Here is a 68,175-nt window from a genome sequence, read left to right as displayed (position 1 = left end):
TCTGAATGGACTCATTTCATGCTCATGTCTTACCAACTTCTTTGCAGAGTTCCCTGACTGGACTCACCAAGCCACTGCTGTTTATCTGGTTTCTTCACACTCATTATCCATGATCTTAACATAAGCACATCCATGCAATAAAATTAAAATAAAGGAGAAAGAGAAGAAGGAAGAGGAAGAAGAAGAGGAAGCAACAGACTTCATGGAAGAATTATTCAGACTTACCCAAATGGGAGTAGTAGCTATCATTGCACATACAAACTCCGGTGCTGTCTAGATACTCATCCAAAGCACAGGCACCACCTCCCGGACCACTACTCTGGGTAGAGTTTGGGGATGCCGGACTGGTCCCAATTATGGTGGAGGATTTGGTTATGTCTGAGGAGCTATAGATAAAGACTGTGGAAGGCTTGGGTGATTGGGCTGTAACAGTGCCTAAGCTTGAGTCTGTCTGTGCTGGCTGGGAATGTGTCTGTGTGACTGTGCTATGGTGGGTGTCTGGTGGCTTGCTCGTTGTGGAGATTGTTCCTAGAGTTGGGGGTTCAGCTGTAGTGTCCTTTTCCTGTGTCTCAGCTATGACAATGCTAAGAACAGTGGTCCTTGGGATGGCTGTGGTGGGTGAAGAGGTGTTTGTAACTGCCATAGTTGTCACGGGGAGAGGTTTGTTTGTGTCACCGACTTTGTCCAGTGTTGATGAGGGTAGAGTTGAAGTTGACTTCTCAGGGACAGTGGGTGTCCCAGTTTGAGATGATGGGCTGGCATGCTCTGGTGTGCTTAACACCAATGTCATTGAAGGTGAAATCACGGTCCTATCAGTGTCCCTGAGGTTTGGGGACACTGATGATACCAATCCAGTGTTGGTGAACTTTGTTGCTGATGGGGTTGTTCCTAGAGTCATGCTAACATCAGAAGTCACCTGTGCTGGCTGGGAATGTGTCTGTGTGACTGTGCTCTGGTGGGTGTCTGGTGGCTTGCTCGTTGTGGAGATTGTTCCTAGAGTTGGGAGTTCAGCTGTAGTGTCCTTTTCCTGTGTCTCAGCTATGGCTGTGTTAAGAACAGTGGTCCTTGGGATGGCTGTGGTGGGTGAAGATGTGTTTGTAACTGCCATAGTTGTCACGGGGAGAGGTTTGTTTGTGTCACCGACTTTGTCCAGTGTTGATGAGGGTAGAGTTGAAGTTGACTTCTCAGGGACAGTGGGTGTCCCAGTTTGAGATGATGGGCTGGCATGCTCTGGTGTGCTTAACACCAATGTCATTGAAGGTGTCATCATGGTCCTATCAGTGTCCCTGAGGTTTGGGGACACTGATGATACCAATCCAGTGTTGGTGAACTTTGTTGCTGATGGGGTTGTTCCTAGAGTCATGCTAACATCAGAAGTCACCTGTGCTGGCTGGGAATGTGTCTGTGTGACTGTGCTCTGGTGGGTGTCTGGTGGCTTGCTCGTTGTGGAGATTGTTCCTAGAGTTGGGGGTTCAGCTGTAGTGTCCTTTTCCTGAGTCTCAGCTGTGGCTGTGCTAAGAACAGTGGTCCTTGGGATGGCTGTGGTGGGTGAAGAGGTGTTTGTAACTGCCATAGTTGTCACGGGGAGAGGTTTGTTTGTGTCATCGACTTTGTCCAGTGTTGATGAGGGTAGAGTTGAAGTTGACTTCTCAGGGACAGTGGGTGTCCCAGTTTGAGATGATGGGCTGGCATGCTCTAGTGAGCTTAACACCAATGTCATTGAAGGTGTCATCACGGTCCTAGCAGTGTCCCCGAGGCTTGGGGACACTGATGATACCAATCCAGTGTTGGTGAACTTTGTTGCTGATGGGGTTGTTCCTAGAGTCATGCTAACATCAGAAGTCACCTGTGCTGGCTGGGAATGTGTCTGTGTGACTGTGCTCTGGTGGGTGTCTGGTGGCTTGCTCGTTGTGGAGATTGTTCCTAGAGTTGGGAGTTCAGCTGTAGTGTCCTTTTCCTGTGTCTCAGCTATGGCTGTGCTAAGAACAGTGGTCCTTGGGATGGCTGTGGTGGGTGAAGATGTGTTTGTAACTGCCATAGTTGTCACGGGGAGAGGTTTGTTTGTGTCACCGACTTTGTCCAGTGTTGATGAGGGTAGAGTTGAAGTTGACTTCTCAGGGACAGTGGGTGTCCCAGTTTGAGATGATGGGCTGGCATGCTCTGGTGTGCTTAACACCAATGTCATTGAAGGTGTCATCACGGTCCTATCAGTGTCCCTGAGGTTTGGGGACACTGATGATACCAATCCAGTGTTGGTGAACTTTGTTGCTGATGGGGTTGTTCCTAGAGTCATGCTAACATCAGAAGTCACCTGTGCTGGCTGGGAATGTGTCTGTGTGACTGTGCTCTGGTGGGTGTCTGGTGGCTTGCTCGTTGTGGAGATTGTTCCTAGAGTTGGGGGTTCAGCTGTAGTGTCCTTTTCCTGTGTCTCAGCTATGACAATGCTAAGAACAGTGGTCCTTGGGATGGCTGTGGTGGGTGAAGATGTGTTTGTAACTGCCATAGTTGTCACGGGGAGAGGTTTGTTTGTGTCACCGACTTTGTCCAGTGTTGATGAGGGTAGAGTTGAAGTTGACTTCTCAGGGACAGTGGGTGTCCCAGTTTGAGATGATGGGCTGGCATGCTCTGGTGTGCTTAACACCAATGTCGTTGAAGGTGTCATCACGGTCCTAGCAGTGTCCCCGAGGCTTGGGGACACTGATGATACCAATCCAGTGTTGGTGAACTTTGTTGCTGATGGGGTTGTTCCTAGAGTCATGCTAACATCAGAAGTCACCTGTGCTGGCTGGGAATGTGTCTGTGTGACTGTGCTCTGGTGGGTGTCTGGTGGCTTGCTCGTTGTGGAGATTGTTCCTAGAGTTGGGAGTTCAGCTGTAGTGTCCTTTTCCTGTGTCTCAGCTATGGCTGTGTTAAGAACAGTGGTCCTTGGGATGGCTGTGGTGGGTGAAGATGTGTTTGTAACTGCCATAGTTGTCACGGGGAGAGGTTTGTTTGTGTCACCGACTTTGTCCAGTGTTGATGAGGGTAGAGTTGAAGTTGACTTCTCAGGGACAGTGGGTGTCCCAGTTTGAGATGATGGGCTGGCATGCTCTGGTGTGCTTAACACCAATGTCATTGAAGGTGTCATCATGGTCCTATCAGTGTCCCTGAGGTTTGGGGACACTGATGATACCAATCCAGTGTTGGTGAACTTTGTTGCTGATGGGGTTGTTCCTAGAGTCATGCTAACATCAGAAGTCACCTGTGCTGGCTGGGAATGTGTCTGTGTGACTGTGCTCTGGTGGGTGTCTGGTGGCTTGCTCGTTGTGGAGATTGTTCCTAGAGTTGGGGGTTCAGCTGTAGTGTCCTTTTCCTGAGTCTCAGCTGTGGCTGTGCTAAGAACAGTGGTCCTTGGGATGGCTGTGGTGGGTGAAGAGGTGTTTGTAACTGCCATAGTTGTCACGGGGAGAGGTTTGTTTGTGTCATCGACTTTGTCCAGTGTTGATGAGGGTAGAGTTGAAGTTGACTTCTCAGGGACAGTGGGTGTCCCAGTTTGAGATGATGGGCTGGCATGCTCTAGTGAGCTTAACACCAATGTCATTGAAGGTGTCATCATGGTCCTATCAGTGTCCCTGAGGCTTGGGGACACTGATGATACCAATCCAGTGTTGGTGAACTTTGTTGCTGATGGGGTTGTCCCTAGAGTCATGCTAACATCAGAAGTCACCTGTGCTGGCTGGGAATGTGTCTGTGTGACTGTGCTCTGGTGGGTGTCTGGTGGCTTGCTCGTTGTGGAGATTGTTCCTAGAGTTGGGGGTTCAGCTGTAGTGTCCTTTTCCTGTGTCTCAGCTGTGGCTGTGCTAAGAACAGTGGCCCTTGGGATGGCTGTGGTGGGTGAAGATGTGCTTGTAACTGCCATAGTTGTCACGGGGAGAGGTTTGTTTGTGTCACCGACTTTGTCTAATGATTCTGAGGTTGGAGTTTGATTCAGTCGTGTGGTCTCAGTTGAAGTGGCCGAGCTGAATAAAACTGTAGTTTTGGATGTCCCTATCGATTCCTTTACTGTAGAAGTCACCAGAGAATCTGACAGTGACATGCTGGTAGTGATTGTCACGACAGGTGTGTGTACTTTTGAGGTCATTTTCTCAGTGGGTCCTGCTGTGCTTCTGCTCTGGGGTAATGTTGGAAGAGTGGATGATGTCATCTGATCTTGGGTCTTAGATGTGGATGTCTCGGTCACTGATGAACTGTTGGGTTTTTCTGTGGAGTCATGGCCTTTCATATTTTGAGGCATACTTGAACTTGTAGATGGGCAGGAAGGATTTTTGTTAAGCACAGGGTCATTTGTGGAGGATGAGTGTGAGGCAAGTACCCAGACTGAAGCACTGCCTGTAGAAAGACAACAGCAACAGAAATAAAGACACCAACCTGTCATTCCTTTCTCTTCCGGGAGGCTCTGGCTCCCAGTCTCCTACTGAGGAGATCTAAGAAAAATAGTAGCAACAGCTAGTCCACATAACAAGCTCACACGCTGTATGTGCCAGCTCTACCCTGATGGGTTTCAGATGCTGGCTGGAGAGCCTAGGGCTGCCGCTTTCCGTACCATATTCTAAGCACCCACCCTCCACCCTCACCCAAGTGTAGCTCTCACTGGTCAAAACAACTTTTTATGCCCCAGATGGACACCATCACAGACAGCCACAACCAGTCAAATCACAGAGAATTGACCTGGATGCATCTGCACCACCCCTCTTTAGCAGGCTCATAAATGAGGGGATGGGAAGAGGGTAAGAGCCAGAGGACTAAGATGTCTGCTTCCAGACGGTGTCTTCCAAACAACAACAAAAAGAACACAAAGGAAAGTAAGGAGGAAGAGCCTGGGAAGAGTTGGGGGAGGGAGAGGGGATACACTGTATAAAAGCCTCAAAGAATTAATAAAATTATTAATTTTTTTTAAATACAGCATGCCAGAGAAGAGTCTTCTCTCTTCTTCACTCTGTGGGCGACTGTCTCATTTGGTTAACGCCTACTCTAGGGTGTGTGAGAATCCAGTTGGCAAAAAAGTGAAAACCAGTTCTGCTTTATTTTTGCAGTGCTGGGGATCAAATTCAAGGCCTTGTGTACATTAGGCAAGTGTTCTTTTTTATTGGTTGAGACAGGGTCTCACTAGGAAGCCCTATGCTGTAACCTAAACTGGCCTGGGATCTGTGGCCACTCTCCTGCCTCTGCCTCCTAAATTCTGGGATTGTAAGTGCTTGGCACGATGCCCAGCTTTCTGGATTGTTGTTCTTATAGCTTGAACTCACCTCCGACTTTTCCTACACAACCAAGGGTGACCCTGAACATTCTGTTCCCACAGCCTCCAGCTTCCATGTGCTGAGATTACCGGTGTGTGCCAATCACACATCTTGCTTTATTTTCCTATTTATTTTTGTGAAAATTTATTTAGTGTGTGTATGTGTGCCCCTGCACAGGTGTGCCATAGTGAGCATGTGGAAGTCAGAGAACACCTTGCAGGAGTTGGTCCTCTCCCTCTACCATCTGTACTTGGGCTCTTGGGTTTGAACTCAGGTTATCAGGCTAGGCAGCCCGTGATTCTCATTCACTAAATTACCTCACCAACTGACTCCTCCTTTGATTTTAGTTATTTATGTGTTATTTGAGACAAGGTCTCTCTATGTATCTCTAGCTGTCCTTGAACTCACTCTGTAGACCAGGCTGGCCTCTGCCTACTGAGTGCTGGGAGTAAGGGTGTGAACCACAACCACCCAGCTTGTTTGGTTTTTATGGTATGGGTGTTTTCCTGTATGTATGTTCACCATGCATGTGCAGTGCCCTCAGAGACAAGAAAGGGGCATTGGAACCCCTGGAACTGAAGCCACAGACAGTTGTGATCACCATGTGGTTGCTGGGAAACAAATCCAGGCCTTCTCCAAGGCCAGCCGTGCTCTTTGGCCCTCTATGCTGTTTTGTTCTGGATTTGTTTCCTTATTTTATGAGTATTGTATGCTTGTATCTCTGAGACTAGAGATACAAGCATCTGTGGATGTTGGAAAATGAACCTAGGTCCTCTGGAAAAGCATCACCCGTGCTCATAATCACTGAGCCTTCTCTCCAGCCCCATTCTCAGCCCTGTTTATATACATATTTTTTTTTCCTTGGGTTTTTGTTCCTTTTTTTCATGTGTATAGATGTTTTGCTTGCATGTATGTCTGTGTACCATGTCCATGTTTGGTGCCCATGGAGACAAGAAGAGTGTAGGATCACCTGAATTGAATTTACAGATGGTTGTGAGCCACTGAGTGTGTGCTGGGAGTCAAGCCTAGGTGCTTGACAAAAGCAGTCAGTGCTCTAAACTGCTGAGCCATCTCTTTAGCCTACTAATTTTTTTATTAATTTTTTCATTTATTTTACATACCAGCCATTTTCCTTTCCTTCTCTGCTCCTATTTTGCTTTTTAAGACAAGGACTTAAAAAAAAAAAACCTACCTTGTATCCAGGGCTAGCCTTGAACTCACTGTCAGCCCAGGGCAGCCTTAAAATCCCAATTGTCTCAATCAACTCCTTTTGCTTTGCTGAGATAGGCTCTTATGTATTTTATTTTAGGCTGGCCAGACTACATAGCTGAGAGGACTTTGAACTCTTGACCCTCCTGCATCTACCTCCTGAGTGCCCACCAAGACTGGCTTTCATTGTTTGGTTTCTTGATGCCTTGTTTGAACTTAGTCGAACAAGAGGCTCAGTGGTTAAGAGCACTGGTTACTCTTCCAAATCACCCACATTTGGTTCTGAGCACCCACTTGGTGGTTCACAACCATCTGTAACTCTAGTCCCAGGAGAGCTGACACCCTCTTCTGAATTCCAAGGGCACCAGGCACACATGTGTTGTACATACATACATGCAGGCAAAACACTCATACACATTAAATAAATAAATAAATCTAAAGCAAAACGGAGGCTGGAGAGACAGTTTAGCCATTAAGAGCACTTTCTGCTCTTGCAGAAGACTTGGATTTGGTTCCCAGCACTTATGTCATAGCTCACACAGTCTGGAGCTCCCATTCCAAAAGCTCTGGTGTTCTCTCCTGGCACAGACATACATTCATGCAAAATACACAATTCAAACCAAAAAATGAGATACAAACAAAATAAAGAGACTAAAGTGTTGTGCACCATAAAAATGTGAGCAGGCTGGGGACACAGCTCAATGGTAGAAAGCTTTTTTAGCAACCTTGAGGCCTTGGTTTCAATCCTTAGTACCATACACACCAGTGGTTCTCAGCCTTCCTAATGCTTTAGCTCTTTGATACAGTTCCTCATGTTGTGGTGACGCCCACCCATTAAAATCATTTCATTGCTACTTCATAACTGTAATTCTGCTACTGTTGTGAATCATAATGTAAACAACTGTGTTTTCTGATGATCTTAGGTGACCCTTGTGAAGGGTTCTTCAACCCTCAAAGGGCTCGGGACTCATGGGTTAGAATTGCTGACATACACAAAAGCCAGATGTGGTGGCAGACACCTGTGATCTAGCTCCTGGGAAGGGGAGGAGGGGTACCTTGCAGCCAGTTTGAGGCCAGCCCGGGCTACACAGCAAGACCCTGTGTCAAAAAACAAAGAACAAACAAAAGCCCCAGCAACCTAGGCTGGGCATATGCAATCCCAGCATGGGGAGGCAGAGGCAGGCAATCTCTGTGAGTTCGAGACCAGCCTGATCTACATAGTGTCCCTGTCTCAAACAAACAAAGCAAAAGCAAAGCAGAACCCCCAACAATTTTACTTCTTAAATTTTTATTTTTCAAAGCAGTATTGGTAAGACGGCTTATCAGGCTGGGCGTTGGTGGCGCACGCCTTTAGTCCCAGCACTTGGGAGGCAGAGGCAGGCGGCTCTCTGTGAGTTTGAGACCAGCCTGGTCTATAAGAGCTAGTTCCAGGACAGCCTCCAAAGCCACAGGGAAACCCTACCTCAGAAAAAACAAAAAACAAAAAACAAACAAACAAAAAGATGGTTTATCAGGTGAAGGTGCTTGTCACATAGAGCGGGCTAACTGAGTTTAATCCCTGGATTCCAGTCAAAGAGAACTCACTTCTGAGGTGTGTTGTCTGACTTACAGCACCATGGTGCACTCTCGCCCTGTCACGCACACACACATGCACATGCACGGTGGGGAATGACAATGATAGTAATAGCAATAATTTTATTTTAAAGCATATCAACTGACTTCCATAACTGAGCCATGATGCACTGGAACCCCATCTCTCTCTCTCTCTCTCTCTCTCTCTCTCTCTCTCTCTCTCTCACACACACACACACACACACACACACACACACACACACACGGTGGGGAATGATAATGATAGGAATAACAATAATTTTGTTTTAAAGCATATCACCCGACTTCCATAACTGAGCCATGACGCACTCTAACCCTGCCCCCCACAATAAAAATCGAACTTGTTTTAAAGCACTAGTGGTTGCGGATGCTCTTGACATCTTTCCCTCTTGTTTGTCTACAGCAGAACGGGTACGCTGTTTTCTCACAAGGACTATTATTTCTACATACCAGATCATGGAAAGTAAGGCTGAAACAGGTAAAGACACCTGTCGGAGGCCACACCCCAAGGAAGTGGTGATGCTGCATTTGAAACCAGACCCTCAGTCTGTTTTCTCAGCTGCATCGTGAAGCCTTACAAAAACATCACTTAATTTCCAAGGCTGAGCTAGCCACTCTCCCCTGAGAGGAAAGCCCTCACACATGCACTGAACTAGGTCCCCAGGAAACCTTGCTCTTTCCCCTGAGCAATGGGCAGAAACAGGCCGTCACCTGATGCTCTGCTCTAGATTCCTTGCAATTACCAGAGGGCTGATTCAGAGGACAGAAGGTGACCTAGCATGGGCGAAGCAATCCTTCCTGTCCATACATTGAAGAGACACTGGCCTTGGCCTTACCCGTCTCCTGCTTGCACCTGCATCACCTATCTCTAATATCTGTACAGAGCTGAGGGGTCGTAATAGGGTAACAGCCTCCTGGAATGCTTGCAGAGAGCAGGGAGGCTTGGGATGGGAACTGTTCTATTACCTATTTCTGTGTGACCTTATGGAAGCCCACCCCTTGCTCTGGTCTCCATGTCCCACTCAGCAGAGTGAGATACTTGGGCTCAGGATTGGAGAAGCCACAAAAGCCCAGGCTAATGGCTTATTAGAGGGACTTACTTTTTTATTTGCAAGGAGGTCTATGTCCATCAGCTTGGACTGCATGCATATTTATTTATTTATTTTTTGAGACAGGGTAGTCCAGTTGGACTTTGAAATCCTTGAAATCCAGATCCTCCACTTCCCCAGGGCTGGGATCATAAGCATGTACTACCACACCTGATCTGACTTTATACTTAGCAAAAGTATAAAGTGGTCAACTTGCCCCCCTGGTTTCTCATGCCGAGCTATCACTCTGCAACCAGCAGAGCTCCGTGCTGTCTTTCAGTCAGCTGCTTTAATTCTGTAACCCCGCAGCAACACCACACATCCTCTGACTGTCAACTTTTAAAAAGTGTCAGTCTCTGGTAGGTTACATTTCCCCCACCTCTAGTCTCCCATTTTGTTCTTCAAAAAATTTTGCAGGAGGGGTGGTGGGAAGGCTGGAGAGAGAGCTCACAGTTAAAAGCACTTGCTACTCTTCCACAGGACCCAAGTTCTGTCCCCACTGCCCATGTTGCATGGCTGACAATGGCCTAGAACTCTGGCTTCAGGGGCTCTGACACCTTGGTAATAGCTTAGGCTTTCAGCCGGCTGAGGGCCCAGGGTTTTAGACCCTGCTGCCTCCCTCCACACTTCTCTATTCCCTGTAAGGTCTGATGCCTGGCCCTCCCACTCCCCAGGGCTGTGATTACAAGCATGTACCACACTTGATCTGACTTTCTGCTTTTTCCAAGGGGTCAACCAGTTGCTCTTCAGGCTCCTACATACACACACACACACACACACACACACACACACACACACACACACACACTCATGTGGATATTGTTGGCCTTTTTTCTTTTATGTCATTTATTACTTTTTCCTTTTCAGGTTCTTTGAGACGATAGCCTAGGCTGACCTTGAGTTTCTGATCCTCCTGCCCCCACTTCCCAAGTGCTGGGGTTACAGGTGTGTGCTGCCACAGTCAGCTTCCTTCTTTCTTTCTTACACACGAGAGTCAGCTCATTTTAGATTACAAAGCCCAATGGGGATTTTAGTTGGAACTAGGTTGAAATTTAGATTTGGTAAAAAATATTCCTGGTAATTGAGATTCGCCTGTAGCAATGCAGTGTGACCTAGACTCTGGAGTCAGACCTGGGGACAATCCCTACTGTGTGCTTCGGAGGACACGGAAGTCAACACATGAGTCCCAGTTGCTACCACGACGAAGCAGGGACGCTGATACAGTACCTACTTCACTGTGACCCTGAGAGTCTTGAGATAAGGCAAGGGAAGGCAGGTTTCACACAGTGCTTGGCACAGGACCTGCTCCTGGGGTCATCGATTCCCCAGCCTGCTGCTGCTTTCACTGTTCTGTGTGCTTTCAGTGTTTTGTCAAAGAGGCTCCTGTCCCTGGTCAAAGCCGTGGACCTAGGAAGCTACTGTCCCCGCACCCGGAGCTACTATCGCACAGTGTCTTGACTGTATCTTCCCTCATACTGACCTAGGAACTCAGAACCCAGAATGCCTTCCTTTCTCAAACTATGAGGCATCAGAACGCTTGATAGAGAAGCACAAAGCAACAAAGTCAGAACACCTGAGCCCTCAGCCTGCTGAAAGCCCAAGCTATTCACCTGTCACAGTTGGGAAGGATAGGCAGAAAGACAAATGAGAAGACAGATGAGACGGAGCAGGCAGACAAAGAGCGCTCTGGAAGAAATGCATGGGAGAGGCCAGAGGCATGGAGGTCACTCTGCCTTTAAAACTCCCTGGCACCTCCACCTCACACTCTTTGGACAGTTAAAGAGTTTAGTTAGGGAATGGCTGAGCTTCCCTTGGCGACCGAAGAGTTATTACCTGGATTTTAGCACTTTCTTCCCCTCTCCTGCCAGTCAGAAGCTACAAGTGGAGGATGCAGAGGGGATCGGGTACTTACTGGGCAGGTTGAAGACTCTGTCCCTACTTAGGAGCAGCAGGAGCAGCAGAAGCCAGCGGCTGCCCATGTCTATGCTGGTGGATGGTCTTGGGGTCATTAGGAAGGAGCTCTGGCCCAAACAAAGGGACAGACTGCAAGACAGCATGGTACTGTTGTCACCAGTGCCACCTCTCTGCCTGCTGAGCACTCTGCCCACACTGTGGGCCTCAGGGGGCTTTTTAGAGTTAGATCCAGTGCTGATGTGGAGTCAGGGGCGGGGGTGAGGCAGAGTTTCCCATCAGCAGCAATCAGTGGACCTCTGGGAACTGCAGTTCCAACTAGTGAATGTCCCCAAGGCCCCTGAACAGCACAGCACACAGCTCTGGCCACACAGCTTCCCTGTCACCGCCAGCAGAGTTTCAGGGTGTCGAGGATATTGGTTTCCAGTTGACACTTGAGAATCCAGATCTTTTGCTCACGCTGACCCAGCTCTATCTGTGGTGGTTTGAATGAGAATTGTTCCCATAGTTCATATATTAGACTGCCTGGTCCCCAGTTGGTGGAACTGTTAGGGAGGGATTAGGAGGTGTGGCCTTGTTGGAGGTTTGTTACTGGGGATGGCTTTGAGATTTTGAAAGCCTAGCTGGGCAGTAGTGCTTATGCTTTTAATCCCAGCACTTGGGAGGCAGAGGCAGGTGGATCTCTGAGTTCAAGGCCAGCCTCGTCTACAGAGTGAGTTCCAGGACACCCAGGCTACACAGAGAAGCCCTGTCTCAGAAAAACAAAAGAAAAGAGAAAAAGATTTCAAAAGCTCCCCCATGCCCGGTGTCTATCTCTCTGCTTCATGCTTGTAGATCGTGATGTAAGCTCTCAGCTACTACTCCAGCCACAGGCCCTAAGTTCTCCCACCAGACTTTATTTGATCCACAAAATCCTCCCACGTCCTCCCAGCATGCCTCAGTGCTCTTCTCCAGGAGACCTTTAGGGACTCATGCTTTAGCCAGTCACCCTTTGACATCTGAGAGTAAGGCCACCTGAACAACTTAGTGGTGACCCTATCAAGCAAGGGCTCCCCAGGGTGAGCAACCACCACTTTCAGACAGGAGAGAGGAGGGGAGGGGAGAAGAGGGACTCTTTCATCTGACAGGGGCTCCCAACCATGAGGCCCGGTAACAGTACCCTCACCCCAAATTTAGGATTCTAAGGTCAGGGGTTATATCTCTACTATTAAAGTCAAACTGATCAGGGGATAACTGTCCTTCCCTCACTGGATTGGAAGCCCTTAAGGAGTTCATCAGACCAACACCACAGACAAGTTCCCACTGGAAGCCCAGGCTAGCCTCGGCATCTCCTCAGCCCTCCTGTCTCACAGCCTCCCAGGTTCTGGGGATTTTGACACCACATTCAGCACAAACGGGTGTTTAGTTTTTTGTTTGTTTTGGTTTGGTTGAGGCAAGGTCCCATGTAGCTCAGGCTGTCCAACTAGCATAGCTGAGGGTGACCTTGAATTCTTGATCTTCCTGCCTCTACTTCCCCAGTGTTGAAAGCAATGTGTGAGCTACCATGCCCCATACAAACAGTCTTTTAGGAAGCATGACTTATCTTCCCTAGCAGACCAAAGGGAAGGGTGGGAAATGGGTTGAGACTAACCAGTCAGACACATTGATTATAACATGGATTTTTATTTTCAGTGCACACAGCCTTACTGTCCTGGCTCTTTTCAGTGCTTGGGCCCATCCAGGCCTCATCCAGCTCCAGCTGGAGCATAGGTCAGGGATACTCATCGTTATGCCAAAGCCTGGCCACCCCTTTCTGTGCTCATCCAGAATCCTTCATCCCGACTCATCTGGACCTCAGGCTCATGGGCATAAGCCATGAAGGTGCTGCCACCTTCGAGCCCCATGGCCTCTGCCACCCAGGTGTAAGGGAGAAGGGTGGGCTCCGATCAGGGATGCAGGCGTAAGCAGCAGCTGGCCCCGTGTGTATGCAGGCCCCTTGGCTCCCATTCTGCCTTCTCAGAAGCTGAACTTGTGTTTGCTAAGCATATTTGTGCTAGAATCATGAACCTGCAAACCAAGAGGTCTTTTTGTCATCCTACTTACCTTGACAGGACAGACTGCCTCTTCCTCCTCCTGCCTCAACAGCTGCCCCGTCTGGGTAACTCTAGCATGCCTAGAACCCACTCTGAACTGGGGAGCTCAAGACTCCATTCACCTCCAGTTTCATGAGATAAGAGGCGTGCAGGCATGAGTGCGATAGGTCTGTAGGTGCTGGGGGAGGGGGGAGGAGGATCTTAGGGCAGAGCCTGATGGGAGGAAGTGGGACCTCTCTGAGAAGTAAATGATGACACTTGACCAAAGTGGGTGGAGCCAGCTGAGATGAGTGGGAATTTTGGAGATCCACAGGAAGAGGAAGGGAATCTTGGCTGTGGTGTCTGTCAGGGTATTGGTGTGTGTGTGTGTGTGTGTGTGTGTGTGTGTGTACCGGAGGTTGGGGTGGGGTGGGAGGAAGGGGGGGTTGATTAGGTAGGGAAGGGAAATGCGCACCTTTTCCCTGCTGACCAGTGCAGAGATCAAGTCTTGCTGGGTAGCCACCTCTCGAATGTCTAAGGAGGAATCAGTCTGGGAGGACAGGCTTTTGGAGGCGTGCCTAAGCAACAGCTCCTTTTCTTGCTCCTGATTGTAACGGATGGAGCGCACCTCCTCCACAATCCTGGGGTAGAAGAGACATTGCTGTCCCTAGGCAAAGCTCTTCGGTCTCTTGCCTGGTGTGCATCCTCTTCTTCCCCCTCCTCCCTCCCTCACTGCTTCAGAAGCATCCCTAAGGGAGACCCAGGCCATGCAGGGCCCTCCTAGGAGAAAGGCATGACCAAAGGTCAGGAGGACAGCAGCTCCTGAACTGGGAAGCTTGAACTCTGGGCAAGTTACTTAGACGATGGGCTTGAGGCTAGGCCCAGCTCTGCCTCCCCAGCACCCTCCCATACTTGTCCAGCTCCTCTCGGATCTGTTTGTACTCCCTCAGGTTCTCCTGTATTGCCTCCAGCACCAGGCAGAAATTATCGCAAGTCTTTTCTGTGAGGTTGCACAGGGGACCCCCAACCAGAGGTTCCTGAGGGTGACCAGATGTCTCCTTTCGGGCTTCTGTACAATGCACCAGAGGCAGGTCATCAACAAAGTCATCTTCGTCTGCGCCTATCTGGGGACAGAGAATGAGAAGGACAGACAGCTCAGGGCCAGGTGACTCTGGGGAAAAATGAATTTCTTAGGATTTTTTAACCTTATTTGGTATTATAACATTTTTATGTTATTTTATCTGTGCATGGAACCGAGGGTCTCCAGCCAACTAGGCAAGCACCCCACCACAGTTCCCTATCTGGCTGAGATAACTCAGTTTCAAGCCCCTTTCAAATCTCTTTGGAAATTGTCACCCCAGCAAGCCATTAAAACCCTACCTACTCTGAAGTGATGATGGTCTGGCCCTCTGACTTTTCCAAAGTATTTCACTTCTCTCTCCACCTTTTACAAGTTCTACCAAGTAAATACTGGGTAGCTAGCATTTATAAAGTTCTTTATTTTTCCCTTTTCTTTCTTTCTTTTTGTTTTGTTTTGTTTTGTTTTGACTTTCAAGACAGGGTTTCTATGTACCTTGGCTTGAACTCACTCTAAAGACCAAGCTGACGTCTAAGAGATCCACCTGCCTCTGCGGGGATTAAAGGCGTATACCACCACACCCAGCCAATATTTATTTTTATGAGTATGAATGTTTTGCCCACATGTATGTAAGGACACCATTTACATGCATGCCTGTGGAGACCAGAAGGTGGCTATGGATCCCCTGGAACTGGAGTTACAAACAGTTGTTGAGTGGTCCTGTGGATGCTGGAACCTGAACCCAAGTCCTCTGCAAGAGCAGTCAGTGCTCTTAACCACCGAGCCAGCTCTGCAGTTCATTTGTTGAGCTCTTACTTACAAGCACTCATCAGATCCTGTATGATTCTCATGAGGATCCTGGTAAGCGAGCATTGTTATCATCCCCACCATAGGGGAGAACTTCAGAATGCGTTGGGTAAATGTCCTAATGCCACCCTGTTGCTTCACTTTGAATTATCATGGTGCATCTAGGAAGCCAGACCCAGCCACCAGGAGCCTCAGTCACTAAGTGCACATTACAGATGTGGAGGTCTTGCCTTCAGGTTTTGGATTCTCCATGCATTTGAGTATGCAAACACACACGCACACACGCACACACAGACACACGCACGCACGCACACACACACACATGCCATTCATGCACACACACACACTCACACACTCACACTCACACACACTCACACACACTCACACACACACTCACACACACTCTCACACACACACTCACACAGACACACACACACTCACACAGACACACACAGACACACACACACTCACACATACACACACTCACTCTCACACACACACACACACTCACACACACTCTCACACACACACACTCACACACACACACACTCACACATGCCATTCGTGCACACACTCACACACACACACACACACGCGCACGCGCCATTCGTGCACACACACACACTCACACACACACTCACACACTCACACTCACACACACACACACTCACACACACTCACACACACATGCCATTCGTGCACACACACTCACACACACACACACACACACGCGTGCGCGCCATTCGTGCACACACACACACACGCGTGCGCGCCATTCGTGCACACACACACACACGCGCGCGCCATTTGTGCACACACACACACACACTCTCACACACACACTCACACACACACACTCACACACACTCACACACACATGCCATTCGTGCACACACACTCACACACACACACTCACACACACTCACACACACACACTCACACACACTCACACACACACTCACACACATGCCATTCGTGTGCGCACACACACTCACACACACTCACACACACTCACACACACTCACACACACTCACACACACTCACACAGACACACACACACTCACACAGACACACACACACTCACACACTCACACACACACACTCACACACACACACACTCACACACACACTCACACACACTCTCACACACACACTCACACACACACTCACACATGCCATTCGTGCACACACACTCACACACACACTCACACTCACACACACACTCACACACACACTCACACACTCACACACTCACACTCACACACACACTCACACACACACTCACACTTACACACACACACACACACACTCACACACGCCATTCGTGCACACACTCTCCTCCCTCCTGTCCTCCCCCATCCCATGCACCTCTGTAAAAGTTATCTGTCGCTGTTGTCCCTGCTCTCCTATCTTCATCATTTGTTCCAGATTTGTGGTCACAACAACAACAAACAAGTTGAGGCCGATGAAAGCACCGATGGTGATAAAGGTGGCAAAGTAGATGGCGCCTCCAACCTCCATGGCGATCTCTCTGTTCTCCATCCTGGGGGCGGCAGTCAGGAGCTCCGTCACTTCCCTGGCCCTCTAAGCCTCAGTTTCCTCATCTTTAAAACAAGGGAATTATATTTCCCACTCCTGCTGGCCGCAGAAACAGCTCTTTACTGAGACCTGCTGTACAGCCAGACAGTGAGGTTAACTCTCAAACCAGTCCTACCAGGGGATTTGTATGTCTCACTAGCAAGTGCAAGCTATTCTTCCATATATGGTAAGTAGAAGCACTCTGCACTGAGCTGCATTCTAGAAGAGCTCTGTACATTTACTAGACTGACCCCCACGGTCCTCTATGAGGTAGGCAATATTGCACTATAGTCTAACTGAACATCAGAATTCCAGCACTCGGAAAGCAGAGGTAGCCTGGGCCACCTGAGTTCCTGTCTCAAAAAAACAAAAAACAAAACCAAAAAACAGTGTTTGCCTAGCATGCACAAAGGCCCCAGCACAGCATAAACTGGGAGTGGTGGTGCATGACTTCAATCCTAGCGTTTGGGAAATGGAAGGAGTTCAAGGCTATCCTGGCCTATCCTAGACTCCGCTTAAAAACAAAAATAGAACAGACAAATCAAGCCCCTCCAACTTTTAAAAGCTAGACGTTGGAGCTATAGCTCAGTAGTAGAAGACCTGCTTTAGCATGCTGCAGCCCAGAACTACACAATGCATCAGCAAATCAATAAATAAGCCGGTCTTGATGGCTGGCTGGCATCTGTAGTCTCAGGACTTAGGAGACTAAGACAGGAAGATCACTTCAAGTTTGAGGCCAACAGTGGAATCGTTTGTTGAATGTCACAGGGCCAGTGTAGGGGAAAGCGCTCAAAAGCCTAGTGCAGCTTCACTCTGCAGTCCACATAGACCAGGCTGGCCTCTGACCCACAGAGAGCCACCTGCCTCTGACTCCTACATGCTGTGATTAAAGGCTTGTGCCATCATGCCAGCTTTTTTTTTTTTTTTAACTGGTTCTCAGGTAGTCCAGGCTGGCCTCAGACTGTGCAGTATAGGTGTGATTCTGGGGATTGAACCTAGGCTAGGCAAACACTCTACCAACTAAGTTCCATCCCCAAGTGCCTTTCTTCCTACCACTCCCCCACTTTTTTTTTTTCTTTGAAACAGGATTTATTTTGTATACAGTGCATGTATGCCTGCAGGCCAGAAGAGGGCACCAGATACAAGTGGTTGTGAGCCACCATGTGGGTGCTGGGAATTGAACTCAGGCCCTCTGGAAGAACAGCCAGTGCTCTTAACTGTTGAGCCATCTCTCCAGCCCTGAAACAGGGTCTTATTACAGCCCAGGTTAGCTAAAATTAACGTGAACTCCTAATTCACCTGCCTCTGCTTCCTGAATGCTGGATTTCCACTGCCTGTGACTGAAGAAGCCCTTTGCCTATTTGGCTTCTACTTCACAAAGGGGACTGGGATGGGATGAAATTGGACTTGAACTTGACAGACAAGAAGCAAAGAATAGAACATGAAAATGACTTTGGGGAACAGGTCTGAGAATGAGTGGATGGGAACCCAAACTTCCTAGGACTCTAGGTGTTTTTTTGTGCTTGGTGCAAGCTGGAGGCGGCCTAGTAACCTCAGGCACAAACACCTACCTGCTCCCTGGGCCCAAGGCTGAGCCACACAGCTATGCAGCATGTCTCCATGAACAGAGTTAGGTGGCCCTGTGAATGTGTGAAGCTTCTATGGCAGCAAGGTTCAAGTACCACAAAGCCGAAGATCCTGCTCCATGAGTTCCTTGGGTATTCACTTCCTGTGAGGCCAGCTTCATCCAAGTCCTAGGAGCCCCCTCTCATAGTTTGCCTCATCTGCTAGAACTCCAGCCCTTCCCTAGCCAGAAGGGGATGAAGCCCAAGAGCCCTACCCACACTCACTGGAAGTCACTGTAGATGTCCAGCCATCCATCCTGGGTGATGCAGATGAAGAGGGTATACAGGGCAACCCCCATGTTCTGGAAATGCTTGGGCACAAATGCACCAAAGAGTGTGACCCCAAACACAGAGAATACCTGTCAAAGACACCAAAACCCACCTAACCTCACCCAGTGGCCTTGGAACTTGACAAGACATGCAGATTAATGCAAATAAATGCTTCCAGGGACCCACAAGGATTCAGACCCAAGCCCCTTGCTTCTCTGGGCGTCCATCCCCACCTTCTGCCCTACAGGTTCCATTCAGGGAAGGAGACAGGCTGGGGCCTGGGAGATACTGACCAGCATGAAGAAGAGGATGAGGGCCACAACATTGGCCAGGTCAGGTACCGACTGCAGGATGACCCGAATGATATTGGCTAGGGGCTCCACTGCCATGCACACATGTACCAGCCGAAGAGCCCTGTGGAAGAGCCTTTCAGGGGTGCCCCTTGACCCTTCCCAGACCACTTCCTCCTTGTTGCCTTCCTCCCACCAGCTTACCAAAGAGGCAGAGCTGAGCCCCAGTTGGTAAGGACTTTCCTTCTCACTCCTGGGGTCCAGACAGATACCCCTCTTACCTTCAGAGCTCTCAACTCACCTGAGAGGGTAGGTGACAGCAACTACATCAAGTTGTTTTATGAATAACCCCAGGAACAACATAAAGACAATTAAGAAGTTGAGAATATTCCAGCCATCCTGAATGGGGAGCACCCCAAAAGAGGCAGTTAAGTCTAGCCCATAGGAGCATCCTGTCTGCCCTACCACAATAGGAGACTCAGTGTTCCTCTAAGAACAAAGCTAGCCAGTTACTATCTCCTGGCTGTCACCCCCAACATGCCACAAACACACCCAATCACAGTCCTATGCCTATGAAAACAACCATTCTCAGTGACTCACAGTGAAGACCCCCACACACAAACATATACAAGGCTAGCCCCTTAGCCAATGACTTGATTTGTATAGTTAGGTGACTTGAAAACTCCTGCCTGCTTCTGCCTTAGTGTGAAGTGTGACATACACTATAATTAATAAAATCAAAGTAGATAGGCCTGGTGGTACATGTCTTCAATCACGGCACTCTGGAGGCAGAGGCAATTAGATCTCTGTGAGTTTCCGGTTGGTCTACAGAGGGAGTTCTAGGCCAGCTAGAGTTACACAGAGATACCCTGTCCCCAAAATAAATATGAATATATAAATGCAAAAGAAGTTGAAAACTAATGTGCCCAGCAATGAGACTGATAGAATAAGCTATTGTATACTCACCATGTACTAATACAGAAAGATTACCAGGATCCCATAAGTACCAAGTAAATGCAAATCATTGTTTAAGGTAGGCTACTGTAGAAAAGAGAGCACTAAAAAAACCATGCCTGTGCACCTAGGATTATAAAACAACAGCTGGGAAGATAAACCGGCTATAAGAAGATTACCTAAGAGGTGAGTGAAGGCAACAGGGTGAGAGATTGAATCGGATCCAGGACTCGGCATGGCTTTCTATAGAGTTTTGATCAATGTGTGACTGAAGTAAATGTTCAAAAAGAAAACTACATTTTAATGGAAGATGCTCTTAAATTTGAGAAACGTCACAATAAACTCAAGTCTTGCTCACCTCTTAAGAGTCTGTGCCACATACCCCCCACACACAGGGAGACAGTAAGTTTACCTCTCTGTGGAATCAAGTCCTGTAATTCCAGGCACTCTGGAGATGAAGGTATAGGCTGAGGGTGTCACAAGTTCAAAGCTTCTCTGGGTTACAGTGTAAGCTCAGGGCTATCCTGGGAAACTTAGTGGGGCCTTGTCTCAAAGTAAAAAGAGGGTCAGGGAGAAACTTAGTGGGTGAGTCAATAACCCTAGTGCGGCAGTCTGAATGAGAATGGCCCACACAGGCTCATATATTTGAATGCTTGGTCACTGGGGAGTGGAACTGTGGGGAAGGACTAGGAGGTGTAGCCTTCCTGGAGTAGCTATGGCCTTGTTGAAAGGTGTGTCACCAGTGTCTCCTTTCTCTGCCTGCTGCCCTTGGATCAGGATGTAAAGCTCTCAGCTACAGCTCTAACACCACACCTGCCTGCCTGCCATCATGCTTCCTGCCATAATGATCATGGACGAAGCTTCTGAAACTGTAAACTAGCCCCCAAGAAATGCTTTCTTTATACAATCTGCCTTGGTCATGGTGTCTCCTCAGGGCACTGGGGCAGCAACTGAGGTACCTGATAAGTGTAAGACCCCTGGTTTGGTTCTCAGCACTAGGAGTCAAAACAAAAAGCCCAGTCAGGCTGCCAGTCTACTTATCCATTAAGTATTAAGCTCCTTCTGTATGCCATATCTTAACCCATTTTCTGAGTAGACAACGTTTTGTCATGCTGGGCTCATAGACTCTTTTTGAGGAAGGTGGATAGAGAACTCTGCCAGAGGAGTTTCTAGAACCTGGGAAGGAGACCCAGAGCAGCAAAAGCCTAGCCTGGGAGAAACTTCCTGAAGAGAAGACACCCTGAGGAGTCAATGTGTGATTTTTAAAGCAAGGGAGGAGGGAAAATTAGGAGGGAAATGTGGAAAGTATACAAAACTCAAATTTCAGTGTCCGCACGTGATATGTGAAGTGTTTTGTTTGTCTTCTGGTACAGTGTGTCCCACTACCTAGCCCAGATAGGCCTTGAAATCCTGATCCTTCTGCCTCAGCCTCCAGACTACTGGAATTGTAAGTATGCATTACTGTGTGTGGTGCAAGTGAAGTCTTACTGAACTAGAGCTTTTCACTGGGAGGCTGAGGCAGGAGGATAGCTAGAGCTCAGGAGTTTGGGGTTAGCCTGGACAACATAGCAAGACCCTAAAACAAACTAACAAACCCTCATCCTGGGGGAAAGCTATGGTGGATGGAGTACAGCCGCTCCTGTCCATCTGCACTCTGGTCAGGCTTTGGGCTTCCTGATCGAGGTGAGTTGTTGCAATGGACACTAGAGCCTATAAAACTTAAAATACAAATAACTGAGCCAGGCGGTGATGGCGCATGCCTTTAATCCCTACACTTGGGAGGCAGAGGCAGGCGGATCTCTGTGAGTTCAAGGCCAGCCTGATCTACAGTGAGAGTTCCAGGACAGCCAGGGCTAGACAGGGAAATCCTGTCTCAAATAAAACAAAGAAACTTACTGCATTACAGAAAAAGTTTATGAAGTCATGATCTAGAATCATGTAAATTAAGATCGATACTCTCAATTCCTTAATTCTATTTCTGAGATACAGAAACCAGGGTTTGTGTGAGTAAAGCGAGCTATGAGGACAAGAGCAGGGTTTCAAAGCCATGGAGGGGTCACTTCCTGAACAACTGGTATTCTGCCCTATCACAGCCGTCTCTGAAATCTCCCCCTCCCTTGCACCGCTACACTCTTGCTCCATACAAATATTTTTCAGGACAAAGACTGCAAACATCAAGGAGGGATGAAGTGAAGGTAACGACAACAATTCCCAGGACCTTACCTTCCAAAAAATCCAGAAGCCATTGATCCAGCCGAGGAGAACCTCACATATAAGGATGGTCAGCACAATGTCATCTATGATGGAGAAGAGCTCATAGTGTTTCTATGTGGAAGACAGAAAAGGAGGGGCAGAGGCTTCAGTGAACAGGATCTGTGCCAGGCTGGAGAGAGGGTGGGGGGCTGGAGAGGGGATTGGGGGGCTGGAGAGGGGATTGGGGGGCTGGAGAGGGGATTGGGGGGCTGGAGAGGGGATTGGGGGGCTGGAGAGGGAATGTGGGGGCGGGCTGAGAGGGGATTGGGGCTGGAGAGGGAGGGGGGAGAGGGGATTGGGGGCTGGAGAGGGAATAGAGGGGGTGTGGGGCTGTAGAGGGGGTGTGGGGGGAGAGGGGGTGTGGGGGGCTGGAGAGGGGGTGTGGGGGCGGGTGTGGGGGCTGGAGAGGGGTGTGGGGGCTGGAGAGGGGGTGTGGGGCTGGAGAGGGTGTGGGGCTGGAGAGGGGTGTGGGGGCTGGAGAGGGGGTGTGGGGCTGGACAGGGGTGTGGGGGCTAGTGGGGGGTGTGGGGGTACCCTGGCTACTCATACTCCTTAGCATCTCTATAGGTTCCTTTAGGGGATACTTTCTTCCTTTAGGGGACACTTTCTGCACATATGCCAGGCCATGTACTGTCATGTGACTTCCAACACTGGCTTGAAACGTAGTTTCCTTTTCCTTCTCTTTTTCTTTTTCTTTTTTGTCAGCTGATTGCACAATTAGGAACTTTTTTTTAAAAAAGATTTATTTATTATGTATACAGTGCTCTACCTGCATGTATCCCTGCAGGTCAGAAGAGGGCTCCAGATCTCATTAGGGATGGTTGTGAACCACCATGTAGATGCTGGGAATTGAACTCAGGACCTCTGGAAGAGCAGCCAGTGCTCTTAACCTCTGAGCCATCTCTCCAGCCCCTGTAGTTTCCTTTTCTGTCACATCTCTCAGATGGGGTATTAGAAGCCCAGGTGCACATGGTTGGCCTTTACCCCAGCCTCTAGAGTAGGCTGTTTGAAAAAGAGGGATGGAGGAAGGACTAAAAAGACTCTGGGACTGGGGGAAAAAAGCATGCCCCTCTCCCCCAGGACCTGCAAGATGCCAGACTCTAGGGAACCTCTCTGCTAGTCTGGTCCCAACTACCCAGGTGGCTGCAGCATCCCAAGTTCTCTGGGTCAGGTTAGTGGTGTCCCCACTCTGCAGGTCCAGGAAATGTACCCTGGGTGCATGAATCAGTCGATGGATATCTAGGGTCTGTCCAAAACCAAATTCATTCCTGCCCAACCTCAGTCTTGCTCTCTCAGTTCCTTATAGCTGTGACGCACTCCTCATAACCCCCAGTCCATGGAGTCCTCCCAGCAAACCAGGTTCGTTGCCTCCCCTCTATGCAACAGCAGCCAACAGAGTCCCTGTCTCTCATGTGGGCCTCCTGCTATCCACACTCACTACTGCCCCACCTACAGGCTTCTAGGGTTTGCTCTGCAAACTCACAAACTTCCACACTAGGGTTTCAGGCTTTATTTTATTTTTCCTGTTCTATTTTGTGAGATAATCTCACGTAGCCCAGGCTGGCCTCTAAACTATGTAGCCGCCAGGCATTGGTGGTACAAGCCTTTAATCCCAGCACTTGGGAGGCAGAGGCAGGCGGATCTCTGTGAGTTTGAGGCCAGCCTGGTCTACAGAGCGAGTTCCAGGACAGGCTCCCAAACTACAGAGAAACCCTGTCTCAAAAACCAAACAAACAAACAAAAAAACCCAAAAAACTATGTAGCCAAGGATGACCTTGAGTTTCTGATTTACCAACTGAATTAACTACATTCTCAGCCCCAGCTCCAGCTATGCACTGAGAGCCATAGGAAGAACTGTTTCCACACTTTGCATGATGGTCCTCGGGGACTGGCAGGATGGCTCACTGGGTGGAGGTACTTGCCACAAGCCTGACAACTTTAGTTGGATCCCACAGTAGAAGGACAGAGCTGACTTGTGCAAGTTGTCCTTCGACCTCCACATTCTTGCAATGGTACACACACACACACACACACACACACACGCACGCACGCACGCACGCACGCACGCACGCACGCACGCACGCGCGCGCGCACGCACGCGCGCACACACACACACTGAAAGAAAAAAAACTGTAATGCTGCTCCTCTGTTCCCTCCCTCTCATCTCTCTTCTTGCCTCCCCAGCTCTATCTGAAATGAGAAGGAGAATGCTGGGCATCTGCATTCATAACCCAACAATGACTTGTGCATGGCCCTCCACTGTCCTCACTGTGCAAGCTCCGTAGGTGAGTTGCTGCCTCTGTCCACCTGGCTCTGGGGGAGACCAGATGCACTAACTCTGAGTCTTGATCAGGCCCACTTCTCTCTGTGACCGACTGTTTGCTTCTTTGTCCTCTCCTGAGCTCCCTATTTGCCACCGATCACACCTTCTCCGGTCACCTTCCCCTCTCCTCCTCCATTCCCACCCTTTATTGGGAACCTGTCTTGGCCCTCTTCTGCCTTCACTCACACTCTGTATGCCGTCTCCACTCAGCTTTGAAGTGTCCATCTCCAGCCCTGTGCACCAGCAGTCTTTTGTTTGTTTTGTTTTTCAAGATTGGATTTCACTGTGTAGCCCTGGATGTCCTAGAACTTACTCTGTAGACCAGGGTGGTCTTGAACTCACAGAGATCCGCCTGCCTCTGCCTCCTGAGTGCTGGGATTAAAGGCGTGCACCACCACTGCCTGGCTGGCACCTGAAGTCTTTTAGATCTATCAACTCCTCTTGAGCTGTCCCCATATGGACACTTCATAGTATCTAAAATATCTTGTACTGACCCTGCATTCTCTAAACCTTTTTCTCCTATGTCCCCATGTCCCAATACATATTACCAGCTCCCACCAAACTGTTGCTCATGTCACAAACTCAACTTCCTGCAGTCTGTCTCCATGCATAAAATGATGATATGTGGTAACATAGGTGGCACACACTAAAGACTCACTAAATATTAATGAGCAATGTAAATCATCAGAAAAGCCTGTGAGACTGGGGACATAGGCTAGTGGCATAACACAAGCCTAGCATGTGCAAGGTCCTGGGCTCAATGCAAGTACCATGAAGAGGAAGTAGAAGAGCCCATGGGGGGGACTCAGTGAATCTTCTCACCTACTTCCATTACCCTGGTCCAGAGCACAGTACCTTTCACCTGGACATCTTTGACCCATTTTGGCCCATCTTCTGTCATTCTTGTCCCTCTTCATTGCATGGTCCACCCTGGAAGCCCTGTGCCTTTTATACAATTCTTTTCTTGGGGCTGCAAAGATGGCTCAGCAGTTAAGAGCACTGGCTGCTTTCCCCAGAGGACCTGGGTTCAATCCCCAGCAACCACATGGCAGCTCACAACTGTCTGTAACTCCAGTTCCAGGGGATCTGACACCCTCACACAGACAGACATGCAGGCAAAACACCAATGCACATTTTTTTTAAAGATCCTTTTCTTTTCTTTTAAAAACATGCATGTCTGTATGTATGCTACACACATGTAGATGCTGTAGATGCCTTGGAGGCCAAAAGAGGGTGCCAGATTCCTGGAACTTGTGTTACTGGCAATTGTAAGCTGCCTAATTCTGGAAATCAAACCCCTGTCTTCTGCAAGACTAGCAAGTGCTCTTAACCACTGAGCTATCTCCCCAGCCCCTATCCAGTGCGTTTTCTAAAATACACATGGTCATTTCACTTCCGTGCTGTTTAAATCCTTTCCTGCCTTTCCAATGGTGTAGGGTACAAATGATCTCCCTTGACATAAAGACCATAAGTGACCTGGCCACTGATCACCTTTCTGAACTCATCCATCATCACATTTAAACAACACACACACACACACATACACACACACACACACACACACACACACACACACACAGGCATGCACACACCACCTCTTAAGAAATAAAATTGCCAGCTGTGGTAACTCACACCTGGATTTCAAGCACTTAGGTCTTAAGGTCTTAGGTCTTAAACTTGCCCTCAACTATATGTATAGTGAGTTGGATGGCATTTGGGGCTAATGAAGCTCTGTCAAAAACAAACAAACAAAAACCAAACAAATGAAAAAGCAAATTAAACTTCATCAGTGATGGTAGAATATACCTGTAATCCTGGCACTTAGATGCTCAAGGCAGGAGGGTCATAAGTTTGAGACCAAGCTGGGCCTCATACTGAGACCTTGTCTCATAATAACTAACTAGATAAACAAACAAACAAATAGACCCTAAAACAAAACAAGAAATCTATCAAATGTGGTACATCTGTAATCTCAGCACTTGCAAGGTGAAGGCAGGACTGCCATGAGTTTGAGAGCAGCCTGGGCTATATGGCAAGTTTGAGGCAAGCCTGGTCTATATCTCCTCCTCCTCCTCCTCCTCCTCCTCCTTCTCCTCCTCCTCCTCCTCCTTCTCCTCCTCCTCTTCCCTCTCTCTCTCTCTCTCTCTCTCTTTCTCTCTCTCTCTCCCTCTCTCTCTCTCTCTCCCTTCCTTCCCCCCTCCCTCCCTCCCCTCCTTTCTTACATAGGTATCATAAAGCCTACTCTGGCTTCAAACTTACTTTCCTTTCTTTTTTCCTTTTTAAAAATCTCTGTGAGTGTGTATTGGGTGTGTGTGTATGTGCTTCAGTGTGTCTATGGAGATCAGTGAACGACCATGATAGTATTGGTCTAGGTAGTGGTGGGGTACGCCTTTAATCCCAGCACTTGGGAGGCAGAGGCAGGTGGATCTCTGTGAGTTTGAGGCCAGCCTGGTCTACAGAGGTAGTTCCAGGACAGCCTCCAAAGTTGTAGAGAAACCCTGACTCAAAAAAAAAAAAAAAGTATTGGCCTATAGGAAGGGGAAATAGACATGATTTCCTGAAACCTTCATCCAGTAAGTGATGGAAGCAGATGCAGAGATTCACAGCTACCCACTGGACCAAGCTCCTGGAGTCTAGTCAAAGAGAGGGAGGGGTGATAATATGAGCAAAGGGGTCAAGACCATGATGGGAAAACCACAGAAACAGTTAACTAGTGGGAGCTCACTGACTCTGGACTGACAACTGGGGAACCTGCATAGGACTGAACTAGGCCCTTGAATGCCTGTGACAGTGGGGGGCCTGGGCATTTGTGGGGTCACTGGCAGTGACCAGGAGCTGTCCCTAATGAATAAACTGGCTTTTTGGAGCCCATTTCCTATGGAGAGATACCTTGCTCAGCCTAGATGGGAGGGAGGGGGGCTAGTTGTGCCTCAATGTGATGATACATGAGAGGCCTTACTCTCTCTGAGGAGCAGACGGGTAGGAGTGAGGTGAGGGCTGGGTGGAGGGAGTGGGAAGAGGGGAGGGAGGCAGAACTGGGATTATTATGTAAAAAATAGAGTATTGGTCTAGCTGGGTGGGGGTGGTTTTTCTCCATCTCCTTGAGGCAGGGTCTCTCTTGTTTGCCATCATGGTGAGGACTCCAGGCAAAATGGCCTGAGAGCTTTGGGGGCAGGGTGGAATTCTGCTGTCCCCACCCCCTTGTCTACACAGGAAGGCTAAGATTACAGACCTACGCCAAACCATGACATCCAGATCTTATTCGGGTTCTGGAGATCCATACTCAAGTCACCAACTTGGGTCCTCTGGAAGAGCAGCAGCCATTGCTCTTAGCCACTAAGCCATCACTCCAGCCCAAGGAGTCTTTCTTAACTTACAGATCCCATGAAGGTCAATAAAGACAGACTTTTTATTTATTTACTTATTTGAACATAATCCCACTAGGTAGCCTGCTTAGCCTGGAACCTGCTACACAGACCAGGCCGGCCTCTAACTCACAGAGATCCGGCTGCCTCTGCCTCCCTAGCACTGGGATAAAGGTTTGCTACTCCAGGCCCATTTGGTGACCAGACTTTTGAAGAATATCCAATCCTACCGTCATATACAGACAAGGAGCCAAGGGCCTGAGAAGGAAGCACCTCATCCCAGGTCAGAGCCAGTGGGGGTAGAGCTCAGGCCAGCTTCCCACCTGACCGAGGTAAGAGTTGGTACGGAGAGCAATGGTAATGGCGTTGGTCACCAGCAGCAAGGCCAATAGCATCTGGAAGGCGGGATGCCGAAGCAACTGCTTGACGTACATGGTAGTGATGAACTCCTCAATGTCCCAGGCATCCTGGGAGGGGATGGAAACCTTCCTTCAGGCAGGCGTCACCACAGGCAGCCTCTACCTGGACTATTGACGCCCTATTCCCTGACGATGGGAGTACCCCTGGGGGTCTGCCCTTGTGGGTGGTGTTGCTGAGTTCATGAAATGTTGGTTTCAGTAAAGAATTCACAACAAATGGTCATCAAAAGAGGGTGACGAGTGGGGACCTTTGGGGTCTTGGGGGTATCTGCTGGTGAGTAGCTACCACATTATAGGGGTTCCTGTGAGGGGTCACTTCCTCCCTGAGGACATTTAAAGGGCAGGGGCTGCAGGAGGGAATTATGGGATGGAGGTCACCTGGGTCACCACCAAGCCTGTCCCCATCTTCTTCCTTTCCTTACCTTCTTATCTGTGATGTCCCTGCGGTTGATAAGCACTTGCTCCTCACGCCGGCCCATGAATTCATAGGTGTTTTTCTACAGGGATAGGAGCAGGCCTTCAGTGTGGTCACTGCCCCTGTCCAACCCTGCTTGGTGGCAGCGCCAGGCAGACACTCCCTACCGTTGTGTTCGAGTGTTGGGCAGTGCCAATTTCTGGCTGATGCCACCAGTTTTGGTTTTCAGACATCTTGGCTCTGTCCCCTTCTCTTCAAAGAAGCTTTGCAGGCAGTCTCTGTCCCCCTTGTGGTGAGATCACAGAGGCAGCTGCTAGCCACAGCCTTCTGCATTCCACCAAGACATTCCAACTTGATTAAAAAAAAAAAAAAAAAAAAAAGCTTCCACTTGATACCTCACAAGGGAACCAGGTATTCAGCCACCAGCTTCAGGATGGGGTCAGAGGTTAGAGGCCTGTGGGACTAGCTCTGGGTTCCCATGCCATCTGAATACAGTGAATAGTGGTCCCCTTTCTGGATCCAGGTACTAGAGGTAAGGCTGGATGGAGGGGAAGACATGCCCAGGACCCCTCACCTTCAGCTGCCTATCCCACAGCTGCCCACCCGACCCTTCCAGGAAGGTAAATTTTCTCATTTACTAAGTGAGTGTCCCACCTTGGGGCTAGGACAGGGGAGCAGGTCTGACCTCCCGGGACTAAGGAGAGACTGGCAGAAGGATGCATGACCACAGAGCCCAGCATCCTGGCATAGGAGTCCTGAGTGTATTCCTCAGGGTGATGAACTACACAGGGTGCCTGTGACAGTGTTCACTCTAGCATGACAGTTCTTCACCCGTGTGTGGTGTGTGTGTATGTGTGTGTTTGGTGTGTGTGTATGGTGTTTGGTGTGTGTGTGTGTGTGTGTGGTGATGTGTGCACAGTGTGTGTGTGTGTGTGTGTGTGTGTGTGTGTGTGTGTGGTGTATATGGCGTGTGGTGTGTGTGGTGTATGTGTGTGGTGATGTGTGGTGTGTGTGTGGTGATGTGTGGTGTGTGTGTGGTGTGTGGTGCGGTGTGTGTGTGTGTATGACGTGTGGTGTGTGTGTGTGTGCGGTGTGGTGTGTGTGTGTGGTGTGTGTGGTATGTGTGTATGGTGTGTGTGGTGTATGTGTGTGGTATGTGTGTGTGTGGTATGTGTATGTGTGTGGTGTGTGTATGTGTATGGTGTGTGTGTGGTGTATGTGTGTGTGTGTGTGTGGTGTATGTGTGTGTGTGTGTGTGTGGTGTGTGGTGTATGTGGTGTGTGTGTGGTGTATGTGTGTGTGTGTGGTGTGTGGGGTGGTGTGTGTGTGTGTGGTGTGGTGTGTGTGTGTGGTGTGTGTGTGGTGTGTACAGATTCCGAATTCTAAAGTAAAGACACATAGGTTGATTTTGGAGAAATCAACTTTATTTCCTCATGTAAAATAAATATCCAGGTAGACCTGGTCTGGGAAACTGTTTTGAAGGACCCAGGGAGACAGGGATGTCCCAGACTGAGGATATGTTAGGGGATTTCTACATCAGAGGAGGAGGGCTGCTTTCCCTCCACGCCAGTGGACGTGAGCAGAAACTGTGGAAGCCCAGGACGGGATGGGGGGGCAGTTTGGCGATAAAGCCAAGAACACGCACTTCCAGACTCACACAGACCCCATGGGCATGCTGTCTTAGACATGTCAGAGGCTGGGGATGAAGTAGCCCTTAGGGTCAGAGGTCAGGAACCAGGTACTAGCCAGGGTCAGAGGTCAGGAGGTTGGAGGATGTTCTCTGGGGCCAATGGGACAAGCTGGGAGGGCCCCTCAGGGTCAGAAGGCAGGGGCTGTGGAGACTGACCACTGGAGTCAGAGGTTGGGGCTGGGGAGCTGTTCTGGGCCCGCATCCCTCCCCAGGTACTCAGGCCCTCTGAGTACAGCTCCTGGTTCTGTTCCTTCCACTGGCGGAACTTTGCTCCCGTGAGCTCAGGGTCACCCAGCACTTCATCCAGGGCCTGCAGTTCCTGCAACTTTGCCTGAGGTGAGAGTAGGGAGCACAGCTCTATGGTTACCCAAGGAGACAGAACCCAGAACTAACTCTTAAAGTCCTGTGCCCAGCACCAGGATACCCTGGTCCAAGAGTCGGGTGACTATCTGGTCTCTGCACACAGAACATTCTAGAACTTGACTCAAGACACAGTTGAGCCTCCAATGGAGTATGGAGACCAGAACTGGGCCTCAGAATCAGAAAGCTAGGGCTAGAGCCTTCAGTCTACAGTCTGGAGCTCACAGTAGAGCTGGGAGCCAGACACCAGGACCTGAAGCCCAGAGCCTCATCCTTCCCATGCCTGGTGCTCCCAGCTCACCTTGAGTGTGCTCTGCAGTGCCCGCACGCGGTGTACTCGCTCATTGAGATGAGGGTCACGGTTTCGACGCATGAAAGAGCTCCGCCACTGCTCATGGGTCAGGGGCTGTGGCTGCCCCAGGAGGGACACACCCCCCTGCCTCAGCCCCTGAACCATTCCTTCCAGTGCCCTGTCACTGCTGTCTGTGGGAGTAGGAAGCCAATGAGAACACAGAACATAATCAGGCCACCTCTGCAGCCCAGTGCTCTGCTCCCAGGGTAGCACCTGCTGAAGAGCCAAAAGATGTCCTTGGACTCTGCAAGGGTGAAGCCACGGGTGATGTGTCACTCCAAGTTGGAGCTGGACCAGGCTGTGTCAAAGCAGAAGGAGAGAGAGGATTAGCCGCAGCCCCCCACATCCTGCTATCCAGCCCCTACCTCCTTATCCGAAGTGACTCTACTCACTGAAGCTGAGCGGGACCCAGCTTCCTCGTCAGGGTCTTCGGCTTCCGTCTCACTGTAGCAATCTAGGGTGAGGAGTTGGAGAACCACTGAGTGGCTCTGGAGAGGCCAGGAAGTGGGCCAGAGGATCTAAGTTCCAGCACCCAGCCTGGGAAAGGCAGGAACTCAGTGATGGCTGGGCCCCTTCTTCTACTCTGTGACACACTCACCTTCCTTTCTGGCAGAGGGGGCCCGGCCTGGAGTCTGGTACTTGGAAATGCAGGTAATGAGATGACGTACCCACCTGTAGAGGAGCATGTGGGTCGTGAGGCTTCTCTTCACTACAGCCCACTTATCCCTCAGTTTGTCACCCTTTACCTACATCATCACCTTCTTTTTCCCCTGAACTTTTTTGTATGGTGCTGGAGCCTGAGTGTAAGGAAGTGCTCCACACTGAGCCACAGCCTCTGCTCTCCTTCCCATTTTCTTGAGACAGTGTCCTACTATATTGCTCTGGTTGGCCTGAAACTCCCAATGTAGCCCAGGCTGGCCTCACCCTTGCTGTCTTCCTAAGTGCTGGAATTAGAGGGGTGAGCCACCATGTCACAGATCCACAGATCTGACCCTCAAGAGCAACTGAGGTAGGAATTCTCCTTTGCTCATTCTGCAGATGGTGAGACTGAGGCTTTCCCAGGGCTGGGGTTTGAGTCCCCTGAGCCCAGCACTTAAGCAAGTGGAGGCTGGGGACTACATGGGAGCAGGGAAGAGGGAGTGGCACTCACATGCTCAGATCAGACAGGGTCTCAGCAGCAAAGACGAAGGGCTTGTACACGTCATGGGTCAGCTGGAACACACTGCCGGCAAGCAGAAAGAAGTCACAGCCTCCTCTGGGCATGCCCATCCAGAACTCGGAGAGAGGCTACAATCCCCACCTCCTGCCACATGTCCACCCTGCCCCGCCCTTCCTCTCCCCTTTTCTCCCCATCCTGTCCCATTCCAAGACTTAACTATTTTTTCTTCTGGTCATGTCCACTCTCCAGGCTGTAGTTGGAGAGGTTGATGAGCCCTTCGGCCTTTTCATCCTGGGGGAAATCACAGCACGAGGGTCAGCACAGGGCCCCAGGGCAGCATGGGAGCCAAGTCCTCAAGGCTCAGTCAGCTCCCTAGTTACCTCTCTGGGTTTCTGGAGCTCAGGGCAGGAGGTATGGCCAAAGCACACCTCTGAGCAGGGAGAGGAGAGCAAAGGTATCCAGAAAAACAGCCAAAGGGGAGGAGCCTGCTCAGACAGGCCCTCTCCCAAGAGCTGCTTTGTGTCCCAAAGCCTTTTCCCTTCCTGGTTTTTCTTTTCCCTTTCACCTGACAAACATCCAAATACGGCTTTTCCAAAGAAGCTTCTAGACTCCTTGGACTAGATCATACAACTCTAGATCAGGCTCCCACACATCACCTGGGATTCCCTTCATGCTAGCACATGGCCCATTGTCTTAAATGATGTATTCAGCCCTTTCTCCCATGGGCCTCTAAGTTACTATCCAAATCTTCCCAGTGTCCCCAGGGCTCTGGCTAAGAGCTGGGTCCAGTGGGCACCTGGATGTCTACTGCGAGAATAAGTGATTGAGTGGCCATCACTAGGATGGATAGAATAGCAGAAGAGAGGAGAGGTAGGGAGGGCAAAAATGATTTTCCCTACACTTAAATGTTTTGTATTCATATATTTATTGTGTACGTGTATGTGCATGCCTGCCCACACATTCCCTAAGACACATGGAGATCAGAGGACAACTTGCCAGACCATATGGATTATGGGTATTACACGCAAGTCATTAGACTTGGTGACATGCACCTTTACCTACTGGCCCTTTTTTTCTGAGACATGAGTCTCACTCTGTTGTTTGGGCTGGCCTGAAACTTGCTAAGTAGCCCAGACTGATGCATGTCTATGCACCACATGTGTGCCTGGCATCCACAAACGTCAGAAGAGGGCATTGGATCCCCTAGAACTGGAGTTACGGACAGTTGTGAGCTACTATGTGAGTGCTGGACACTAAACCCCAGGCCCCTGCAAGAGCAGTCAGTGTTCCAACTGCTGAGCCAGCTTTCTTGTTCCCCACAACCTTTTTTTTTTTTTTTTTTTTTTTTTGTTTTTCGAGACAGGGTTTCTTTGTGTAGCTTTGGAGCCTATCCTGGCACTTGCTCTGGAGAGCAGGCTGGCCTCGAACTCACAGAGATCCGCCTGCCTCTGCCTCCCAAGCACTGGGATTAAAGGTGTGAGACACCAACGCCCAGCCCCTACAACTTTCTTTTAACACATGTATGAGCTGATTTCTCTACCAAGAGCCACCCCCACCTTACAAATGGGAATACTAGGGCCTAGGAAAGTATGGGGCTCCCCTGTGTAAAACAGAGATAAGAATGGTGGCCTTAGGTTATGTGTTAGCTACGCAAGTGTTCATGGGGTCTCACCTGGGGTTGGTGGTACCAGTAGAGGGTGTGTCCCTTGAGCACAAACCAGCAGCGGCGCCAGCGTGGGCCCATAAAGCCACTGGGTACCTTGCGTAGTAGAAGCCATCCATCACAGTCTGGCAGGCCCAGCTCCCGGCAGGACACCCGCCGACGGCTCAACCTCGTGGCCACACCTGCCCCAACACAGCAGAACATGACATGATGTGGGGCCAGCAAGTGTCCTTCCTAAGACTCCTCGCCCTCCCTCACGGGAGCCCCAGTAGAACAGCCTGAGCTCATACTCTGGGCTCCCAACGTCACCAATGTCCTCAGAAAAGCTGGGCATATAGCTTAGTGGTAGAGTACACAGCTCTGGGTCTCTCTCTCTCTCTGTCTCTGTCTCTGTCTCTGTCTCTCTCTCTCTCACACACACACACACACACAGACTCACACACACACACACAGTCTGTCTCTCTCTCTCTCTCTCTCTCTCTCTCTCTCTCTCTCTCCTCACACACACACACACACACACACACACACACACACACACACGAGGTGAAACTGAAAGTCACAGGGTGCTCTCTCACAGACTCACAGGGTGCTCTCTCTCACAGACTCACAGGGTGCTCTCTCTCACAGACTCAGAGCTAGCAAGAGGCCTCTACAAAGACAAGGGTCCGTGGGTCCAGAAAAGGCTGTTGTGTAGGAAGCACAGGGCACTCATACCTTTTGATTTCTTCTGACCAAGGATGGGACTCTGAAAAGACCATGAAGAGCTTAGAGAAGGTTCTAGATCCAGAGCCCATGCCCCTCCTTGCCGAGACCTTGAGTTTACCTTGTCAGGGTGTCCTGAAGTCTCTGGAGGCTCTGCTGTTTTTTCTGGAAGTGTGCTTGGGGCTTCAGGGGCAGTGGGCAGGGACTTAGCGTCAAGGGAGGTAGAGTCTGTCATACAGGAAGGAGAGAGGGCAAATCCATGAGCTTAGGCCCAGGCCTTCGGGTAGGAATGTCAGCATGGAGAGTTGGTCGGACACTCAGATGCCTTGTGCAGAGCATGTGCCACCTGCTGGGGCTGTGAAACTACCTGTCCAGGCAGGGCTAGGTCCAGGACTTCCACCTGCAGACAAGTCGAAGGCAAACAGACCTTCGGATGGAACCCTATGGGAGAACAAGGGAACATGAGATGAGCCCTGTAGTCACCAATTCAAGACATACCCAGAAGCTCGGCTTGGTGGCTCACACCTTTAACTCCAGCACTTGGGAGGCAGAGGCAGGTGGATCCCTGTGAGTTTGAGGCGCCAGGCTGGTCTACAGAGCGAGTTTCAGGACAGCCACAACTGTTACATGAGACACCTTGTCTCAAAAACCAAAACAACAAAAACACACACCCAGTAGACAGAGCTTGTTACCTGGGAGACACTGGGGTCAGAGGGAGTGACTGGCTTTGCGGGTGAGGGGAGTCCAGGGGCATCTGCAGAAACAATCAGAAACGAAGTCACAGAGCTGACCACACAGGAGTGTGGAAGCAGGTGTGGAAGGGTGGGGCAGGTACCTGTGAGGGGCTCTCAGGCACTGGAGTCTTCTTCATCACTAGGCTGATCCTTGCTGGCTCTCTCAGAAGCTCCCTCACCACGTTCTTGTGGGGCCAGCCCACCTGAGAGACAGGGACATTGAGTGGGAGGTTCTTAAGCTGCCCAGCGACTCTTGCCTTGGGGGAGCCTCCGGAGCACCTTTAACTGAGGCCTGTAGAGGTCAGGCTAGCACCCAAATGAGATCCCACCCATGAGATCCAATCTTTCTGTGTTGGCTCATGTCATGACAGGCAGCTCCCACAGCCCTGGTCTTCACAAGGGGCAAAGCCTCCCCAAGCCTCCTCAGCACACCTCACCTCCACCTTGCCCCTTCTCCCTCACTCACCACCACCTGCTCATTGATCTGGATGATTTCATCTCCTGGCAGGATCTGGGAGCTGGGGGGAGCCTAGTGTGAGGAATGGGGCCCAGAGAATGAGGCTTTCCTGAGGCCTGAAGCTGGAATGGCTGGCAGGTGAAAAGGCCTTCAGGGTAGACAGGGATTGTGGGTGTGGTGGGATTTTTACCTGAGACACGAAGTGCAGGCAGTTGTTGATAGTATGGATTTCTAGACTCTGTAGAGATAGGAGCTAAGTCAAGTAAAACGGAGTTGAGTGGAGCCAGTGGGCAAAACCTCACACTGGGCACCAGGACTCCAAGGTACTCAGAGCCTCAAAATGGCATTGTCCTAGCTATGTAACTTTGGGCTTGTTGCCACCACGCGAGCGCCCATGCATGCACACACACACACACACACACACACACACACACACACACACTCACACACACAATCACACACTCACACACACAGGCTGCCACCCATAGGGAAGCTATGTTGCTGATTTCTGAGGTCTCAGAACTTGCCTGAAGGGAGAACAGGGGATGACATGGATTGGGGAGCAGGGTGAGCAATTCTGGTTTTCTTAACTGGTCAAGTTTTAAGTCTAAGTGTTCCCTCCCTCTCTATTAAGATGCCCTAGAACCCCGTCAGAGCAGGAATGTCACCTGGGCCACACTAAATAGCCCCTTTTGGATTGGGAAAGGTGCCCAGCAATGGTGAGACTCCAGGTAGCTCCTCTGGGTCTCCAATTAAACATCTGTACACAACAGACTTAGCAATACAAGATGCTGGGCTCCTGGACCATGTGTCAGGGCCAGCCGAGGCTGCCAGGGGTCTGCAGGAAGAGACGAGCGGTCCACACTCACTGAAGGGTCATCCAGCTGCACCTGCTCCAGCACAGCCCTCTGCTGCAGCAGCTCCTCTGGACAGCAGCTCAGGATGTTGTGACAGATCCCGGCCACGTGGCTGCACTGGGGGAGGAGGGCAGGTTATCCAGCTGAGTTGGAGTCCATACCCTGCGCCTCCCTACCCAGCCGCGAGACTCACAATCCTCAGAGTGTTGCTTTCCTTCTCAGCCTCTGGGCAGTCCTGAAAGCAGAGAGCATAGGGTTCCCCCTTTAGAAAGGGCTGGGGGCCGCTTTCTCCTGAGGACACAGGGTGGGTATGAGAAGGGCCTTTGATATTCCTCACTTGCTTTCTCTACACGGGTCTCCTTGCCAGAACTGTAATGGTCTCAGTGTTTCAACTCCAAGGTTTCATTCCTCTGACGTGATACCTGACTCAACAATTACTACACATGTACTCTCCCACCACCCTTCCCAAACGTCACCTGAGCTGCTGCCAGGGACATCCCACGACCCACCCCATTGCCTGTTACCCCATACCCAGAGGCACGGCTTCTCCTAGTCTTGCTCTCCCCTCCCCCAGCTCTCACACCCAATCTTGGTCTGATTCACCGGTTATAAAAAGCTCTGGGGCCTGGAATGACCTGGCCCTTGTCCTCCTACCTCCTGCAAGACCTGGCCCAGCTCCCCGCACAACACGCCAATCTCTTGGCAGGCAGAGAAGTCATTTAAGTGGGAGAAGAGGTACCTGGCAGGAAGGACAATTAAGACACTGTGTTGGATACAATTCCTCACCTGAGAATCGGAGACAACCCCTAACTTGGTGGTTCAGCTCAGCACAGGACTTTCTTGTCCTGTGTGTGCCAGGCCCGGTTGTAGGCATCAGGGAGACAGCCATTAAGCAGACAGTTATATTATTAATGATTTAACTTCAACTGTTCTCAGTATTACAAATGAGCTGTAAGTGTGATTCACAGGCAAGGCATCCCTGAGGAGGTGACATTTGAGGCAAGACACGTAGGACAGACAAGTACCAGTGAAGGGCAAGTTCTCCATCCAATAGCTGTGAGGGACCAGGGAGACTGCCCATCAGTGGTAAAGGTGCCTGCGTTCAACACCCAGGACTCACATGGTGGAAGGCCAGAACTGATTCTTACAAGGGATGCACTGACCTTTGCATACACTCCTGTGCCCCTGCCCCATATATATACACACACATGCACACATAAATGTCAAACAAGCAAACATAAACTCAACCGTTGATAAAACCATTGAGATGACAAGCCCCATGGTGGGGTGGGAAGCAAGGTGGCCCAGTGTCCCTGCACAGACAGACTCTTTGATTTGCTCTGACATATCAAGAGTCAAGGACAGTTATTCTCTCCCAGGCCCTGGAGGAGACCAGGGATAAGAAGAGTCACTTTGTTACCCCATCCCTGGTACCTGTTGAGCCAGGAGAGGAGGGCATGGGCCTCCCGCACCAGCTCTACAGCAGCAGCAAGGACATCGGCAGGAGTCTCAGCACAGTCTCCCAGACGGCCATGGACCAAGCTTTGGAACGCCTGGGTCCTTTCCAGCAGCCCCTGAGCCAGGCTCTGCAGATTCTCTGTCTGTAGCTTGGAGCCCTGCATCAAGAACGGGCATATTATTGCCCCCTCAACAGCCAGCCCACACGGGCAAACCCCTAGACTGGTGGGTGCTACAACCAGTGTGGCAGATGCTATGGCCATGTGGCCAGTGCTTACTCACCAGGGCCCGGAGCTGTTCCACCCCTTCTAAAATGAGCTCCTGGTGGCCCAAAGGCCACACAGTCAGAGCCTCGAGGCTCTGGGGACAGAGCTGCAGCAGGTACTTTCCAGGCAGCTCCCAGTCTTCGAAGGGGTAGTCCTGCAGTGAATCATCAAGGCCTGGAGCAAGGGGTCAGCGTCGGGAAACAGGTGTCATTACCGTTCTGAGTCTTCATTATATCAGAGCCCTCCCCCTCCCACCTGTCCCCAATGACAACCCCGAGACCTGGCTGGATTCTGCCTGTCTTGCAGCTGATGCTACTGAGTGGAGAACCATACACAGCAGCGACTCTGGCAAGTGTATCCAGCCTACTGACATTGCCATCCACCAAATTCGTGCTCGAATACCTTGCAATCCAGTTATCAAAAAAACAAAAAAAAGAGGCTAGCGAGTTGCTTCAGTGGCTAAGAACAACACACACTGCTCTTGCAGAGGGCCTAAGCTTGTTTTCCTAGGACTCATAGCCCAACCACCTGGAGTCAGGGGGACCCGAGCAGGACCTAACACTTAAGATATTTACTAGTTCTGTGCTTAAATTTCTTCACTTATAAAACAGGAGAGATGGAGCAGGGCAGTGGTGGCACACGACTTTAGTCCCAGCACTCCCAAGAGGCAGAGGGAGGTGGATCTCTGTGAGTTCAAGGCTAGCTTGGTTTACAGAGCTGGTTCCAGGACCGCCAAGGCTGTTCCACAGAGAAACCCTGTCTCAAAAAAAAAAAAAAAAAAAAAAAAAAAAAAAAAAAAAAAAAAAACCCAAAAAAACAAAAAGAAAAGAAAAACCCAGGAGAGATAGCTCATTGGTTAAGAGCACTTACTGTTCTTACAGAGGACCCTGGTTCAGTTCCTAGCACCCACATGGTAGCTCATACAAACATGCAGGCAAAACACTCATAAAGTAAATAAAAATTTAAAAATAAATAAAATGGGGACATCGAAAGCACCTGCCTTCTAATCATGTGTTTTAGAAAATTAATTCATGTGTGCCAAACACTTGGTTCATAGTCAGGAAGTAACAGCTATCACATTGTTGCCAGGCTGTCTACTGTGACCGTACTTTATGTGAGGCAATGCTTTAAGAACTTTACCCACAGTCAAGTGTGGCGGCACAAGTCTTTAATGCCAGTACTTGGATGCAGAGACAGGGGGATCCCAGAGTTCAAGGTCAGCCTGGTCTACAGAGTGAGTTTCAAGAGAGCTGGAGCTACACAGAGAAATAAACCCTGTCTCAAAAACAGAAAAATAAAATGAACTTTACCCACAATGGCATTCCTAGAAGTTGGGGGCTACACATCATCCCTGATACACAACTGCAAAAACCAAAAGAGGGAGAGACAGTGGCTTGCTCATGCTTTGGAAGAAAGCCTCCCATCCCACCAGGCCCGACTCACTGGGGAATGTGTGTAGTCATTAGGTGTTCCTCATTCCTCCTGTAGCATTAAGAGTCCTGACTAAGAGCTCAATAAGCCAGGGTTATTTGGACCACTTCCTTCCCATGTTGAATGTGTTGGGTTGACTCCCTCTCTCCCCGAACACACTAAAATTGAGCTACACATTGCCAGTCACAACCATGGTCACGTTTTTGTCTAGTTCATGAGTAGAGAAGCTGAGACCTGTGGTCACAGACCTGGTGAGTATTAGTGCTGGCTGGGGCCCCGGTCTGGGAGTGTGATTGCAGTTCTACTGGGCTGCTCACACTGAAAAGGCCTCCAGCAAGCTCCAACTGCCCATGAGAGCAATGGCTGGCCTCCCCACTGGCCGCTGCAGCCACAATGGCCTTCATTTCTCTGAGTCTGCCTGTGTTTGTATCTCTTGGTCGCCTGGGGAGTGATCTTCACCCCTTGAGAACGGCGGCGGGTTCTGCTTCTCTCACTGTCAATCTCAGGCTGAGGAGAGGGGAAAAGGACACCAGGGCCTGACCAGTTCCAAGACTGAACAAATCACTTCCTGGCTGTGTGCATGTTTGTACTTTCGAAAAATGGGCTTAATAAACAGCTCACAGGGCCCTGGGGCACAGGGAAGATGACGGAGATAAAGGGGGCGTGGGCCACAAGGGCCACCCTGTCTTTAGTTTAGTACTGCACCTGCCTGTCGCCGCCCTGGCGGGCGCTTGAACACACACATACAGAAAGACCCCTTCTTGCGTCTTAGTGCCTCTGACGGCTCCTGGCCTGTCTCCGTCAACGCGGTGCCTATTCGGAGGACCCTGGTCACTGGTACATGGCAGACAGCAGACGCTCTATAAATACCTGTTGACTAATAGACTCGGCGGCAGGTTCTTTCTCCTTTCTCCCTCCTTACTTTCTGCCAAAGGGACACCACACTCTTCCCTTCAAGTCCACCTCTGCCCCCGGCTCACCAACCTCTCAGCCAAGCTGCCACCTTCGCTGGGGTCCAGGCCTCCACGGGCTCCATGCTGAGCTCCGCCCGCAGTGTCCGGCCCCTGCAGGAATTTCCGCTCCCAGATCCAGCCCCGAGCCCGCCGGGCTGGGCCAGGGCGGGGCCGCCGCATACCTGGGCCCACGTGGCCACCCAGGTGAGGGACGGCGACTGCCATTGGCCCACCGTCTGTCTTCCGCCTGCCCTGCCCCTTTAGCATCCTAGGACTTTGGCAGCTAGCTCCAGGGCTGACGCCACGGGGGTGTGACTCGGACAGTCCGGAAATGGCATGAGATGCAGTCCAAAACTGGCTTCACCAGGAGGATCCCTGTGAATTTGACGTTAGCCGAGTCTACACAGCTGAGTTCCAGGCTAGACAGGGCTGGCTGTGTAAGGAGGCTTTGTCTAAAACAACAAAACAAAAAACTGGCCCCTTAATCTCAGCCTGGGATTCTGACTTCTCAGCACCTACACAAGTGAACCTGGTGTATGGTTGGTGCACAACAGCGCATCGCTAGTCCTCCACCCCGGGGTCCCCGTGATATGTTATTGCCGTCTGGAGTTGTTGCACAGGCAGCTGACCTGGTGCTCACTTCTAGGGCACAACTGTCCTTGATTCATGGGACATCTGTGAGTATCCGAGCAAATGGCTTTAAATGTTTAGAACAGGGGGTCATGGTGATTCTGCTTGTAATCTCAGGACTCTGGAGGCTGAGGCAGTGTGAATGGCTCCAAGTTGAAGGATGACCTGGGCTACAGGGTGAGCCCCTTTCAAAAACACAAAAATGAAACAGCAGAAACTAAGTAAATAAAAACCTTCAGCATGGGACTCTCTGCCTCCTTATTTTGCATCCTTTGACAGTCTGTTGAGAATTAAAGACCCTTTCTCAAAGTAAAACTTCTCATTAATTCAGTTATTATTTTAGGGCACAAAGAGCCTTTATTGATTACCAATGAAGAGGAAACATACCAATCATTCCCCTGGAGAGACACTGGCAGACACATTAGCTGTCTTCTGAATGCATTTCTTATTCTTGCTACAATTTCTTGTTTTCTTTTTCAAGGCAGGGTTTCTCTGTGTAGCTTTGGAGCCTGTCCTGGAACCAGCTCTGTAGACCAAGCTGTCCTCAAACTCAGTGATCCACCTGCCTCTGCCTCCCAGGTGCTGGGGTTAAAGGAGTGTGCCACCATCGCCTGGCTTCTTGCTACACTTTTTGAGATGCTTTTTATTTTTGCTATGTTGCTCAGACTATTCTCCAAATCACGAATTCAAGTGATTCTCCTGCCATAGCTTCCCAAAACAGCAGGGACCACAGTTTGTATCACAGAGCCAGCTAGAATAATGCTTAAAGCACAGCACAGCTGGGGCAGGAGAGATGACTCAGCAGTCAAGAGCTGGCTGCTCTTGCAGAAAACCCCAGTTCAATTCCTAGGGCCTACATATTGACTCAACCATCTGTAACTCCAGTTCCAGGGGATCTGATGCCCTCTTCTGGTCTCCTCAGAAGTTGCATACACATGATACACACACATACAGGCAAACACCCTCCCCCCCAAAAAAACCCCATTTTTTAAAAAGCATAGAATAGCCGGGCAGGGGTGGCACACACCTTTAATCCCAGCACTCAGGAGTCAGAGGCAAGCGGATCTCTGTGAGTTCAAGGCCAGCCTGGTCTACAAGAGCTAGTTCCAGGATAGGCTCCAAAGCCACATAGAAACCCTGTCTCAAAACACCCCACCCTACCCACCCCCCAAAAAAGCACAGAATAATTTTTAGGATTACACCTTTAATTCCAGCACTTGGGAGGCAAAGGTAGGCAGACTCTATGAGTCTGAGGCCAGCCTGGTCTACATTGTGAGTTTCAGGACAGCCAGGATTATGTAGACAGACCATTTAGATACTCTCAATAAAACTTTTTTATTTTTTCGGTTTTCCAGATAGGGTTTCTCTGTGTAGCCCTGGCTGTCCTGGAACTAGCTATGTAGACCAGAGTGGCCTCGAACTCACAGAAATCTGCCTGCCTCTGCCTCCCAAGTGCTGGGATTAAAGACTCTCAGTCACTGTGCTATACTCTGGGCCCTCTCATCCTTTATATATTCTGCACAATATTCTGAAAATCATCCTTTTTGTCATTTTCACAAAGAACAAAAAGCCAAGTGTGGTGGCACTTGCCTTTAATCCCAGCACTTGTGAGGCAGAGGAATCTCTGTGAGTTCAAGGCTAGCCTGGTCTACCTAATGAGTTCCAGGATGGCCAGGATTATGTAGCGAGAGCCTGTCTCAAAAAAGAAAAAAGAAAAAACTGAAAGAGATAACAAAATACACAGAAATTGCTTGGAACAATGACACAGAGACTATTTTTAAGTTAATCTCTTAATATATTATAAAGGCTGTCAAAATGGCTCTGTGGGTAAAGGCATTTGCTACCAAGCCTTTTGAGCTAAACTGGACACCCTGGACCCACTTGTTGGAAGGAGAGAACTCCCTCAAATTGTTCTCTGATCTCCATGTGTATACTGTCACACACATGTACACAAACACAAAAATAGACGTAATGTAACAATATATTATAAAAATTTTACCTGCATAATTCCCCCCCCCAGCAAAGCCACACAAGGAAAGTTATTGTGGAAACTCTTATCTTGGGGGAAAGGGTGAAGTGTACCCTCCCAGGTGGTTGAATTTACAGAACCCAAATAGAAAAGTGGTTAACAAGTCATCTGGCCCCTTTTGCTGACTGGTAGCACTGACTTATCGATGGTAGCAGTACAGTCCAGACCAGGGCCGAGGAAGCCTGTCCATTACCTGTTAGATGCCTGGACTTGTGGGCACTGCCAGCCAAGGCTTTGCCTACATGCCTGGCCTGGTCTCTCTGGTGAATGGGGGAGGAGCTGCCTCCCAGGCCTGATGCTGATCTCTCCTGACAGCTGCTCCTAAGGCTGGCAAAGCAGGGGGGATGGGACCAGATTTAAAGATCCAGCTGCCCCGCCCCCTGCCAGACTTGGGCGAACCAGCAGTGTGAGCATCCTGTGTGCACATAGTGCCCAGGCAAAACAGGTCAGGGACTCCTATGCCCTGGTCTCCACCTCTTGATACCCCAGGCAATATCTAGTCTTCGTTTCTGTTCCCACTCCACAGGCTGACAGCGAGACCAGCGACCCCCAGTATGAGATTTCGACGTCTGACTCCCGGCTACTTCCGGGTGCTACAGGTAAGTACATCTAAATACTGGCTTTTTGCGCTATAAATCTCTTCCTCCACCTCTCATGGCGGGGCTGATACCCCCAATGGCCAGACCGTCACGTTCCCTGCTGCCTGACTAGCCAGGACCCAGATGGGCACTGAGGCGAGAGGGATTGGGGTGGAATCTCCCTGGGGCAGAAATGGCGTCCATATCATCTCCACCCAGCAACACCATCTTGTCCGATTCCTACCTAGAATTTTCAGTTGACCTTATGTGTGGCCTCTGTATTCTACCAGATGCAGGTAGCCGGGGAGCTGAAGGCAGAGCCCCGGAGTCCGCTGGTTGGGATTGTGGCTACACTGCTGGCCGTCCTCGGGTTAGGTGGCTCCTGCTATGCCGTTTGGAAGATGGTGAAGCAGCGGCAGCCATCATCACAGGCCCCATAATGAGGCAGGTAGCCTGTCACCCAGGCTTGGAGGTAGGTGACTCAGGAGAGAGGGCTGCAATTTCAGAAACCCGCGTTTTTCCCTTTGGGGGTCAGTCTCTGCCATCACCAGAAACACAGACTAAACCTGATCCTACTCCCTAATTTTACACTGTACCTGGATTCCAATCCAGAAACAAAGAAGGCAGGGTGGGGAAGGGATGGGGTGGGGTGGGGGTGGTATGGGTTCCAAAGCTGGATCTAGAGGGAATAGACATCTTGGCCCTTGCAGGGCTGCTGGAAGGGAAGTTAGAATACGAGGTATGCCCTCTTGTCCAGGTCCTTTATTTTGGGCAGAACACCCAGAGAGATCATCTCCCAAACCCCAAAGTACACACTCAGCCTAGCCACTGAACCACTGTCCACGGGCAGTTTCTCCTGCCCTGAATCCTCAGGCCGCTCATGTGGATGTGTCCATCTCAGGGATCTCAGTGGACACTTCTGTGGGCACACTCAGGCGCTGGGGGGGCACATACGAGCCCATGCCTGCCGCCCTCTCAGCTTCTTCCTGGCTGTAGGGTTCTATGGTCAACTGCTTCAGCCTGGGAGAAAGAAGAGGAGGAGTTTGGAACTGACCAGGTGCAAGCCCTACCTGCATGGCACCCACCCACCAACCCTCTCCTGACCCCTTCATACCTCTTCTTGTGGTCTTTGGATCGGAAGTGGGTTTTCAGGTTGGCGGAATCGATGAAGTACCTCCTGCAGGGATGTAGGGAAGAGTAACGAGGTGAGGCCTTTCAGGTATGCCTACCTCTTTGGCCCTAACTCGTTCCCGAACATCAGATTCCGAGCGCGAGGACATGGGAGGCGGGCTGACCCACGGGTCCCAGGACAGAAGACCCCGCGCAGCTCGCCGCCCGGACCTCACCGCTATGGGCTAGCATCTCAGACCCTGCTCCACCCCGGGGCTGGACTCACGCGCAGGCTAGACAGCGATGCCGGCCGCCCCCTGGCAGGTCCGGGTCGGGCTCGGCGTCCAGCTCGGGCTTGGGCCTCGGGAGACCCTGTGGCCGCAGCTCGCGGTGAATCTCATCCAGATCTGGCCGCCGCTTCTTGGCCTTCATCTGGCGGGCTAAGGAATGTGCCCGGTGCGCGCCGGTCCGGCGGGAGCGACCCATGACCAATGACAACAAAACCAAGGAGCAAGGAGTGGAGAGAGACCCACACGTGTTGGCGCTTCCGGGCCGCTCAATGACGTCACGGGAGGTCGGCCCGGGGGCGGAGCAGGATTGCCCGGACCGCCTCTGATGACGCCACGGATGGGCTGGTGGCTTGAGCGCCCCCAGGTGGTCGTGGGTGATAGTGACTGGACCGTTGAGGGGCAGGGACGGGCCAGGTGGGTAGCAGATCCTATAACTCTGCCAGTCCCATCATCACTTCCCGGTTTGCACACCTTGGATTTCAGTTGTAGAGGACACTTCCAACGTGTCCTGGAAAGCACCGTGCCTGAATAAATTATTCACAAATGATAATAAGTTTGGAATCATGGATAGGGCACCCAAAGGTACCCCTAGGCTCTAGCTAAGGGCCTCTCCTTGCCTCTCCCCGTTATTTTCTTGGGCCTATGTCTCTTCTGTCCTCACTCTACTCCCAGGCAAATCCATGGGGCAAAGAGTGGAGAATTGTTTCCCAAAGAACCTAGCACCTAGGGATTCCAACCTTGAAGAGTAGTCAGCTCTTCTGGTTTGGCTGGGTGATTGGTTGGTTTTTCAGTACCGGTGATGGAACCCAGAGCCTCATAGATGCCAGGCAGGCAGTCTAACAGGAGGGCTACCCGCCCCCATCTCTGCTTTCTTTCTTGAGGCCCAGGCTCCCAGGAGAGGGCTGGCAGGAAAAGGGGAAATGACCAAGAAGTGTGTGCTTAGAGTAGGCAGAGGACCAGAGAGCATCTCTTCTCTGATCTTGGCCTGGTGCCACCCAGGCTGGCCAGAGCCAACTCCACAGTATGGGGGCAGAGGATCTCAGCAATAATTCAGGGTTCCTGCTCTTTGGTGCCAGTTGCCAGGAAACAGGGAGACAGGTGCGTGTATCCCTGGGGAGAACAGGTTTCTAGGCCAGACAAAGCAGTGAAATGGAAGCCCAGAGTGCTGACTGGAGGCCGGGGGCCCTTCCCACTCCAGCTCACAAAGGCTGAGTAGAGACACAAGGTGGGGCCCCGAGGAAGACATAGCTAGGATGACTACAACCATAGGATTCACAGATATGGGTCCTGAACTCAAAACTTTCAGTGGGAAGTTTCCCGCAGCTATTCTAAGAGATGAACAGCCACCAGTATGTCTAAATGCAGGAAAACAGACTCTCCAAAGTGCTGTCTTCATTACCTTTGGCCAATATGGGTCAAGACAAGGGGCTGAGGTGGCACAAGCCTGTCCCAACCCCAGAATCATTGGGATCGGGTTTACCTGCTTGGCACTGTGCCAGCCTGGGAGAATGGTACATCTTTCATGAAGTCACCGGATCCCTGGGACAGGCTCTTGGTTCCTCCAAGTTTCTGGAGCCAGACCCACTGGTGCCCATTGAGCTACCATATTCTGTGCCTGGTGCCAGGCCCCGTTCCCCTGCAGCCATGAACCAGGCTTTCTGGAAAGCTTACAAGTCCAAAGTGCTGCAGACTCTGGGTGGAGAATCTGAAGAGGACCTGGCAGAGGAGGTGGGTACTGGTCATGTTTTCTAGAACAGAGAGACAGCAAGGGGAGGGGTATAAGGAGCATTAAATAAGCTGGGGAGGGAGAGAAATTCATTTATGCAAAGATTGTAGGCACAATCCGGGATTACAAACAGCACAGTGCCATGATGGAGATGATAAACAAAAGCACAAGAAAGGGAAGAGCTGGGGCCACCAGAGAAGCAGTCACTGACTCCAGGCAGTAGCCATAAAAGTACATGAAGCTCACCACAGCTTTCTAGTGGACCAAGCTAAGCAGAAGTGAGATGGCTTGCCTGGTGAGGTAATGAGCTCTTGCTTGCAGGAGCAGGGAGTAAGTAGTTCTTATGCTCTGTGGGCCGCAGGAGCAGCATTCCATCAAAGCCATCCTTAGACCATACTTAGTTCTGACAGGGAGGGTAAAAAGGACTTTGAAACTAGGAGTCTATATCTAGAAGTTGTGATAAGTGGCAGTCACACAAATAGATGTGTCAGGGGCAGGAACTAGCCCTGTGGGGGTGAGAGGGTGGATAAGCGGTGTCCAAGGCTGGGTTTCTACGGATGTGTCCATAGGTAAAATGCTACAACTGGGGTCTCTGTGGAAATTCCAGTGCAGGTACGAACTGGATTTCGTGATTTTTCATGGATATGCATTTTGAGCAGCATTCTGTACCTCTGTGCTTTCATCTAGGCATTTGCAGGTGTTGCATTTAGTTGGTAGAGAAATTTTGAATGCTCTGCAAAGGCCTCTGTTTAGCTAGCTGCCTGCAGGAGGATGAGCTACAACAATGGGTCGTTTTACCACATGAGTGTCCTTGTGTGAGTGCCAGACAGCATGAACATCTGTACACAGAGGGAAGGTATAGACACAAAGAGGCATGTACACGTGTGTGTCTGAAGTTGTGTGCATAGTGTGCCCTTGTCCAAGGTTTTGAGTGTGTTTGGGTATGTGTGGAAGTGGGCAGGTGTATATGTTCAAAGGTGTCTGCAGAGATTTACCATGTAGGCCTGTGTATGTGACCAGAGGCGTTATGTAGTATACCTGTGAGTTTTTCCACGTGCCCTAGTGGAGGTGCAAAGTGGGTGTATAAGAGGATTTTGCTTCTATGGTATGTAGACCCCTTAATGTGTGTGTGTGCTGGCTAGAAACGGGGCTTCTCTCATGCTGGGGCATGGGGGTCTTGTGTCTCAGAGGGAGAACCCAGCATTAGTGGAGTCTGAGACGGCAGAACCCCAGGAGGAGGCCTTCAACCCCATGTCACAGCTGGCTCGAAGGGTGAGTTTTCCAGTCTTTAACCCAACCCTGGGAAGCCTGACAGAGGCTGTGGTGAAGCCCCAGGAGGCTTGATGGTCTTCATTCCTGACTCTTAGCTCTTTCTTCCCAGGTTCAGGGGGTTGGAGTGAAAGGCTGGCTGACAATGTCATCTCTATTTAACAAAGAAGATGAGGACAAACTGCTGCCACCAGAGCCCTGTGCTGATCAGTAAGTGTGTGGCCTTAGTGGGTGGGGCTGGAAGGGTCCTAAGATCTCTTTTCTGGCTCCCTCTGCTCTGTTCATCACCCCTGTAGGCTCTGTCCTCTTATCAGGATACAGCAGGGTTATATCTCCTGGGACTGAGGTAACTGGAAGTCCTTATGGGTGGCTCCTCCCTCTTCCTCAGGACTGCCAACTCCCTAGAACCCAGGACAGCCGAGAAGGCCGTTTTAGATGCTTGCAACAAGGAGTGGTAAACCCTCACCCTCCACAGCAGCTGTCATCAGCATAGGTTCCTTTCCTCTGATACCCTGGTGTATGTGGAGGCCTGAGGACCCCAGATGTCCTCAAGGCACACCAGTGTGGAAAGCACCGATTTATAAAGTCTTGGGTATTGCTGGGCGTTGGTGGTGCACGCCTTTAATCCCAGCACTCAGGAGGCAGAGGCAGGCGGATCTCTGTGAGTTCGAGGCCAGCCTTGTCTCCAGAGCGAGTGCCAGGACAGGCTCCAAAGCTACACAAAGAAACCCTGTCTCAAAAAAAAAAAAACAAAAAACCAAAAAAAACAAAAGGTCTTGGATGTTGAGAACAGTGCTAGGGCCTCGTCTCTGCATCTCTGCCTTTTCCTTCAGTCCTGCGCCCCCACCCCATCATCTTGCCTTCTGCTCTACCCCTCCCCATCCTTTACTCTTGCCTCAGGGGCTCATTTCCTCCCCTCCCCCTAACCTCCTCTGCTTTCCTGTCCCAGGACTTGTCCAGAGACAAGACTCCTTCGGAAATTTTCACCCCTCCTTGACAGCTCTTCAGCAAATCCCTTCTGCCTCTTCTTCCCGAAGCATCTGGGCTAGGATTGCTTCTCCCACGTGCCAAATTCCTATTCCCCTCAATCCTAGAGCCTTGCCACTTTGCTCGACTAATTTTTCCCGGTCCGCTCGTTCCCGCCCCCCCCCCGTGGGGGTTCTTTCTTATGGGGCTTAAACAAGCCCACCCCCAACTCTCTGTGGTGCCCTTCCCCTCTAAGAGGTCTTCCCTGGCTTTCCGGACCCGGCTTGTCTCCGTTGTCTCCAGACTCCTGGCCGCTCCATCCACCTCGGGGATCCCGGTTCCCCTCTACCCAGCCCTCTCGCCTCCTCTCGGGACCCTGTCCCACTTCACCTCTACCCCCCTCCCCGACCTCTGAACCCTCCCTTTGCTTACAGGCCCTGCTTGCCCCGACTCCCCTGACCACACTTCTTGCCTCTTCTCCTGCCCACTGTCCCCTTCTGGGACCTCGGGCCAGCCCGCTGACCCCCGCCTCTCCTGTAGCCCGCTGGCGGCGCCCCCCTCCGCGCGGGCGGCCGCAGCCGAGACAGAGCCGCGCGGGCCGGGATTCTGGGACGCATTCGCCAGCAGATGGCAGCAGCAGCAGCAGGCCGCCGCGTCCATGCTGCGCGGCGTGGAGAGCACCGCTGAACCGGACCCGGATCCCCGGGACAAGTCTGCCGAGGAGGCTGCCGAGTGCCCCGAGACACGGGAGGTGGACCCCGCGGCAGGCTTCAAGTGGGGTTTCCTCACCCACAAACTGGCAGAGATGAGGGTGAAGGCCGCGCCCAAGGGCGACTAGTGGGCGCCCGCCCTTCTCTGCCTCCCATTAAAACTCCGGGATCTGCACCCAGTGTGACTGTAATTTACACACAACAGGAAAAGCTGCTTTTAGGTGGGCGATCTCAGGCGGGGTCTAGCTAAAGGGTTCCTCGCCTTCTTTCCCCGACAGAAGTGCTCGACACTCCATGTGGCAGAATGGGTGACCTTAGATTTTACAACTCTCTCCAGAAAGCCCCAGAGAACATGCTCCCCTGCCCTGCCCAGCTTCGTTTTCATTCAGCAAACCCCACTGGTGGTCCAACGGCATACCCTGATTGAAAATGTATTAAAATACGGGGGTAACGAGGCAGCACCGGGTCCCAGACAGAGGTTTGTTGAGGAACAAAATAGGGCTGCCTGTAGGAGAAGATGAGGCAGATCCGGAATTTTGGGAAAGTTTCCTGGAGGAGTCTGTGCGTGTGACGTTCCAAGAATGCAGAATTAGGGAAGGAAACCTAAGGCAGAGGAGGAACAAAGGCTTCGACCCGAACCTGAGAGGAAAACCTGTGACCTTGTGTGTTTGGAGGGGAAAAAGAAACTCTGCTGGGAATAGAGCTTAGTAGAGGGCTTGCATGAAGCCCCTGGGTTCGATCCTCAGCCTCACTGGTTGCTAGCAGGGTGAGGCTGACGTGGGACACACACACACACACACACACACACACACACACACACACACACACAGAGAGAGAGAGAGAGAGAGAGAGAGAGAGAGAGAGAGAGAGAGAGAGAGAGAGAGAGAGAGAGGTTACAGATGGCAAAACCCTGACCCAAAGGTGCCCCAGTTTTAATGATTTCCATTTCAGACCCTCCAAATCTCAGCCTTTCTGACCTCGGGACCATGGAGGACGGGGAGGGAGCGCAAAGCTCCAGGAATCTTGGCTAGCTTGAGGAAGCTACAGTTTATTGAGCACTTTCTCTATTTCAGGCACATTTGACACGAGCGTTTCAACTCCAGAACGCTACCATCTACCGCCTTTAATAACGGCAGGCGGAGTGTTTGGCCAATGTCACACTCAAAACCCGCAAACTCAGCCCGTTCTCCCCTTTCCTAACCTCTGTCCGCTAAACCAAACACACGATTCTTTTGTTAAATAATATTTTAGCTTTATTCAGTAGTTCACTCATCTCCTACCCCAGTCCATTACTTTTCACATTCGGTCTCCAGAGAGGCCATGTAGCCACCCAACCCCTTTCCGCAGTCTGCAGGCCTTGTGGTCCCGCCTGCTCAGGGTGCAGACGGGGAAACTGAGATCTAGAGAAAGGGTTTGTTCACCGACGAGGCAAGCTCTCCGGGAGCCGTCTCCAGGGCTGTGATGCTCACACCTCGGACTCGCGCGGCGGAGCGCGCGCGCGCTGGCAGCCATACAACCACTGGATGACGCGCGCGTTGCGTTCCACCACGGACACCGACGGGCGTCCGTCTCGCGCGGACCCCGCCGCCTGCGAGCCGCCGCCGCAGCCTCCCGCACAGTCCGGGGTGCCCGCGTCCCCGTCGCTGGATGTCCAATCGCTGGTGTCCCCGGAGCCGGGCAGCGGCGGCGTTGCGACCTGCGGGCTATGCTCGGCGCCCCAGCTCTGCGGGGAGAAGCGCTCGGCGCCCAGCACCTCCACCAGCGCGCGCTCCAGGCCGCAGTAGTTGAAGAAGCGCTCCTTCTCCGACAGTGGCAGCGAGCACGTGGGACACAGCGCTCTCTTCCCTGACGCCTCCGGAGCATCTGGGGACCCAGCCCAGCCTGCGGGAGCCGCAGGTCTCTCTGTAGGTCCCGGGCTGCTCGGGGCAGCGTCCCGGGGGCCGCCCAGGAAGAGGCGTCGAACGAGCCCCTGACCCTTGGCGTTCTCTTTGTTCACCGAAGCCTTGCAGTCCCGCTTCTGGCGGTAGAAGATGAGGGAGTCAGGCCTTGGCTGTCGCCTGCCGCTACCCCGGCGGGCAGGTCCAGGCGTCCTGGGCGATGCAGAGGCTCCCAGCTCATTGCAAGGGTGTGGCGTCAGCGGTCCTGGTCCCCCTCGCAGGGCTGGCTCCTGACGGCGTACTATCACCTGCTGCGTCTTGACGTACTTGGCTTTGTCAGCCTCCAGCCTCTCCACGGCGCTGGGAGTTCGTCCCCTCGATGGCGTGGAGGGCGAAGACAGGAGCATCTTAGCGGAGCTGGGCAGGTCAGCGCTCCATACACAGTTATGGATGCACAGGTAGCTGATGAGCAGCAATTTTCTGGAGTTCCTGGGGTCTGCAGGGAGAGAGGAACTGTCTGGAAGAGGGTAGGCTGTCCCTGTCCCTGTCCCTCTCCTGTAGGCAATCCTAGGTAGAGGATCAGCCAGCCACTCCGCCGCCATCTACTGGTACCATGCCCAGGGAGCAGAAGCTAGACCCACCCCTCCCCAGTCCTTAAGAGGCACTGGATGATTCTTTGGGCGGCGGAGGTGGGGGGTGGGGCGGGGTATGCCCCTTTGAGAGTGCTCCGATCTGGCCACTAGGCCTTGCACATGGGACAAGCAAGCAGGACACTTGGAAAGGAAAATCAGGCGGGCCCTAGCTCAATTCCCGAAATCGGCTTTAACCGGAAAAAATACCTCTTCCCAACAGAGCAGCTTCAAGCCCAAGACAAGGAGGTTCCGCAGCCACAGTCTGGCTGCAGCCGACCCACCCTTCCCGCCCCCAAGCACCGAGGTCAGGGACATAACCATAGGGTAGGAACTACTGCCAGCTTCCTCGCCCAGGCCCAGCAGGGCTGTTCAGGAAGGAGAGGGAGGTGGTCCCTAGGCTGCATCAGTCTGCTCCTGTCAGCCACTGTGCGCCCCATGCTAACGGGAGTCCAGAAAAACCGAACCGGTAAACACCACCTCTTCCATCCCCTGCACTTCCATTTCAGAAGCCAGGAGAATGGCCAGGAGAGGAAGGGGCTGGTATAGCTCCTTTCCAGAGTTAGGGTGCCACCTGGGACCCAGATGTCTTGCTTTATTGTACAGATCTAGATTGTCTTGGATGCCCTGCTTGCCTGTCAGGACTTCCCTTTGGTGTTCGGTCTCGGTCCCTGGCTTCTGTAAATCCCAACAGGAGCCCTCTAATCTCACTAAGCAGTCCCCTCCACTGATTCTGCCTAGTAACTTGCACACCCAGAAATCTTTCCTCCGGGTCTCCGGCCCCTCCCCATCCAGAAACCTCTGACCCTTCTTCTTCACCTCCCTTGTGCTGGAGGAAAAGGCCAAGAGGGACAGTAAATCAAGAACTGAGAGTTTCCTTGTCAGCTAACAGAATGGGCCACCCACATGGCTCAACACGCCCACCCCTGTCCTCGGATTTCCCGTTCCCATACAGCTGAAAGAGACTTATTAGTTCTGGGGACTGAAGGGACCTTGGATCTATAGGCAAGAAGGAACAGCTAGGCAAGGATGTGTGAAGAAGGATGTGGCCACCACCCTTCACAGAGACCTTAACAGAGGAGACCGTGGTCACTCCACCCCCACCCCACCCCCGCCCAACCTGTTACACTTTCCACACTACTGCTCCACACTGCCGCCTAGTATGTGATAAATCTGCCCGGTGTGAGTGACTGAAACCTAGGCAGCAATGACAGCCTGCCAATGTCCATCTCTATTCACTCGGGGGACTACACTGGTTCAGATTCCAAGGTCCCAGGAGGGCACTGAGCTTGTCTGACCTCATGGATGGCCTCTGTCCCTTCCTTCTCTCTTTAGCCTTGAGCAAGGAGGCTATAAAAAGTCCCTAAACACAGGATCAAAATAGTCTCCTTCCCCTGCCTCATCCCTGTTTTCTGGGCTGGCTTTGATGTTTGACCACAGGCTGGCTAGACTGGTAGCCAGCCTTGTCCCTCTGTCTCTTTGCCTGCCCTCTCCCAGCCCCTGAGTTAGAAATTCCAACTCTGTCCACGCAGAGGCTTCTGCTCTCAACATTGGTGCTGCTAGGTTCAATAGCTTGGCACTAGCCTCCTTGCCATCAGCCCAAAAGTAACTTCCTGTCCTCATGCCCTCCCACCCGCATTGGGCTTCAGATGCACTCACCCCTGTGTGGAGACCCTGAGTTTCAGGGATCCCTCGTAGGCCCAGACTGAAGGCAGGAGGGACAGCGGGGACTAGGCAGTACCTTTGGTGGCTGCCAAGCCTTACTCTCCACAGGAAAAGCGAAGAGCCTCCACCCCCTAGGTTAACTCTTCCTGACCCAGAGCTCAGACTCAATTAACTCCTTCCTGACCGGTCTTGGTGCTGACAGGACCTGTGAGCCGTGTCCAGCAACTTTATAGATACTTAGATAAACTCTTGTCAGGTTCAATGGTTGTCGCTGAGGGACCATAAACTTGGGTGGAAGTACCATGACCCCAAACAAGACCTTCTGCTCCCCAGGGTCCCTCTGAAGTCTTGATGCTCTGATGTAGAACGGAGGGCAGAATATGGCGCTATGCCATTTGCTTTTCCCCCTCTGGCAGGTATAGGCCTGTTTTAATCCTGGTATTGGAGTGTGGCAAGCCTGCTCTTCCTAGAGGTGAGCCCTGCCTTCTAAGGGTGGGTGCAGTGGTGCTGCAGGTGTGTAGAGAGCCTGTCCCAGCAAGACTTAGCATGAGGACTGAGCAAGAACTCAGTGGTCCAGCCCTAATGATGGCACACGGAACTAACTGGAAAGGACATGATGGAAGAGTCTCCATTCTTTGGCCCCCTACTTGGGGATCCCTAGTGGTGTAGCAGACTTTTCTCTGACACCTTTTATCTCAAGGGGAAGCCCAGGCCGTAAAGGAGTCCCACCCCTCTCAGTAGGCAGACTCCTTAGCACTGGAGTTCAAAGGCCGGGGCTCAGCTCTGTCTTTGCTCCTCTCCTAGTGGTGCCCACCCCCTACCAGCCAACCAGTTAGCATAAACCCTTCCCTCCCTTCTAACACTTTTAAGGTTTGCCAGGCCCATTTCCATCTATGCTCTGGATCTCCCTTGAACCCCCTCCCAAGGAACCTAGAATGGGCTCAGCAGGAATAGTAATCCCACTTGCAGGGTGGGGGAAGCAAATGAGTAAAGTAGGAGGGGCATATGCAGACCCCCCAAATCCTCTTTCTCCTTGGCCCCACTGTCTGTCAAGAAGATTATGTTACCACACCTAGGCCTGATGGGGTGGGAAGGCTCTGGCACGCACAGCGCGCCTTGGTGGTAAATGGAGCTAGAGAGGGGTGGAAGAGGCTCCTCTGGCTTCCCACCTGGGGAGCTACTAGATTTCTCTGACTTGGTGTATATGAAGGAGAAGCCCTTGCCATGGAGTGTTACTCTCCATCACCCAGAGTTCAAAGGTCAGTGCTTGGACCTGGTCCTCCCACCCCTGGTCCCTGGTCCCTGATCTCCTGTGGGACTCTGGATCCCTGTCCCATTGTTATGAAGGGGAAGAGGAGGTATTTATTTTTATTTATTTATTTTTATCCATAGTAACAAAATTGTGTTGTTGAAAGCATTTGACAAAATGTTTTCAAGTGCATTGTCACAATTCATCTCAAGGACCATCTTTGGGGCTAGGTTTTATCATTTTTCCCACTTAGAGCAGAGGAGTCTGAGGCTCACGGTAGTGAAGTGACTTATCCAAATTCACACCATGAGTAATACCAGGTAACTTTTTGCTTTGTTTTGAGATGGTTTTCAAGTAGCCCAGGCTTACCTCTAGAATGCAAAATCACAGGCATGAGCCAGCCATGCCTATTTTGTGCAGTTCAATGCTGGGGGTGGAACCCAGGCCCTTGTGGATAGTAAGCAAGCCCTCCACCAACTGAGCAGCATTTTTACCCCAACAGGTGACTTTTATTGAGAAAGATGTACTTCGCTAAGGACCATCCTTATTACTTCACACAATTATTATATATTTAAGTCAGTGAAATGGTCCCTTCTAGTTTTATAGATGCAGATGGGGTACAGGCCAGTGTCCCCACAGCATGGGCATGAAGGGGTTAAGCGAGAGGGGGGAGGCCAGGCCGGGGGAGGGGGGCAGCTGGGATGCTGTCAATGGCAGGAAACCTGGCCTGCCAGGGGGAGGATGGGGCCTAGTGTCTCACTGAGGCCACCCCCATCCCTTCGCTCTTAAAGGAGCATCCGGGTTGGGTAGAGGGACTGGCAGGGAGCCCCTTCACAACTGTGTACTGTTGTTCAAGGATAGATGCTAGACTACTGGAAGGGGAACCCAGGGGGTGACAAGGGGGTCATCCTATTGGATGTCTTGTTTCCATATTTCTGAAATGAGCCTGGCTCCTCCTCAGTACCCAGTCAGAGAGCAGAGACATAGGGAACCCTAGTCAGAGGGAGGTGCCATAGCTATGTTCTTGGGGATCTTCAGTTGGGGGAGATGAGGGTCTGAGAGCCTCGCTCTCAGGGGTTCCTAGTCTGAAGTGTCAGTGCCCCACGCCAGGATGTCAGTGGACAAAATGTCCAGGGACAGACACAGACCCAGGAACCCACAGCCTGAGCAGGAGCACAGAGGAGAGGGCATAGGGGGCGACACTAGGTGAGGGACCCTGAAAGAGCTAGAGAGGGAGGGTAAGGGGGGCAAAAAGTGGAAGGATGAGAGGTCATATATCTGCCTGTCCTAAGAGGATGGGGGCCCACATCCTTCTGTCTAGCTGCCTTCAAGTCTCAGGGGCATTCAACAAGGGCCAGATCCCCTCTCTTTCTGGTCATGGGGTCCCCAGGGAGACCTTTAAAGCGGCTCCTTCCGGCCCACTAGCCGGGACCTGGAGGAGGGGTAGGCCAAGTCTGAGGGTTGTTTCCTTCCTATATCGGACCTCAGACCTCATTCCCGGAACACCTGAGCTGGGAATGGGCCTGAGTCAGAGCGGCTCCTTTCCAGAGAGGGTTGACAGACTGGGGACTGGGAATAGCTCTGACCGGTGCTGGGAATAGAGAGAAAGGGTCCGAGAAGCCTTCAAATCTGACTTCAGACCTTCTGCCTGCAGGGTTACAGGGTTACTCTTCTCCATGGCCAGCCACAGCCCCCAGGCCACAGCCATCGACAGTTTAGCCCTGCCTTGATTTGAGTTCTGGCTCTCTGTCTTTTTCTACTTGGCCTCCAACAAAAACATAACCTGTATAGAAAGCCCTTCGTGTCCAATGTGGGCTCTCCACCAGTCGCCCTCAGACCTAGACCTGAGGCCTATGCCTTTTTTCCCTGGCGCCTTCCCTTTCCCTGTGCTGTGGGGTCAGCAGAGGGGAGGTCAGATACTCTTAAGGGACTCATCAGGAGTGTGGCAGCAGAAGGGGGGCAGGGGAGCCACAGAGAAAGACTGACCAGCTCTGTTGCAAAAGAAATGAACAAAGCAGATGACAGGGGGTGGGGCAGGGGCGATTTGTTCTGCCTGGATGGGGTGGGGAGCTTCAAAGGGGGGATTTGAGCAGGGCCTGGAAGGAATTGTTGTTTGGGCTAGGGGTAAAAGAGCCCTGAGAGCCTTGGGTCAGAGGACAGCAGGAGCTGGGGTCTCAGGGAGGGCAAGAGGCTTAGAGAGAAGGTGGGGTCCAGTGTTGAGAGGGGAACCAGGTTTGCACCAAGGCAGGGACTCTGACCATGGGCTGGTGGCCTTCCTCTCAGCTCCTGAGGGCAGAGCCAAAGCTTCTCTCTAATTTGTGGCTTTCCATTTGGGGAAAGAATCTCAGCCACAACAATAGCCTAGCCCTGGCGCCTGCCCCTCAGAGGGGTGTGGCTCCCTCTGAGCAGAGCCTGGTCCCCATGACCCACAGCAGGGGTAGTATAGAGGGAGATGCCACTGAACATTTGTTCCTCGAGAACCTACACAGCTAGTGTGCAATGTGTGTAAGACAGATATCTGCTCTCTTACTGACAAACTCCTGTGTAAAACAGAAATTATTATTATCATCCTAACTTCTTTTTCTCTGTCCCCCCACCCCCCACAGTATATTAGTTGCAATACTTATCTCATTGCTGCAACAAAATATCTAACAAAATCAACTTAAGGAAAAAAAAAAAAAAAAAGGTTTGTTTTGCCATCCAGGCAGGAAAGGCATGGTACCAGGAGCAGGAAGCTGATGATCACATCGCAGCCGCAGACAGGAAGCAGAGAGATGAACACTGCTGCTCAGGGCCCCCTGTCTCCTGTTTATTCAGTCCAGGACCCCCACCTATGAATGAATGATGCCACCCATAGTTAAAGTGCCTCTTCCTGCCTCTTTAATTTAGCAGGATAATCTCTCCCTGACATGCCCACAGGCTGTTCTCCTAGGTGACTCTGGATCCTGTCAAGTTGACAGCACTAACAACAGCTGGTTGTTTATTTATATATGCACATGTATGTTTTGGTACTACCTGGCTAGCTCCAGGACTCATGGGGAGAGGAAGGAGTTCAGAACTCGCCTTTGCTCTTACTCCAGTGTCTTTGTCACTTTGTCAGCCATATGCTCCTCTCTCCTGAGCGCTATTTAGATGCAGCCATGTTTTAAAGGGCCTTGAGTGACAAGAGAATATGCAGCTGGGTTTGTTTCTGGAGCTGTTCGGGTCCTAACATTGATGGTGGGTTTTGGTTTAGTTTTGAGACAGGGTCTCACTACGTAATCTGGCTGGCCTGGAACCTGCCATGTAGACTAGGCTAACCTAGTTATTCTTTTGCTTAAATTAGAAATAAAAGAAAAAGCGCAGGCTGAGACATGAGACTAAGAGACATATTAACCAGTTTATTATAGGCCCGGCAGAGTAGGGAGACTAAGAGAGAAGAGAACATGGTTAATGGCTGACTGCCATGGCTGGCCGCCATAGAGAGGCAGAGAGAGCGGGTAGGTGGGAGAAGAGAAGAGCAGAGCAGAGAGAAACGTAGAGAGAGGAGTACAGAGAGTGTAAATGGGCAGGGTCTGTCTTTTAAAGGGGTCCTCTGCACCTGCCTGCAGACTTAGTTCCCATGGAACCCTGGGCTGACCAGGGTATTGCCTGTTCTGCCAGGTAACTGGGGCGTAATGCCTGAACCTTTCAAACCTCAAACTCACAAAGATCTTCCTGCTTGTCTCCCAAGTGCCAAGGTTAAAGGAATTTGGCACTATGTCTGACCTATTTTGAGACAGGGTCTGGAGTAGCAGAGATTGGCCTGGAACTCTCTATACCTAGCCAAGGATGACTGAACTTCTGATTCTCCTGTTTCTACCTCCTGAGTGTCGGGATTATCGATGTGTGTTACCATCCCCAGTTTTGTTTTTTTGTTTTTTTTAATTACTTGGAAAACTTTATTGGGGAAGGTAAGGGAGTAAGGGAAGGAAAGAGAGAAGAGAGAAAGAGAGACAGAGAGGGCTGCCTCCTCAGAGAATAGCAGAAAGAGAGTTACCATCCCCAGCTTTATGGAATGCTGGAGATGAACCAAGGGTTTCCTGCACACAAGGCAAGCACTCTACTGAGTAACAACTCAGGTCCCAGTCCCTTTGAGGGTAATCCCTCTTTCACATTGCCTTGCAACTCAGCACCAAGACCCACTGGTTATCTTCAGAAAACATCTGGATTTCTACGGCTTCTTATCCTGCTCCATTCCTACTACCTCAGGTCAAGTCATCAATATCTCGGGCCTAGGTTGCTGAGACAGTCTCTGCCGAGTTTCCCTTATGCTAACCTCATTCCTTGGAGTCTGTGCTCAATATGATGATACATCTATCCTTCAAAAATATACATCAGCCCCATGTGCCATTGCAGGGCATATATACACACATGGATTTACACACACACACACACACACACACACACACACACACACACAGTGTGCATACACATACATACATACAATTTAAAAGTATACATGAACCATATGGCTTTTCTGTCCAAAACCCAAAAAAGGCCTTATATGTCACTCCAATAAAAGCCAAGTGTCCTAGGGTCTAGGCTGCTGTTTAGTGGTAGGACATTGGCTTACAAGTGCAGGGTCCTAGGAGGTTCATTCCACAGCACAAAAGAGGCCAACATCTTTTTTTTGTTGTTGGTGGTGTTTTTTGTTTGTTTGTTTGTTTTTCAAGACAGGGTTTCTCTGTGGTCTCAAACTCACAGAGATTCCCCCTGCCTCTGCCTCCCAAGTGCTGGGATTAAAGGCGTGCGCCGCCGCCGCCCGCCGCCGCCGCCGCCTGCCGCCGCCGCCGCCACCACCACCTGGCTAGAAGCCAACATCTTTAGTGGCATGCAGGTTTTCTGTGACCTGTTAGCTCTGTGATCTTTTCACCTCCCTCCCTCCTGTCCCTCTTAAATGTTTCAGACATGTTTGGTCTCCTGATGTGCTCTTTGTTTTGGGATCTTCTGCTTTGCAATAGGGTCTCAGGTAGTATGGAATGGTATCTGAGCTGCTGTGTAGATGAGAATGTCTCGACTTTCTGATCCTTCTGCCTCTACTCCCCAGTGTTGAGATTATATATGCACCACCACACCTGGTTTGGGCCGGCTCTTTGAACATTCCAAACATCCCCCATTGCACTGGAATGATTTTGCTCTCGTTGATCTCCTGGCTCCTGTAGCTTCCTTCATGATGTTCAGGTCTCCCCTTGAGGGCAGATCGTCTAGCTCAGTGGTAGAACAGCTCACTTAGCATTCATGAGAGGTTGGGTTCCATTCCCAGCACTGCAGGGTGGTTAGCCAACTGACTGTTTGGATCCCAGCACAACACTGTAGCTCCCAACTTCCTGTAACTCTTGTTCCAGGGGATCTAAAGCCCTCTTCTAACCTCTTCTGACCTCCAAAGGCACTAGACATGCATATGCATGGTACACATGCATACACTCAGGTATGGATATTTACACTAGGAAAATTATATATATATATATATATATATATATATATATATATATATATAATTTTTCCTCTGAGATGTATATTGTTTTGTTTTGTTTTGTTTTGTTTTGTTTTGTTTGAGACAGGGTCTATGTAGTTCTGGCTGTCCTGGAACTCTCTTTATAGACTAGGCTGGTCTCAAACGCAGAGATCCACCAAAGGTATGCACCACCATGACCAGCTATATATATTTTAAAGACTATAGAAACCCAGGAAGCAAAGGTGAGGGAAAAGACCAGTTCATGCACCAGGACTCCAAGGACCTGGGGAATCATCTTTGGGTTTTGTAGCATTGAAATTCCTGGTCCTCTAAGAGTCTTTACACTTTTTATTATTATTATTATTACATGTATATGTTCCTGTCAGTGTATGACAATGTGTATACCAGTACAGGTAATATCAGAGGTCAGAAGATGGTATTGGATTCCCAGGAGCTGGAGTTACAGACAGTTATGAGTCCCCTGATGTGGGGGCTGAAAATTGAACTCTGGTCCTCTGGTCCTGCAAGAGCAGTATGAGCTCTTAACTGACATCTTCAGTCCGGCATCTCACACTTGTCCAGAGAAGCTGCATTGAACTACAAGCTATGGCTGCCTCAGAGAGGAGAGGATCCCTCCCTCCTCCCACCCCACCCCCAGCCCCTTCATGCCCAAGACAGGGTTTCTCTGTGAAACAGCTCTGGCTGTCCTGGAACTCCGTTTGTAGACCAGGCTGGCCTCAAAACTCACAGAGATCCACTTGCCTCTGACTCTTAGAGTGCCGGGATTAAAGGTGTGTGCTACCACTGGCTAGAGAGAGGCACTTTGACTCTGGTTATAAGTAGGAATAAGGCCTCTGGTTCACAGAGGAGAATGAGGAGGGATGTGTGTGGGTCCTGGGTGTTCTTGGAGGCCCTCTGCTGATAACTGGCGATTGTAAATAGATTGTAAATAGGCAGTGCTACTGCAGCACCAGAAGGGATCGGGAACCAAGGACTCAGGCTCTCTGACAGCGTGAAGCTCTCTGCACTGTGCCACCCTGTGAGCCATGGAGGCTTGAAGAAGTAAGTGAATGAGAGGTACTGTCACACTAAGCAGAAGAGGAAGGAGGGGAATTCAGGGGGTGGCAGGTCACCCAATCCTCCTTTTGTCCCCCAGGAGGAGCCATCCATCGGGGCCCAAAGGAGCTTCTCTCTCCTTTGCAGATGGTGGTAAGTGAACAGCACCAGTTTTCAAAGTAGGACTTGCTGTCCACACATGGCCAGTGCTCTTGGCAGGGTCACCTTCTCTATGTCCACCCCAACTGCTGTTAAAGTCACTCACTTCCCAGAACAGCCTGCGTTTGATGACTGAAGAAAGTGGAGTACAAAGGTCAAGCCACTTGATATCCCATCCTGCCCACAGACTGGGGTTATGGCTCATTGGTAAAGTACTTGCCCCAAAGAAACAGATAAACAGAAAAGAGCTGGAGATGAGTCATCAGCAAGCTAGATGAAAATCATGCCTGCTGCTCTCTTTGGAGGTTTTTTTTTTTTTTTTTTTTTTTTTTTTGAGACAGGGTTTCTCTGTGTAGCTCTGGCTGTCCTGGAACTCATTCTGTAGACCAGGCTGGCCTTGAACTCACTGAGATCTTGGCTGCTTTTGCCTCCTGAGTGCTGGAATTACAGGCCTGTGCCACCACCACCAGGAGGTTTAAATCAGGCAGAGAGGTGACCCCTGTCATCCCTATGACCATGAGGAGATAGCAGCACCCCAAACTCTTAGTTAAAACCACATGTGATAAATTGCCACAGTGATAAAATTGCTTCCACAGTCATCCCACCATACCTTACAAAATCCACAGTCAAGTTCTTGGATCTGGATCGGTAGAGACACTCTTCGGAGAGTGGTTTGTGCCTGGATAACCCCCAAAGCATAGGCTTGTCCACCAGGGGGCAGGCTGCACATGGCAGGAAGCTTTTCTGATCCCTCCTCCATGCCCTTGTCCACATGCCTGCCTGCACACATATCCTGGGCCCTCTAAGCCACCTGGAAGGGCTTAGATGACTCATTCCGATGACACTGTAATGACTCTGTAATGGTAGCTAACCAGCAACAGCAGCCACCCTGCCTTAGTGTCCCTCTCAGGAGATCTGGAAATGTCTTTACCTATGTTATTCTCATTTGGTTAGCAAAACAATTTGGAAAAATAAATTATTGTTACAGTCATTCCTCAGAGGATTAAGTGGCTGGATCAAAGTCACACAGTAAAGCCCTGCTACTGCTGTCATTGGTTAGCTAGCCCCTGACATTTATTAAACTCTTGTGCTATTGTGTGACAGGGCTTTTCCCAGGGAGCTGCAACACACACATCTACTCATCCAGGCAGGGAGCCAAGACAGAGCAAAGCACAGACACCACCAAAGTCCAGTGTAGTAAACCAGTGAGCTTTATTGGGGTCACATACAGGAATAAGGACGAAGGGATACTTACAGGGGCAGAAATGTCTCAAAGATGGCAGAAGCCATGCTGTCACCCTTGGGAACGGTGCATAGGTGTGTTGCAAATGGAGCTCCTTGGACGGCAAGGCCCTTTGGAGAATCCCATCCATTTAACAAGGACCTATGGATACAATACTGCAAACTCCTGCACTGACCTTTGGGAGCTCCTGGGCTTCAGGCTTTTCTAACTTTTGCTATGCTTAATCCTATGGTAACTCTTAGTTTTGCCTTGTTAGTTGTGATTATGCCTGAGTTTACCGGGAACAAAAGCCTCTACAGAAAAGTTAACTTTCTCTGATCTGTTACAGAAACCCGTTTCTCCAGTTGTCCCTGGCTGCCTTTACAGTCATCCTGAATAAGCAGGAGGAACTCACTAAGGTTAATGATTAGTGCTTATTCAATACCAAAAAGAGATAAATATATTCCAAAGAACATAAGAATTAAGAAAACAGCTTCTTAAAAAAAAGGCATTAGGGGATGGCCAGGTGGCTCTTTGGTTAAAAGCACTGGTTACTTTCCAGAGGTCCTGAGTTCAATTCCCGGCACCCACATGGCAGCTCCCAACCATCTATAACTCCAGTTCCAGGAGATCTCACATCAATGCACATAAAATAAAGTTAAATAAATTATATAAAAAAGATGGCATTAAAAACCTTATAGGGGGCTGGAGAGATGGTTCCGTGGTTAAGAGCACTGACTGCTCTTCCAGAGGACACAACAGGTTCAATCCTATCACCCACATGGCAGCTCACAACTGTCTGTAACTCTGATTCCAGGGGATCTGATACCTTCACTCCAATGCACATAAAATAAAGGTTAAATAAATTATTTTTTAAAAAACTTACAGGAACACAGAAAGAAAAAGATATAGGACATGAAAGGTCAGACATTTCCCTGCCACCAGGACATGAACACTCAGATACTTTTCCAATATCAAAGCATCAATAAAGTAATCTAAAATTCCCAGTTCCCTTAAAAGAAAACCTCATGCAGAAATTGCCAGGAAGAGTAAAGAAACTTAATCCTAATAGTTAAAGAGTTAGGTATTAATCATTATTTTGGAAACTTATAAAAAACAAGATTATAACTCTAATTCATATAATAAAGATGGCATACAGATTGTTCAGAAACAGGTATACCCCTGAAAATGATACAATATACTCAGCTGATCTCTTATTGTTCAGAATTAATCACAGGGCTCAAATCTCTTATTTTGTAACTGAATGTTTGCTGCTGGCTAGGCAGTGGGACAGAAAAAGAGAAACTAAAATGTTAACGATTCTTGGAAAATGATTAAAGAGAAATGATTTGGAACCGCTCATGCTTGAATGCATTAGAACTTGTATGAATAAAGACAGCCTGATCTAGTTGGGGCCAGCAGTTTGAATGACAATCGGTGGGTGGTGAGACTCCTCATTTTTTGTGGTATTCACACATCCTTCTGAGGCACAAGAACCCCGGTGGAGCTGGACTCCTGCACAAAGACAGCTGTCACCAAAGACGACCCCAGCACGGGTGGCAGCTCACAAAAGCTAGGGATCTGGAATGTGCTGCCCAGACTTCCAGCTATTCGACAGGCTGGAGAGGACTCTCCAGGGGCCTCAGTTGGTCTAAACCTTTTCTAGGAAGCACCGCTGGTTTCTGCTTCTTCCAGGTAGCTGATTCTTCTCAGAGTCTTCTTTACTGCTTAGCTGGTCTGGGAGTGACTCTCAGCAGCTTGTTTACTCTTGGGAGGGAGGGACCTAGTGAATCTGGTCAGTTTCAGGGACTTCCTGAAGCTCTTTTGAGTTGTTTAAGGAGCTTCCCGGTAAAATGGAATAATTGTCTCTGAGAAAACTGCTACAGAGTATGTGCCAAGGTTGATACTGAGGAGGACCATAATTAGGCAGGGTGTCACACACCTAGAATTCCAGCACTTGAGAGTCTGAGGCAGAAGGGTCATGAGGTTGAGGTCAGCCTGGATTCTATAGCAAGACACTGGAGTGGTAAGGAGACTTATTTAATTCTACAGTAATTGGGACAGTGAATTACTGGATTGACTTGGGATAAACAGAATACTGAACTATGATAGGGGTTATTAATTACTCAGCTCAACACTTCTATTCTTTTTCGTTTGTTTGTTTGAGACAGGGTTTTTGTTGTTGTTGTTGTTGTTGTTGTTTTGTTTGTATAGTCCTGGCAGTCCTGGAACTAGCTCTGTAGACCAGGCTGGCCCGGAACTCACAGATGTCCACTTGCCTCTGCCTCCCCAGTGTTGGGATTAAAGGCATGGGCCACCACTGCCTAGCTAAAGCTTCTATATTCTTACTAATATTTTTTATTTTACTTGTTTTATCAATTAATAAGAGGGATGCATTGTGGGATATTTGTACACTATGTGAAGGTGTATTGCTGTGATTGGCATAATAAAAAGCTAAACAGCCAATAACTGGGCAGGAGGTATAGGCAGGACTTCCAGGCACAGAGAGGGAGGAGGAGGAGGAGGAGGAATCCGGGCACTGAAGAGAGACTCCAGGAGACATGGAAGAAGAAGGATGTGTGGCATGTGACAGAACGTAGATTAATAGAAATGAGTTAATTTAATCTATAAGAACTAGTTAGGAACAAACCTAAGTTGAGGCTGAGCTTTTATAATGAATAAGTCTTCATGTCATTATTTGTGAACTGTAGGCCCAAAGAAAATTCTGTCCACAGGGATGTTACAATGTCTTGCTATAGCAGATTGTCAGTTTCCCACTAATCCTTTAGACGGATACCATTTTAGAAATGCTAAATCTCTCTGGTGAATTGCAATTTCAGGACAGCCAGGGCTGTTACATGGAGAAACCCTGTCTTGAAAAACCAAAAAAAAAAAAAAAAAAAAATCTTTAGATTTATTTATTTTGGGCAAACGAGTTTTTGCCTGCATTTATGTGAATGAGGTATGTGGTTCCCTGGAACTGGAGTTAGGAATGATTGTGAGCCACCATGTGGGTACTGGGGATTGAACCCGAGTCCTCTGGAATGGAGCAGCCAGTGCTCTTAACTGCTGAGCCATCATTCCAGCCTTCGAGAGCATTTTTTTTTTGGGGGGGGGGTTCGAGACAAGGTTTCTCTGTGGCTTTGGAGACTGTCCTGGAACTAGCTCTTGTAGACCAAGCTGGTCTCAACCTCACAGAGATCTGCCTGCCTCTGCCTCCCAAGTGCTGAGATTAGAGAGCATTTCTTTCTTTTTCTTTTTTTGTTTTTTGGGGACAGGGTTTCACTGTGTAACAGCTGTAGCTGTCTGGGAACTCACTATGTAGACCAGGCTGGTCTCAAACTCACAGAGATCCACTTGCCTCTGCCTCCTGAGTGCTGAGATTAAAGGTGTGCACCACTGCCTGGCAAGTGTTTAAGTAAAATAAATTTTTTTAAAAGACTTTATTTATTTATTATGTATACAACATTCTGCTTCCATGTATATCTGCACACCAGAAGAGGGCACCAGATCTCATAATGGATGGTTGTGAGCCACCATGTGGTTGCTGGGAACTGAACTCAGGACCTCTGGAAGAGCAGTCAGTGCTCTTAACCTCTGAGCCATCACTCCAGCCCAAGTAAAATAATTTTTAACCCTAATCACAAAGTTCCTAGTACACATAGACTTATCATTTCCAGAGGTTAATTTCCTTTTGTCATTTCCATACAACAGCATTGGACTTTACTGTCCCAGTGTGGAGACAAAGGCTTGAGCCTGGAGAGCAGGGGCAGGGTTTGATGGCTAGAGAACTAAGATCAGTCAGTGGGTCCTAACGGCAGGGCTTCTGATAGGACCCAATGTGCTGTTTTCTTTTTCCCATTCAGGGGCTTGAATCCAGGGCCTGGGGCTGGCCAAGGAGAGCTCTATCATTGAGTTATAGTCTCCAATTCTTTTTTTTTTCTTTACCCTCCTTCCTTTTTTTCTTTTTTTCTTGAGACAGCATCTCTTATGGACCAGGCTGGCCATGAACTTCTTATGTAGCTAAGCCAACCTTGAACTATGTGCACACCCCTTACCCAGTTTGAAACCAGCGTGCTCACCATTTTCTTGTTCTCTGCTGAGGACTGCACCTGGCCCTTGAGCATGCCAGGTGTAGTGGTTTGAATGAAAATGGCCTCAATAGACCCATAAGGAGTGGCACTATTAGGAGGTGTGGCCTTGTTGGAGAAAGTGTGTCACTAGGGGTAGTCTTTGAGGTTTCAAAAGCTCAAACCAGGCCAGGTATATCTCTCTCTTCCTACTGCCTTCCTGTCTGGATGGAGAACTCTCAGCTACTTCTCCAGTACTGTGTCTGCCTGTGTGCCAACACACTTCCTGCCATGACAATAATGGACCAAATCTCTAAACTGTAAGCAAGCCCCAATTAAATGTTTACCTTTATAAGATTTGTGGTGAGCTGGGGGATGGTGGCGCTTGCTTTAATGCCAACACTCTGGAGGCAGAGGCAGGTGGATCTTTGAATTTGAGGCCAGCCTCATCTACAGAGCAAGTTCCAGGACAGCCAGGGCTACACAAAGAAGTGCTATCCAAAAAAAAAAAAAAAAAAAAAAAAAAAAAAACCTCATGGGCATTTGCCATTGCACCTGTGTCCCGCGCTAACCGCCTCGCCAGCAAAAACGACACGGGGACACTCCTCAGGATCCTTCTGCAGTAAAGCTTTAATGCCTCTTGAGAGGAAAGGCATTAGCTTACAAAATGGAGACCCTGAACGCCCGAAAACCCCTCCTTATATAGGCTGGCAACCGTCGCCTCAGGAGTGTTACTTTCTGACTGGCTGAAACCCTCGGACCATGTGACGTCAGCTGATTGAACCATATGACGTCACGGGAGGGGTGGAGACTAAGGGCAGGAAAGTTACAAAGTTACCCATTGTGCATGCGCACAGC

At 50.2% G+C, this 68,175-nt stretch overlaps 6 protein-coding genes across 11 annotated transcripts in view; 1 reads left to right on the top strand and 5 right to left on the bottom strand.

Moving 5' to 3' along the window:
* Positions 1–1,270, bottom strand: part of LOC100771138 (mucin-5AC-like) — an 11,934-nt gene extending 10,664 nt beyond the window's left edge. Inside the window, exon 1 of the mRNA XM_027399982.1 lies at positions 226–1,270. Within this exon, the coding sequence (XP_027255783.1) occupies positions 226–1,270 (1,045 nt within the window). The remainder of the gene's footprint in view (positions 1–225) is intronic.
* Positions 1,271–12,860: 11,590 nt separating this feature from the next.
* On the bottom strand, positions 12,861–28,757 carry Catsper4 (cation channel sperm associated 4). The gene is made up of 11 exons (XM_035438643.1): positions 28,692–28,757; positions 28,532–28,606; positions 28,014–28,157; positions 21,973–22,074; positions 19,097–19,194; positions 18,799–18,919; positions 18,461–18,594; positions 16,401–16,575; positions 14,059–14,270; positions 13,622–13,787; positions 12,861–13,141 (listed from the first exon to the last, which is right to left on the bottom strand). The coding sequence occupies exons 1-11, from the start codon at positions 28,755–28,757 to the stop codon at positions 13,091–13,093; spliced, it is 1,344 nt and encodes a 447-aa protein (XP_035294534.1). The 3' UTR covers positions 12,861–13,090.
* A 1,169-nt stretch (positions 28,758–29,926) lies between these two features.
* Cnksr1 (connector enhancer of kinase suppressor of Ras 1) lies at positions 29,927–40,994 on the bottom strand. 4 transcript variants are annotated; one of them, XM_027399624.2, is made up of 21 exons: positions 40,638–40,994; positions 38,239–38,396; positions 37,933–38,114; positions 37,153–37,237; positions 36,692–36,733; positions 36,511–36,615; positions 35,832–35,894; positions 35,651–35,713; positions 35,286–35,387; positions 35,143–35,204; positions 34,818–34,891; positions 34,572–34,678; positions 34,463–34,493; positions 33,758–33,930; positions 32,303–32,376; positions 32,077–32,148; positions 31,525–31,598; positions 31,319–31,380; positions 31,140–31,224; positions 30,876–31,057; positions 29,927–30,545 (listed from the first exon to the last, which is right to left on the bottom strand). In XM_027399624.2, exons 1-21 carry the CDS (start codon positions 40,687–40,689, stop codon positions 30,276–30,278), a joined length of 2,118 nt encoding a protein of 705 aa, XP_027255425.1. In that variant the 5' UTR covers positions 40,690–40,994; the 3' UTR covers positions 29,927–30,275. The 4 variants fall into 4 exon arrangements, with proteins under 4 accessions (XP_027255425.1, XP_027255426.1, XP_027255427.1 ...); XM_027399625.2 differs by having other exon boundaries at positions 35,832–35,879; positions 40,638–40,992; XM_027399626.2 differs by lacking the exon at positions 35,651–35,713.
* Positions 40,995–44,585: 3,591 nt separating this feature from the next.
* On the bottom strand, positions 44,586–45,532 carry Znf593 (zinc finger protein 593). Its single transcript, XM_027399628.2, has 3 exons — positions 45,240–45,532; positions 44,958–45,020; positions 44,586–44,863 (listed from the first exon to the last, which is right to left on the bottom strand). The coding sequence occupies exons 1-3, from the start codon at positions 45,437–45,439 to the stop codon at positions 44,722–44,724; spliced, it is 405 nt and encodes a 134-aa protein (XP_027255429.1). The 5' UTR covers positions 45,440–45,532; the 3' UTR covers positions 44,586–44,721.
* A 1,350-nt stretch (positions 45,533–46,882) lies between these two features.
* On the top strand, positions 46,883–50,074 carry CUNH1orf232 (chromosome unknown C1orf232 homolog). Of its 2 annotated transcripts, none has more exons than XM_027398990.2 (4): positions 46,883–46,971; positions 48,158–48,241; positions 48,351–48,448; positions 49,745–50,074. In XM_027398990.2, exons 1-4 carry the CDS (start codon positions 46,888–46,890, stop codon positions 50,040–50,042), a joined length of 564 nt encoding a protein of 187 aa, XP_027254791.1. In that variant the 5' UTR covers positions 46,883–46,887; the 3' UTR covers positions 50,043–50,074. The 2 variants fall into 2 exon arrangements, with proteins under 2 accessions (XP_027254791.1, XP_035294790.1); XM_035438899.1 differs by lacking the exon at positions 46,883–46,971 and adding an exon at positions 47,544–47,597.
* A 1,076-nt stretch (positions 50,075–51,150) lies between these two features.
* Positions 51,151–62,786, bottom strand: Fam110d (family with sequence similarity 110 member D). 2 transcript variants are annotated; one of them, XM_027399630.2, is made up of 2 exons: positions 62,636–62,786; positions 51,151–52,287 (listed from the first exon to the last, which is right to left on the bottom strand). In XM_027399630.2, the coding sequence occupies exon 2, from the start codon at positions 52,196–52,198 to the stop codon at positions 51,380–51,382; it is 819 nt and encodes a 272-aa protein (XP_027255431.1). In that variant the 5' UTR covers positions 52,199–52,287; positions 62,636–62,786; the 3' UTR covers positions 51,151–51,379. The 2 variants fall into 2 exon arrangements, with proteins under 2 accessions (XP_027255431.1, XP_027255430.1); XM_027399629.2 differs by lacking the exon at positions 62,636–62,786 and adding an exon at positions 54,080–58,595.
* Positions 62,787–68,175: the final 5,389 nt, after the last annotated feature.

This window comes from Cricetulus griseus, chromosome 2, assembly GCF_003668045.3.
Source record: "Cricetulus griseus strain 17A/GY chromosome 2, alternate assembly CriGri-PICRH-1.0, whole genome shotgun sequence".
NCBI lineage: Eukaryota > Metazoa > Chordata > Mammalia > Rodentia > Cricetidae > Cricetulus > Cricetulus griseus.
The sequence above is the reverse complement of the archived record's forward strand: the minus strand, read 5'-3'. Positions and strand labels throughout refer to the sequence as shown.

Excerpts from the sequence above, each read along its gene's own strand:
- CUNH1orf232 (XM_027398990.2), top strand. The coding sequence starts at position 46,888 with ATGAACCAGGCTTTCTGGAAAGCTTACAAGTCCAAAGTGCTGCAGACT. Across the intron at positions 46,972-48,157 it reads AAGAGGACCTGGCAGAGGAG|AGGGAGAACCCAGCATTAGT; the intron begins GTGGGTACTGGT and ends CTTGTGTCTCAG. Across the intron at positions 48,449-49,744 it reads CCAGAGCCCTGTGCTGATCA|CCCGCTGGCGGCGCCCCCCT; the intron begins GTAAGTGTGTGG and ends CCTCTCCTGTAG.
- Cnksr1 (XM_027399624.2), bottom strand. The coding sequence starts at position 40,689 with ATGGAGCCCGTGGAGGCCTGGACCCCAGCGAAGGTGGCAGCTTGGCTG. Across the intron at positions 38,115-38,238 it reads TGGAACAGCTCCGGGCCCTG|GGCTCCAAGCTACAGACAGA; the intron begins GTGAGTAAGCAC and ends TTCTTGATGCAG. Across the intron at positions 31,599-32,076 it reads ACCCTGTCTGATCTGAGCAT|GTGGGTACGTCATCTCATTA; the intron begins GTGAGTGCCACT and ends GCTCCTCTACAG.
- Fam110d (XM_027399630.2), bottom strand. The coding sequence starts at position 52,198 with ATGCTCCTGTCTTCGCCCTCCACGCCATCGAGGGGACGAACTCCCAGC.
- Znf593 (XM_027399628.2), bottom strand. The coding sequence starts at position 45,439 with ATGGGTCGCTCCCGCCGGACCGGCGCGCACCGGGCACATTCCTTAGCC. Across the intron at positions 45,021-45,239 it reads CATCGCTGTCTAGCCTGCGC|GAGGTACTTCATCGATTCCG; the intron begins GTGAGTCCAGCC and ends ACATCCCTGCAG. Across the intron at positions 44,864-44,957 it reads TCCAAAGACCACAAGAAGAG|GCTGAAGCAGTTGACCATAG; the intron begins GTATGAAGGGGT and ends TCTTTCTCCCAG.
- Catsper4 (XM_035438643.1), bottom strand. The coding sequence starts at position 28,757 with ATGTCTGAAAACCAAAACTGGTGGCATCAGCCAGAAATTGGCACTGCC. Across the intron at positions 28,607-28,691 it reads CCCAACACTCGAACACAACG|AAAAACACCTATGAATTCAT; the intron begins GTAGGGAGTGTC and ends CTATCCCTGTAG. Across the intron at positions 22,075-28,013 it reads CCAACTCTTACCTCGGTCAG|AAACACTATGAGCTCTTCTC; the intron begins GTGGGAAGCTGG and ends TCTTCCACATAG.